A 72,089-nucleotide genomic window follows, 5' to 3' on the forward strand; every position below is an offset into this window, starting at 1 on the left:
ACGTGGCAGTTTGCTGGTGTCAAAAAAGTCAAACTGGCAGATGTTGATTTTATCCCAATTCATCCTCAAAACATCAAATACTTTTTCAAAAGGGGATTCTGTGTTACCAAACACGATTCTGCAAACTGCACCACAGCACAATTCAAAAATATGATGCCTACAAGCCAGCAAAAGCAGTTTCTTCTCTAAATATTCCTGAAGCTTGACAATAACACCATTTTGCACTCCAGTGTTGACTGCTGTAGTATCAAAGCAAAACCCAACAATTTTATTTTTAACTTCTGGATACTTCTGCAGCTCATCTTGAATAATTAAGGCTTCATTTTTGGCAGTGCTTGCGATGTTGTGCAATCCTGTTATGGACAATAGTATGTCATCTTCTGGATTTGTAAGTGAATGAAGGATAATAGCAACATGCTCCACACTTTTGTCTACATGATGTAGACCTTCAAGCATTTTCCCATCCCATTGTAATATAAACAAAGCATCAGGAGCTTCAATTGATTGCTTAATATTTTGCTGTATTTTTGAGCCAGCAACAGATCTTGCAGCATCTCTTTGACGTTTACAGGTCATGACTGAAAGAGTAACCTGACCACTTGATGTTTCATGTGTTGTCACCTTATCAGCAAACACAATTTCAGTTAAAGCTCTGTGACTGATTTGATGTTTGTCAGCTACTTTACATACTTCCGGATTGATAGATTTTCTCTTTTTGAGTATTTTTTGTGTGTGCAAGGAGGTTCAAAGTTTTCGTCATCTTGGCATATTTCAATTTCACTTTCTTCACTGTCAGTTTCTAATCGAGTAGTGGTTTTGATTAAATGTTCTTTTCTTTTTCTTTTTGCCAAAACATTTTCATTATTTACCTTTCTCTTTAATCTTTGAATTGTCTTCATATCTTTGGGTCCAATTACAACATGTTTCGTGGGGTCTTTCAGTGCTTGCAACCATTGGAAATCTTCAATTAAAACAGGATTGGTTGAAGTGCTGGCTTTCCATTCAAATTCTGCAGATACAGCCCAAAAGATTTGGTTGCAATCTTGCAAAAATTTATTTCTCGTTTCTACTTGCTGCTTGGAAGAATTTTTTTTGTTCTTTTGCAAATCCTGATATCTTTTATGCAAAGTCAAAATCATTTTGAGTAATCCTTTTTCAGATTTTAGTTCTATACCTGTTCTTTTCCACCAATCTTGAACTTCAAAAACAGTTTTCTCAGCAGCATCCCTAACTTTAGACTGCCTCCTGGTTTCATCTTGAAGTTTAGCATGCTGTCCTTTAAAATTCATGAAGACATCTTGAACTGAAGGAGGGCTTGCACCACAAAATACTATTTTATCTGAATCATTCTTCAAGGGTACATATTCATCCAGTAACCATAGTTTGCTTCTTAACTTAATACCGGTACTAAGATTAGAACTACCCATTTTATAATATTAGATATATATACAGTAATTACCACATCTGAAACCAGGACATTTTGTTAATTGTGCTAAATAGGCTATAACAAATTATTATTAAACAAATTGAATTAAAATATTGTTATTAACAATCTTTTAATTTAATGCAATGCTCAATGACTAAGCTCACCTGAAAGTCAAATATACAACAATAAGCTATTATGACATACATCTAAGTGGAAAATTACAAAATATACCAGTAAAATTCCATGCCGATACATGTGTTATTGTTGTAATATTAGCTAAAGTATACAAAAAATCATTTTTTGGCTTTTACACAAAAACTTGAGCAGTTAGACATATATAATGTATTGACAACATATAGGAACTTGGGTATTCTGCATCTTTTGGGAAAAAATTTTTCGATCTAGCTCTAGTGGTTGAGGAGTTATGACGTTTTATCTGATTTTAGCCTCGTCGTCATGGAAACGAGATTTAGGAGGCGTAAGACCATAACAAAAAAAAAAAAATTTTGTTACATTTTGATGCGGTGGTATAACCACAACTTTTGGCAAAGTTCCTAAGAAATCTGATAAAGTTACCAAAATTTGGTACAGCCTACTTCCCGGTGATAAACTTCTACCAGTCTATCCATCAAATTGAGAATAAATTTCAGTCTAGAATGGGTTCCACCACCTTTCACGTACAAAATATACGAATTGAATGTTGCCATGTCCAATATGTGTCGAAATTGCTTTGTATAATACTTTTTCAATCTCTTTCTTGCACTTGGGTATGATGCTAAATAGGCATCACTCAAATCAACACCTCCCATTTTATCATTATAGTCAAGGCAAACCTGTGGCTTGAGTTTTGTTTCACCTCGCACTGAGATTTCCTTTGTTTCAGCATCATGTGTTGTACTGAGCATATGGACATACTTTTTATCTCTCCATCTCAGCACCATCAATTTGTCTTTGTATCTTGCTTCGACGTCTCCTTTCTTGAGTACCTTAGTCATAAGGTCCTTGGGCAAGCCTTTTGAATTGGATCTTACTGTCCCCACAGCATCAGTATTGTTTTCACATAGTTTGTCAAACAGTTTTGTAGAAGAAAAAAAGTTATCCATGCTGATGCAATAGCCTTGTCCTAGCAACTTATGAGCAAGACTAAGAATAGATTTTGCACCAACACTCCCTTCACTTTGGTATTCTGAATGGTATGTTGTCTCCTTTCCCGTATACACAAAATCGTCCCAAATGTATCCTGAACTTGATTCACAAAGTTCATATGATTTGATGCCATACCTTGCTCGTTTGGACGGAATATATTGACGCCAACCTAACTTTCCTTTCCATTACATGAGAGATTCATCTATTGAGACATTTTCTTTTGGCATATATACCGATGAAAATTTGTTTTTTATGTGTTCCAATATTGGCCAGAGTTTTGACAGCTTTTTAGGAATTGCATCATTATTTACAGTGTTATCGGAAAAATGAAGAAATTTTGAAAGCAAAATAAATCTATTAGAGGTCATAACTTTTCGAAAGAATGGTGTGTCAATGGAGTCCTTCTTGCTGAAATACAATTCTTCTTTAGGCTTCGGAACGATACCTTGCAGAAGAAGAAAAGCAAGGTACACTCTAATCTTATTAGAGTTGGTATCTGCCCATGACTTTAGACGAAACCTACGTTTCAGCAAACTTCCATGCTGTTATATCAACTGGTGTGTGTATAAATTAGTCTGTTCGCTTATAAGATTCACGATATTATCATCAAAGTATAATTCAAAGAATGAAAGAGGGTCTTCAGTGTTTTCAACATCTTGTGTCATCCCAGGATGGCCGGAAAAAGCAAACCTATTCCTGGTGTGGCCTTGCGTTTTCCAAGTATCAGAACTATTCTGCACACTGGGAATCATATTAGTTTCTCCAGTAGGTCGACCTTGCAAGATACTGTTGCCATATACATGTCCACAAGAGCTTCCACTAGCTGCAACATCAGGTGAAGTTGAACTATTCAAGGACAAATTATCAATGCTTGAACTTGTTTCGCTTATGGAGTCACTGGATTCTATCCCTTGCAAACAAGGTTCATCCGCTTCAGATTCACTCGAGACTTCTTCAGAATATTCGAGGAGGTCTAATATATCATCATCCGAGAGGTGTTTTCTCTTACGAGAGGTCATGACATAATTATATTTAGTGCACCTAGATATAAAACCTGATAAAAAAAAACTCGTACGATAACATAGGCTACTGGTACAGCTAATAGATATGAAACCTGATAAAAAAACTCGTACGATAACATAGGCTACTGGTACAGCTAATAGATATGAAACCTAATAAAAAAACTCGTACGATAACATAGGCTACTGGTACAGCTAATAGATATGAAACCTGATAAAAAAAACTCGTACGATAACATAGGCTACTGGTACAGCTAATTGTTATACGTTCACTCATTTTACAATATACCAACAATCTTTTAGTTACAACTTCCTCTCCCAATCCTGCCTTCTAGCTTCCACCTGCACGTTTTTCATGTTCACTTTTTTGTTCAGCTGATTGGAAACATCCTTTTCGCTTGACCACGATGTATCTAGTCTCAAAGCAGTCATACTACAATGATAATAATTTTTGGCAAGGGACTGTCGTACAATAGACTATCTGCTATCAGAGTGAAAGTAGAGAAAAATTTGAAAAACATTGTAGATATCACTGTTAGTGAACTTCAAAACTACTCCAAATTCACACATAAAGTTAAGTATACGTGAAGACGCATTCAAATGTTTATGTACAATGATGACAAAAGTGTCTGTCATACGCAGTACCAATGTAAAGCGTCTGTGCCATACGCACTGATCCAATGAATTTCCATGACACTGATCAGTGTCATACGCGCTTAACTGGTTAAGAGTAACGATTTATACACCAAGTACAAAAAATATAGAAATCTGCTTACTCATGTGAAGGAGAAATCGAAGTCTAATCATTATAAAGCTTCAATAAACAAAGAAAGAAACAACTCTAGCAACACATGGAAAATAATAAATGAAATTACTGGCCGAACAAACAAAAAACATATATACAATATGCAACCAACTTTTCCTTAAGTAATGGTCATGAAGTTACAACTGACCCGGTGCAAATAAGTAATACATTTAACACATATTTTACTCAAGTGGGACCTTTACTTGCAGCCAAAGTTCCAAACACCACTTCTAATCCATTGTCCCTGATGAGAGGCAGAACTTCTTCTTTATTATTGTGAGAACCGTCTTTGCAGGAGTCCCATCTTCTGTTAATGTCCAACAGAAGCTCCATTGCTGTACTCCATTCTTTACGCTGTATAAACTTCATCAATCATCAAAGTGACAATTCGCTCGTTATTCCGTAGCGAAGCAGTGCGTTGCTTTATGTACTGCACATCAATTTGTCCACCATTGACAGTGTTTGAAACAGAAATCTGTTGAAGTTGTCTTATAGAAGGCAAAATAAAAACTTCTTTAATATGTTGTACAAAGAAGTGCTCGTCAGCTGCCACAAGAAAGACACAGTTATTAGGTTGCTGAAGTAATGGCGTCCTTGTTTTGCAACTAGAATCAGGTTAAGTTGTTCACATATAAACAGAATTAGTGATGCATCTGAATGGCCACCATCTGCGCAGTAGATAGGTTTGTATTGCAGATACAGCAATGCTGATGAAATTCAAACGATTGCTGGTATTCTTAGAATCTTGTTCATCCATAATAGATTTGCAAAAAGCTAGAATATTCGACAATTCAGAGATGGTTTTCAATGATTGAGACTGCAGCAAATGCTTATACAAATGTGGGTAGCACGACAATTTAAAGCAGACAATTCAAAGCCGAAAATTCAAAGCCGTTTATTCAAAGCTGATGATTCAAAGACGAAAATTCAAAGCGGTTGATTCAAAGACGACGATTCAAAGACGAAAATTCAAAACTGTCAATTAAAAGCCGATAATTCAAAGCTAAGATTAACGACAAAAAACAAAACAGAGAAAAGCCGACAATTCAAACCTAAAATAGTTCATAAGAAAACAGTTTCAATTTAATTACATACCAAAAGCCGACAATTCTAACAGAAAATAGTTCGCAAGAAAACTACATGCCAAAGTTGTGAGCAATTCCACGCAGATACTGAGCCGTTGTTCGAGCATCATACTGCTGCTGCATTTGGATGCAAATCTGCTGTTGCCGCCGTAATGATTTGCTGAGTTGTAGCGTAAGACGTTGCTGCTTGCAACTTAACCTGGGCACAAACGTCCAAAACCTGCTTACGCTGACCATTTGGAGCGTGGTTATGTTCTCCAACAAATTTCACTGCCTTTTCATTGCAGACATGCATTCTTGCTTTGCACTTGTTTTCCTTCCAATACTCTTCACACAACCAGAAGCTTAACCCCTCACCAAGCTTACTATCCCTGTCGTGATTATAGCAGTAGCCGCCATAGCATGCTTTATTCCTTCCTCTTTCCGTTTTCGTGAAAGAAACATCCATACTACTCCTTGTTCGACTTCTGACTAACTTCAGCATTGCAAAACGATGGACTTTTGAGTACAGTACGAGCTCGCACTCTTATCACATCACAATAAGATTAATTAATTTCAATTATTGACTTTTCCAATCAAGCGGATTAATTATCGTCAACTTTGAACTGCCGGCTTTCAATTGTCGGCTTTCAATTGACCGCTTGGAATTGTCGTCTTTGAATTATCGGCTTTCAATCGACCGCTTTGAATTGTTATCTTTGAATCATCGGCTTTGAATTTACCACTTTGAATTATCGGCTTTGAATAGACGCATAACCACAAATGTGGTAGCACTAAACTTAGAGCCAAAGAAACAAATGCAGTAACTTTCAAGCTCTCAGTCACTGTAACAGATCCAAGCAGCTGGGGAAAATCCTCAGCATATTTTACATAATGAAAGACAAAGTTGTCTTGTAAACCACAGTTCTGTGGTATCTTAAAAAACAGTTACAAATCCAGAAGGTAGATGCACACCTTCCAGTTCGGCTTTAAGTGAAGCAAGCGCTGATTTTGCTGCTGGATTCTATCATTTTCCACAATTCGCCTTGCTGATGCAGTACTAGCAAAAGTAGCATGGACTGTAGAGTATGGTTTCGAAAGGTATCCTGGCAATTCACTGTCACATCAGGATAGTCTTTCTTTAACAAGGCAACTACACTGTTGTTGCTGCCAAATCTTACATTAGTAGTGTCAGGTCAGATGAGTATCCGACAATGTTACACATTGGTATGCCTTTGTCATTCAGTGACTGCTTGATTGTACTATACTGTATATGCCTTCTGCTGTGCCCTTATCAACTTGTACAGGTCAATGAACTCGGGTTTAACACACATATCTTCGACATCGCTATAGACTTCAACAATGCCCAGTTGTTTTGCAGACGAAACATCCATAATTTCATCCAGTATGATGCTAAATTTGGTCTTTATTAACGTAGATATCAGTTTCTTAGCGAAAAATAAACCAGTTCCTTGCCTCACAACTTTGGTGCAGTTTGTGGCATTAAGGTCCACTTGCAATAAGGCAACTTTTTCCACTGGGTTGGTAGGTACTCTTGACTGTATCAGCGACAGTAAGGGATTAGCCAAGGTGAAAGGCAAGTTGTGTTGAGCTATAAAAGCAGCAATCTGCACTTCCGTGTTTTCCTTATGTGTTTTCTGCTAAATGTTGTGCAAATGCATCCGCTATAGCTGATACAGCTTTTTTGCTGTTGATATTTTTGATGGGCCGTTGCGTTTTGGTATGCTTCACAAGAGTAGATCGATGACACATAACCTCTCTATTGCAGAGAGAACATCTTGGTTCCACTGAGTTTTCGTTGGACCAATCAACCAGTCTTTAAATTCTTTTTGTTGCAGCCACTCCGCACGAAACCGTTTATCATATTTGATTTTTTTTAGAACTAGGTTCACCTGATGGCCAGATTTGCTAAAACAGGGTTGCCAGATTTGACGCTTGCAGCAGATTTGTATGAATGATTTTAACATTAGAAACCTGTTGAAGACTTATCCACCATTGCATCTTAACAACATGGTTTACAGCAGAAACGTAATTGGGAATGAAGCGAAAATAAGATGAAAGTTAAAAATTGTTGCTATATAATATATTGGAAAAATTTTAATTTGTATTAAGCCATTTACGTATCATTTTAACCTGATTCATTTGTATTATACCATTTCAAGTTGTGTCCGTGCGTTACGCGCAAATGAGTTTGCATGGGGTAGTGGTTGACTAGAACTAGATGACCGCTTATAATCTTTTGATGTCATCCTGATTGTGCTATGACGCAAACTAGCAAAAACCTAGCAAAGAAGGCTGACTTGTTAGCCGCTTGTCTTGAGTTGTAGTTGACAAACATAGTCTTTGACTATATTTTGTGTAGGCCTATATCATAAAAGTTAACGTTAACGTTGACTTTAACGTTGAAGATCTTGGAATAAGTGCGGCACACTGGACGAACTACACATGGAACATGGAGTGGCAAAACAACACCTCCCAACTCCGTGATTTCCTACCCGACGTCGATCCCCACCCTCCGGGAATGTCCCTCGCAAGACTTGCGTGGGTCCGGCTTAACCGCCTACGAACCGGCGTCGGTCGCTTTCGTTCAGACATGTGCAAATGGGGCCTGGCTCCCTCACCGGGATGCGAGTGTGGCGCCACAGACCAGACAGTAGATCATGTCGTCCATGACTGCCCAATCCATCAACCACCACATGGAGCGCTTGGACTGAAGGCCCTGGATGACGAAACTGTCGAGTGGCTGATGACATCATGCCCAAACATATAGTCCAGAAGAACAGCTCATACGACGAAGAAGAAGAATAAAAGTTAAAACCAAAGTTTTCTGGTGAATGGAGCACTGAGCATATTTTGGTCTGGTTTTTCATAACTACCGTTTTGAAGAAATATAAAGTAACTTAAGCTACATGTATCTTCCTTCACTGCGCCCAGTTTTCTACATATTCAAAAGTGTACAATGTACATTTTTACAAAATAAAAAACTGAACTTCTGAGTTTTCCCAAGCTGTAGCTGGGACAGACTCGCATGTTTTGTGATAGTAACCGCCACAGTCGTCACAAGCGATCATTTCCCCCCATTGTCTGTTTGTCCACAGTGGCAATAAATACGCATTACTTGCGATGTTTCCACCATTTCCATTCCAAAAGGTTTCTTATGCGTAGCAGTTGGAAATATCTTCATTTCTCCAACCTTAAAACAATAGGCGAGACGGGCTCTCATTTTTTCTTGGTCCCAATCAAAGCCAGTTGGATCCATCTGCCGAAAGTAAAAAAAATTACCACAATGCGCTACACAACACATACCACACGTAAGATGCAACGTCATAACTTCACGGTATTTAGTATTTACCCATCCTATAACAAAGAGCTGCTGCGTTTGCAATTGCAAATAATCCACAGTCGTTGCTTCCTTTTTGATCACTTGGCAATTCAACACAGTCTTCTCTTCGTAGAAATACATCATCCATGTTATCTGATGACAAAATCAAAAAGTGCGATTGTTTATATTTCTGAGCAGTAACTCACTGTATCAACCGAATTTTGCAGGGTCATTAACGGACCCTGCATCCAACAGCTGTGCCTTATTTTACACTACAAGAACGGCTAACAGGTTAGGCCTTAATTCATCACATTACTGACTCCAACTGACTAATGTTTATTCAAGTACACAAAAACACTTGCATATCGTTAACCTGCATGCACTTTTACAACGACATGTGGAAATAGACAATGACGAAAATAGATTAATCTACAACACAAAAAATGCCGGAGAGCGAGGTAGACACCCTTCTACTTGGGTGGAGAATTCCTTCTGTTTTGTACACCGTCCTTGGAGGGTAGTTTTACCTAACATAGAAAATTGTCCAAATGAACGGAAGAGTTTGAACACTTTTAATATACTTGGAAAACACGTGTTATTTTTAAAAGAATTGTATTCACAAAAAAATCTCTAATAAAACTTCTACAGTAGAATCAAACAATCAGCCAAAAGGCGTAATTTTTTCAACACCCCGCTTTCCACCGAATTTTTCCTGTGCTAGTTTTCTTACTCGTTTTGGAAAAACTTAAATTGTTATTTCGATTGTACTGTTACTGTAGAAAGATTTTTCAACAAAATAAAGCAGAAATATCGTTACCGTGTATACTTGGCAAGATGAACAAAGGAAGCAAACATTGAATTCATTTATGCAAATCGTTCATTTACTTGGTTTGGTTTTAAATCTTTATCCTCGGACTGACAAAGCCCTGATAGGTTGTTTTTGGTAGTGGCGCATGCTTGTAGAGGCTCTTGACGCAGGATCGGTTACCGAGATTGGCAGAGTGAAGTTTTCCGATTGTTGAAGTGTTGTTACCGGGGAATTATTCCATCCATTGGGTGCCGCTGAATGGAGAGCAGTCCTTAGAATGCGTTGTTCAAGCGCACACCTCGAGAGTCGAACCAGCGCCGCTTGATCTTGCAGCTTCTTCGCTCACGAAGTCACGCGCTAACCAACTGAGCTATCGGGGCAGACTACTTTTTGAAACAGGTCTGCAGGAATGCAATGAAATCCGACATCTGTATGAAAAGTACAGTAGTTACAGTTACAGTGCTATACTATGTATAACCAAGTAGAGTGTACTGCGAAAGGTTACAAAAATAATGAATCTCAAATTAAATGATAAACGACTAATAACTCTTTTAAACCTTGGATTGCGATAAACTTTAACGGTAGGCTATACCTGTTACTGGTGTAGACCCTATGGTCTCGTCATCTGCTAATTCAGCAATTTTACATAGAAGCAGTGACGCTAGAAACCTGAGATTTCTTGACTTTTACTTTTTTTCTTGCCCCAACTTTTAATTACGATTATGTTGGTATCGAATAAATGTGAAGTTCACAATAAACCTTTTGTCACAGCCAGATATAAAATGCAAGAAATTTGCTGATATTTAATAGCTTGATTGACAGTTTACTATTAGCGTGCGGTTTCATTTTGTGTTTGTCACTGATAATGATTGAGTTTATTTCCTTAGCTGGCGGAAAACGCTTTCAACCATGCAAGTCAATGAAGAGGTTACGTTGATTTAACATCTACTAATGTCAAATTTACCTAAGATGAGATTTTTGACTAAAGAATCGCCTATCCAAGTCGAAAATAATTGCTACAGGGTTATGTACAATTATTCGACATTACTTGACGTGGAATCGACGTAAATATGACACCAACCCCTTAGTTACTTTCACATATGGCGTTTTATGACAGTTCAGACGTTCACGCATGAGGAGAAACCGCGCTTCGAATGAATCATTCTTTGCTGGCAGACAATAATTAGGAAAGTAATTTGTTATTTGCGCAAATTGCTTTGTAGTGCAAAAAGTGCATGGAATACTGTTTGCACAGAAACGTAAAAACAAAATTGATGAAATTCTGTGTTCAATGCAAGCAGACTTTCAAAATAAAATGTGAACTGAGAAGTTTGACCAAGAAATGGCGAAAATAGGTCAAAAACCGAGTCTTTATCACCTTTTCTACCTAAAATACACAATCACGAATATATTTTGCGAAATAAATTGATTGAAGTGATAGATAACTTAAGGCTTTTGACCAACGGCATACTTTTTTCCGTTATTATTTGATATAAGCCGATCGACGGAGTAATTAGCAATAAGAGAGACGTAACCTGATGGTCTCGGCCAGTGACTCTTGCCGCCAAAAGGAAGCAGTAATAGATACGGTTAAAGAAGAAACATAAATGATCAATATTGGAGAAATTGAGTCTCCTTTACAACTTAAGAATCGAACAACTTAAAACTGCTGAAACAAAACGTTTTGTTTAAGGGAAAGAATTACTGCAAGTAACCAATTCCAAAATGCGCGCGGAAGAAGTCATGGGAGTGTGAGGTATCAAAAATTTAACAGGTTGTTATTTTTCTACATCAATGTGACGTTAGTTAAAACTTTAAAAAGTCTATATCTTTGCTTCTATAGAAAATCTTTTTATCTACTGTACAATTTAGTCATCAAGGTTTTCCATACTTTTTTTAAAGAGAAAGTTTTAGTTTTACCCCCCCCCCCCTTGCAACTTGAGTTGACTTACTTGAGGTTGGGATCCAAATATTAAAAAAATAATATTAATATGTATTAATAATAAAAAAATTAAAAAGATGATGCTCAAAACATTGGGGGGCAGCTGCCCCTCTGCCGGCGCCACTGATTACACTGTGCTGCGTTTGAAAATTTTTTCGCAAAGGTCAAAGATGTTTTAAGTGTTTCTGAATCAATTTTTTGCGCTGAAGTCAAAAATGCAACCAGTTTTTTTCAATCAGGTCAAGTTTTTTTTTTATCACATATTTAATTATGCTAGCTTTGGTCATTATTGTGCACAGAGAAACTAATTTCTGTGGTAGCTTAATTGGTCATGCATGTTGTCAATTTTCGCAAGATGATATTTTTATTTGAATGCAAGGTTTTTGCAATGACAGCCATTTTAAATACTACCAAAATATTAATGACACAGTTGAAATAAAGGCACTTACAACTAACCAAGAAAGCTTCCTAACACATAATTTTGTTCAACGGCGATCAACCTAAAGGTGCGTCTACACGACGACTGTTTTCTTGCTTAAGCTAGCCAAACTTCTTGTTTCTTTAAGTTAATCGCAGTTTGTGCCGCTTACTTTTAAGAAAATGCGCGAGTACGCGAGCCGTCGAGAAAAAATACGCTTCAGAGCGAAAAACTGGGCGCTTAAGTGAGTTCTCTTGCTTAGAAATGTTTTTTCCCGCCAAAATCTCAGGTCTCCTCTCAGCTCAGTATCCAGACTGGGCAGGGCGGTATTGTTAAAGGGTTTCGTTAAGTTTTGATCCCAACCCGTTCTTATTAATGTTGCGGGCTGAACTGGCGGTGACCGTACTCGAAATAGCCCATAGAAAGCACAATATTTTCCAATTTCAAATCCAAAACAGCATCTTCAGCAGAAAACCATTGCCATTGTACACTGGGTAATAAAAATAGCGGAGGAATGATCTTGCTGGTTGTTACCAGTCACCCACGCTGACACGAAATTCTGTTTCCAACATTTCAACCTCACTGAGGTGTCTGAATGCTTCAATAAGCAGTAAATTGCGGGTTTGCATCCTTCGCTTTTTGCAGCATTTTTTACACAACTTCTGGGAAGCCATGACTGAAAGACTGCAACAACTTCAAATAGTTAAAGAACAGTCAGTTGCTTGGTCTACTCTGCTGTACTTTAGCGCGAACTGCTATGCTTTGGCGCAAACTTTTTGAAACGTGACGTCATTGGGGATTAGATATACTCACGTGACCGCGATTCAAGCGAGCAAAATCTTCGTCGAGGTTGCCAGTGTAGACGAAACGAGCTTAACCACTAGCTTAAGCAAGAATTTCTAAGCAAGAACACTTTCTCGTGTAGACGCACCTTTAAGGTGCGGTAGTAGAAGTATAACAGTAGAAGTTAATATGTAGGGGAGACTGGGGTAAAGTGTGCAATGGGGTTAGATGAGCAACCCCTGTTTTTGGAAAAACAAGTTGGCGGAATTATTTTTTTTTTTATTCTGGATATATCACTCATAATGCCACTTCATTCAATGTATTTGTTATGTCCACTGCGAATTGCATTTTACAATGGCACGCAATTATTGTTTATGTCGAAAAGTCGAAATTTTTATTTTTTTGCCAAAAACTGAATAACTTTATTGTTACACTATTGTAAATCAAATCTGTTTTTTTGTATTGGTAAGTATAAAGTGTGAGGATATTCAATAAAACGTTCAGGTTGGTTAGTCTTGTAGTTTTTTAAATATTTGTAATTTTGTCACAAAAATCATGATGGGGTAAAATGTGCAATGCTAGTTGAAGTATCTTGGAGCAGTTGCTCAACTTACCCCAAAAGAAATAGTTTTAGCTTATTTAATGTTTGAACTGTTGAATTTATGTCTTTTTAGATTCGTATTGGATAAAAAAAACAGTGTTGTGTTGTAAAGCATAATGCCTCGCAATTATACAAACAAACTGACAGGAGAATGCTTAAACTTAATCGAATTGCTCAACTTACCCCAAGTCATTGCTCAATTTACCCCATACAATTTTTGCCGGGGTAAGTTGAGCAACACGCGAATAAGTATCAATATAAAAAAATATAAAAATCGCAAGGTGATAAAACTCAATCTAAAATGTAGCTGATTCACTGGTGCTTTAAGTTCACCTTATTAAAATTTTTCAAAACAAACCGTTGTTTTGTAAAAGCGACTTAAGCAAAAAGGTGCTCATCTTACCCCACCCTCCCCTACACTATAGACACGTAAACACTTAACATCACAAATGTGTTTTAAATGCGAAATACTTGCCAACATCAATGTGTGAAATAAAACCGAAGTGTTCAAAATAGCTTAACACAGAAAGCGTTGTTCGGCACATGATGATATTCCGACGATAAATACAATAACAATACAAATACAAATGATTTATGCTGACAAAAATTGTCGCTTCAAACATTTTCTTCTATATGTGGAATTGGGAAGATTTCTTTTTAAGCACCAACAGTAATCTGCAAGCATGTTTACGTCCCAGTATCCTTGGTATCTTTCCTCCATCTGGCGAAGGTCTTCGTGGAACCTCTCTCCATGTTCTTCGCTGTAGTCACCACAGTTGTCAGGAAAGTAATCCAAATGCGAACTCAGAAAGTGCATTTTCATAAACATCCGGTCTCCAAGGGTTGAAAGCTTTCAAGCAGCTCTTTAACCTGTGCTTCGTAACCAAGGCTTCTATGCTTTCTAATCAGGGCTTCTATGCTTCTATTTTTTGGTGAGATTTAAATCTCGTGTTAGGTCATTCAGCTCAAGCTGTGTAAGAGGCTTGGGTTGTCTTGTACTTTGCTCTGCATCCCATGTGTCTTGTTCACTTTCTTCGCGCTCTGCAGATGAAGAACACTCCATTTCACTTATTTTTCCAGGTGGTTCTGGAACAGGGATACCAGGGCCATGTGATACTGGTTTCATGGCTGAAGGAACATCAGGGTACTTCACATTGTTTGTTCTTCCAGTTTGTTCCTGAAATGAAAAGAACACTGTTACTCTTAAATCAAACAATAAATGAAAATGCCTCCTTACAGTACAAGTATCAGCATACCTTGTAAGTTGGTCATGCGAAAATAACAATCAGTGACATGGTCTTTTCCTTCTCTCCATACCATAGGAATACCAAAAGGAAAGCTCTTTATTTTCTTTAGGCTCCATAATCTCAAGCTTTCAACGAATGCTCTACAACATATGTGCGGAGCAAATGCCTTGTCCTGATCGCCTAGTTTTACTCCAAAATACTCATAATATGCTTTCTTAACAAACTGCATAATTTTTGCTTGGCGACTATGCAGGGTGACCTTGCCACATATAACAGAACCTGTCTGCATCATTTTTGCACTTTCTCATTGTACTGTAAAAACAAAACTTATCATTATTACACAAACGTGTCAAATATACTGACGTGGTAAAGTATTGAGTGCACATAAGTTTTTACATAGCTAATTTCCAAATAAAATACAATAACTATCATCTTAACTGCACACTAACGCAGCCTGTAAAAACCAGTTCATATGTTTAACTTGTTAAGCATCGCGTGTATTCGTCATGTTCTTCTCATTGTGATGTCACTGAAGTCTCATCAAAACTTAATTCATTTGCTAAATCATTTTTATGACATCACAAATCTCAATCGCAAGACCTTGAAAGCAGCAGTTGTCGAAAATTTCAAATGCAATTTGCCAAAAAACTAGACCTGATGGAAGAAAACGGATAACAGTTTTGGATTCAGCATCAAAAAGTACACTAAGAACCGTCAATACTGTAGTAACCTTAAAATTAACGCAGCACAGTGTTATTATAGGTTTTCGTGTTCGTAAAGTCACGGTTATTTTCCCCAGAGAAAAACCGCGACCTGACGAGGACAAATTGAGTGCTTCGAAGACAATTGCGCGTTTTTCCAACATAAAACAATCATCCCAGCTTGTTGTTTGTTTGTTTGTTTATTGGCCGCTGCGAAAAAATATGTACAATAAATCAAAACACAATGTACAGTAAAACTGTTGAAAAGTTTACAATAAAAAAAAAAACGAGTAAAAAAATGATGGTAGCATCACAGCAGCGGGAGGCTGCGAAGTGACCGTTCAAGGTCTTCAAGTCAAGCAGCCACCCTTAACTCATCAATGATAATTATAATTGAATAATTGAGACAAAGACATAATAGTACATAAATAACGGTGAAGCTGTCCAAGATGATAAGAAATCAAAAAACTGATTAGTAGGTTAATTTAGCATTTGTTTAATATGAGTCAATAATTTTCTTTTTGTACATTCTTTTAAAAGTTGTGAATGAGGATTTGCGAATTTCATCTGATATATTGTTCCAAATTTTTGCGCCAGAGTATTTTATTGAGCGTTGTAGTTTTGTGGTTGTGTATCGATAATAATAGTAATCTAGGTTGGTCGAGTTTCGAGTAGAAAAGTTGTGAATTTGGTTACATTTTTTAAAGTAGTTTTGAAAAGTGTCGGGTAATAAATTAAAACTAAACTGATACATAAACTTAGCAATTTCAAAGTTGTACAGATCTTTTAACTTTAGGATATTTAGTTGTTTATAAAAGGGTGTGACATGGTCAGCCCATTTGCCTTTCACAACAGCTTTGACTGCCTTATTTTGCAAAACACCAAGCTTTCCAATATGTGTTTTGTATGACGACCCCTAAATTGTCAGTCCGTATATGAGGTAAGGATGCACAAGAGAATAGTAAAGCTGAAGCATAGCTTTGGTAGGTAAACAATGTTTTAATTTAGAGAGTATGCCAATAGATTTGGAGAGTTTGGAAGAAATAGCATCAATATGAGGAAGAAAAGATAGATTTTTGTCAATTAAGATACCAAGGTATTTAGCAGTGTGAACATCTTTTAGTTGGGTATTGCCGTAAAATACTTCAACATTAGTTGATTTTTGGTTGGTCTTGGGTGCAATTATTAAAAAGTTAGACTTAGAAGCATTTAACGTAAGTGAATTGGCTGTGATCCAACGTTTAATTCCTTTCAGTTCAAGATTAATTAAATTTTGAAGACTTAATAAATTATCGGCTTTAATAACAAGACAAGTGTCATCAGCAAATAATCTAGGAACAGAAGAAACACAGTTAGATATATCATTTATATAAAGTAAAAAGAGAAGCGGTCCTAATATGGACCCTTGAGGGACACCAAATTTTATTTCTTCTAATGTAGAATTTTCTTGACCAATAGACACAAATTGTTTACGATTTTTCAAGTAGGAAGTAAGTAAGGCATTGGCAACTCCTCGAATTCCATAATGATCAAGTTTATGCAAAAGTTTTTCATGATGAACTGTGTCAAAGGCTTTTTTAAGATCTAGTAAAACAAGTCCAGTCAGTTCATTGTTCTGCATTTGCTCGTATGAGGAGGTAATAATGTCTAAAGCAGCATGACTTGTTGAATGGTTGGCACGAAAGCCATACTGAGTAGGCGTTAAGATCGAATGCTTATTTATAAACGACGTCAAACGTTTGAACATTAACTTTTCTAGAATCTTTGAAAAGCATGAGAGTAGAGAAATTGGTCTATAATTATTTGTTTCGAGTTTGCTTCCAGATTTATAAATTGGAATGACTTTAGCAATTTTGAGAACATCTGGAAATATGCCATTCGAAAATGCGTGGTCGAAAAGGATGGATAGAGGCAAGGCTATGATAGTCGAAGAGATTCGAAGGAAATAAGGCGAGATACCATCACTCCCTGCTGATTTATTTAACTTTAGCTGATGTATTTCTTCTATTATTTCGTACACGTCCGGTGGTTCAAGGAAAATAGAAGAGGAAACACGGTTGCTTAAAAAGTCTTTAAAATTATTTGTTTTATCAGTTTCGACTTGTTCTGCGAGGTGGCTTCCGATATTGGCAAAAAAGGAATTAAAACTCTCAGCTATTATTTTTGGATCGCTTTCCAGTTTATCATCAACGCGAACACAATCAACATTTTGGGTTGTTTTCTTTTTATTGGGCAAAAGAGAATTTATAATACTCCAGATTTTTTTTGGTTCATTACTATTAATGTTCAGTTGGTTTTGAAAGTACTGCTTTTTTGCTATACTTTTAATCTTTGTTAATTTATTTGAGTATTTTTTGTAAATGTATTTTCCTGTTTCGCCTCCTGTTAGAAAGTGAGTTTTGTACATTTTTTGTTTGTTTCGTATGGAAACAAGCAATCCTCGAGTCAGCCAGGGTTTACTTTTTAATTTAGTTTGTCTACGAGAGAGTTGTTTAAGTGGAGCATGTTTATCAATTACGCTAGTGATTATTTTCACAAAGCGAGCAAACTTCAAGTTTAAATTATCAGATGTCAATTCAGACAATACTGGTAGTAATTCAGACATATGATTACTAAGGTCATTACAATATAGCTCAGGGTTAAAGTGCCGTTTGTCTCTGACAAAGTAGGCATTTGAACGAGAGCAGTTCTTTAAACCAGAAATAATACAGAATATAGGATAATGGTTCGAGAGGTCACTAGTGATTATACCAGGCAGGATAGCGTTTGAAGTGTCATTTGTTAAAATGTTATCAATAGTTGATGAAGAGGTATCAGTCACTCTGGTTGATTCAACTATCAGAGGGTACACTCCATTGCTTTCTAGCATGTTTAAATATTCGGTCACACCAGGGAGATTGCAATTAGTGATGTTTATATTAAAGTCCCCAAGAAGATAGTACTTTTCATTCTTTTCGTTCAGAGTGGTTAGGGAATTGTTTAGATCTTGAACAAAAGAAGATAAATTAGTTCCTGGGTGTCTATAGAGTGCACCAACTATTAGTTTAGATTGATTGGTCAAGTTTTTGATACTAATCCATAAGTTTTCACAGTAATCGGAATCGACTTTACAATGATTTAAAACAGAAAAAGATGGTGGTATGCGAGCAGACAAATTCGAGTGGAATCATCTCAGGGTAGATCGGGTGTTTTAACATCAGTCAACCCGCACCGCTATACGATCTTACACTACTTGCAATAATTATGAGACAACAAGATTTGCTGAACATGAAAAACAAACACAAGTTGGACGATCCCTTTTGCATAAAAGAGCCACACAAATGAAGACCCAGCACAAATTGCATATCATGCTTATATAATGACAATAAAAACAATCAATTTTTAGCACAAAGTTAACAACGCATGATTTGACAGGTGGACGACTTTATAACAAGTGGAAGTTTATTTTTAGTGACAGAGCACAGAGTTGTCCTTTAATATCTTTCTTTTTTTTTGCAAGGTTTGATCAAATTTTAATTTGCTGTTTTATTGAACAAAACTTTATGACTTTTAGTTTGCAATTGTATCAAACAAAAGATGAAATTTGGGAAACGTATGATGACACCATTGTCAGGCCAGCTCATAGACACCTTAAATAGAAGGACTAGTAGGCTATCTGCTATGCTCGGTATTTGGAACTTGGGTCCCAAATCCAAACTTGGGTCCATCTAAAATGTGGTATAAATTATTCATAAAATTTTGCTTTTGATGTCTTTTACAGGGTTTTGGGGGGCAAGAATTCCATTTTTCACACTTGTTTTGTTCTAATATATCAATGAAAGGTCTTTTGAGGCTTATTAGTCGCAAAAATATTACATTTTTGGCAAATATGGGTGTTTTTTTTATTTAAGTCAATGGAAAAGAATTTGAATTAACATTCAGTATACGTTTAAATCGCGTAAGATTTAAAACTGCAAACTGGTTCGAGGTACATCAATGACATCAGCCTAGGCCAGTGGTTTTCAACCTTTTTGGTGGAACGGAACCCAATGAAACATTCCACAAGTTCGAGGAACCCCTGTTCCATAATTTAATTGCCTTATGCAAAAAACATCGTTTAATTAATAAAATTAAAATTCTCATGTTCAGATTTATTTATGTAGCCTACAATAAAAATACAAACTGTAAAAAATTATATTTATTCTCATAAACAATTCAATGAATGAGAAACTTGAGCCTGGTGTTTCTTGCACAAGTCTTTAATATTGGGTCGTGTGTTTAACAGACACACACATAGTTCATCTTCCACAGACAGCAATTGTGCTCGCCTCTTGTGCTTGATGGTTGTCACAGCTGAAAATCCAAACTCACTCAAGTAGGAGGTTGAAAACAGCATGAGTCGCAGCGCTTTCTGCGCAATTGTAGGATATTCCTTTTCAACCAACAAGCAGAATGCATCCATATAATAATAAAATAGACTCTCGGATTTGAATGTAAACTTGCGGAACCCTTAGACTTACTGGCAGAACCTTAGGGTTCCACGGAAGTTCGGAACCCTGGTTGAAAACCACTGGCTTAGGCTATATCAGAGCAAATGAGTAGCCTATATTTAATAAAGTTATTCGTCAGCTATGAGCTAATTTAATGCCATATTGTTTTTTAAAAACAGTGTAACTGCATATTAGCCTACGGTAGGCACTTTAACATTACCCACTCGTCGAAAAGCGTACTCGCGATTCAGCTGATTTCAGTCATGTGACTCGACACGTGATATTCTGATCGAAAAATTTTGATACAAAGAAATTTAACTGAATGCTTCGCTACAACCAGCGTTACCTAATGGTTAGGGCAGAGGAGTAGTAATTTCGATTCCCACCCTCTGCTAATACTATTTTTTCTTTTGCAACTGAACTGAGTGCAAGAAAGATCTTAATGACTGCAATCAATGGAGTTTATAAGGAAAATTGTGACTAAAACACAAAGCAATTTCACATTGAAAAGCAGGCACTCTGGGTAATGTTAAAGTGCCTACCGCATATTACTGGCCTACTTAAGTAGAAAGTTTCTCTCCTGCACAAACAAGTCGCTTTTGTCCAGAACAAATCCGTTCAAAAGAATATTGGACATCCGTCATGCAAGCTGCTTTAATTCTACCCATTGGGCTATTGATATGTGCTAAAATTTGGCTTACGTGAATTCGACAGCAGTGAAAGTTCTACTTCTCAAACATGTCTGTACTGAATAAACAAAATGAACTGTTGAAAGTTTGTGTATCATCAGTTCACCCGGTTCAAATTCTGAAGAAATGGTGAATCAATTGCATCATCGTAGAAATTTTTATTTTCAATTCCCGACAAATAAGATCGAATTTTGTGTTCTAAATATCTAACCAGAAAAACAATCTTGTGTTTGATAGAGCCATTAAAAGCAGTGAGTAGTTAATGAGCAATGAGCGAGCCATTGAAAGCATTAAAAGCAATATTGCTAAACAAAGAAAGTTGGATAAGGTTGGTTGTAAGTCTAACAATGGTGGTAGTGATGAACTGTTACTGTTGCACAAGTGTAACCTTTCCTGTAACACCAGAAAGCCATCCAACAACAGAAGATCAAATCCCTTTTTGCCAACCTTCTATACTTCAGCAAAAAAAAATTAGGAAAACAAGACAGTGGCAAAATATCTGAATAATCAGAAATCTGCCGAACACTGGACACGTTTTGACTTGACAAATTAACAAAAAGAAGCTCTGACACATCCAAAGCGAAGAGAAAAACATTAAAAGCACTTGAGAAAGGATTCCAAACCCAAACAGAGGCAAAAAAGGGTCTACTTATGATAAAGGAGGCTTTTAAGGTGTTGAAAATGTTTATTGTTGTTTTTCGTAAAATGTGATTTTTGACCAAATACCAAATTTTAATCCCAGATATCTCTTTCATTTCTTTGCCAATCGTTTTCAAATTTTTAACACTATCAGACAGAGTAAACATGCAAAGCCTCTGGTTAAAGAATTTTGGAAATTTTGTTCATGATGCTGTCGGCACCCATTCGTTTCATGTCTGAGGATCAAAAATTTTTGAAAAAATGCAACAATTTGAATAACTTTTTATTTTCTCAAAATATCTTTCATTTCCTTCCATAGAGCTTCAGTCTTGATACTTACAAACATTCTGTTAAAATTTGATTCAAATCCAGTAAGCGGTATTAAAAATATTTGTGTTTAAAATTTGTGTATTTTCACCACTTGGTGGCGGTTTGGGAAAATACGGCCACATTTTCAATATTTTTTTTTGCCTTTTTTAAATTATTTCATCTTCAAGCATCATTTTAAAAACAAGAAATGGGTTGTATGTTGAGAAATCCACATTTTAGTTTTTTCAGGGTAGGGGAAGGTCGGGTTAGTTGAGCCACTTTTTGCATTTTTGCAATTTTTTTTATATGAGTTAGTTTTATTTCTTCATTCACAGTGGTCTACCTTCTGCGTATATTAAACAATATTTGTAAGAAGTACAAGCCTTGTCGAACGACGACAACCGGGTCCACAGGTGTTCAAAAACTAGTAGTCAAATGGCTCAACTAACACCACGGCAAGGGTTAGTTGAGCCATCATTTATTATTTTTGAAAACACAAATTTAACCACATTTCTTTTCCAACCTTAGTTTATATTTAAAGTAATAATATCAATGTATGAAAACAGGTTAACAATTGTTCCAAGAGTTGCTCGTAACTCAATGTGCAGATAAAATAATGAAGGTATTGCTACGGCATCCAAATAACACCATTTCATTATAGCTTGACCACGTTTATGACCTTTTGTTGAGTTTTATGTAGTTCAAAGAGATTTATTGGACCGTAAACAAACTTATCCAACGGCTGCAATCTATGTAAGGTGTGTGGAGGTATCGTAAGCATTATAACGCCCTTTATACACTGGCTCAACTAACACCGAAGGCAGTGGCTCAACTAACACCTTAACTATACCGCCATGAAAATGTTAAAACTACAGCAAAACTTCATGGCACACCATGCCGCTTTTTATTCAGAACGTAGCTTGTTTGGTAAGCTACCAAACAAATTAAATAAAACTGTCTCAGTAACCAAGTAAAAAAAATATTATTGGACATACCTCTATTTTCAAAATCTACTTTCCAAGGTCAAAACTCAACTTTTTAACTTCAGCACCACATATAATATCAATCGTCAACTCAAACCAGACGGGAGACCACGCGATGAGAAACTTTAAGATCACGTGATGATAAAATGTGGTTACCTGTCCACATTTAAGAATTGAAAGGGGTGGATCAACTAACCCAGTGGCTCAACTAACCCGAGCTTCCCCTAGACCTACCTTAAGGTTTTGGGACCCAAGTTTAAAAACCCGAGATTGCGAGTTACGAGTCCTTCTATTTAAGGTGCTATGGGCCAGCTACACGAACTGGGTGTTGAAGGTAAGGTGAACGAAAAGAATGCCAGAGAAAACGAAGACAAATTTGGAGAGGTGTTGTAGCCTACAGCTGTGAGCTGACTTGTCAAGCAATGAGTAGCAAAAAGAATAACAAAGGAACTTACAACTGAAAGTTCCTTTTTGTAACAAAACACATCTTGTTCTTTAAATAATTTTCTTTTGCAAGTTTATAAAAAATTAATTTTTAATTTGATTGAACAGAGCTTTAGAAATTTTGATTTGCAATTTTATAAAACAAAAGATGACATTTGGGAAACATATGTTAAGACGATTGTCAGACATCTATTGGATGTTGAAGGTAAGATGAACGAAAAGGATGCCAGGGATAGGCTAATGGAGATGAAGTTGGAAAGGTGTTTTACAGCTGTGAGCTGACTTGTCAAGTATCAAGAAGCAAAAATAATAACAGAGGAACTAATAGCTGAAAGTTTCTTTTTGTAACAAAACACATACCTATTGTACTTTGCTTTAGTTCTTTTTTAGTTTTCAATTTTGTAAAACAAAAGATGAAATTTGGAAGACAAATGTTGAGACGATTGTCAGACCAGATACATCAATTATAGTTGTTGAAGATGATTGGTCTGCCCCGATAGCTCAGTTGGTTAGCGCTTGACTTTGTGAACGAAGAAGCTTCAAGATCAAGCGGCGCTGGTTCGACTCTCGGAGTGTGCGCTTGAACCAGTGGCGTACCGTGACCACTTTGACAGGGTGTTCAGTGACGGCAAAGCAACAGCGAGGGATCTGGGGGGCCTCCCCCAGAAAATTTGGTGCGTTCAGAGAGCATTTTCAGCACAAATTCTGAACATGAACAGAACTGACAAAAATAATGTTGTCGGAATGGAAAAGAATACAAAATAGATATTTATTTGACAGCGCATTGAATGAAAGACTTAATAATATCAAACATTAAGTTGCATTTCTGAAGTCACATACTTCAGTTCACTTTTTATTTCCGACCATCAAAACGAACAATATTACTTGCCATAACACAGCAGGAGTCTGAAAAAACGCGAAAGTTAAAGCGTGCTTGAGATGGAAATGATTTACTTCATGCAAGGATTAGGCACGGTCGCAACACCTTGAGAAATGTACAAGCCATGACGTACTCAACAGAGGCCATGTCATCGTGCGTGCTGGAGTCTAAACTGGAGGCGAACATGTTTTCATGACTTTGACATACCATATTGAAAAGATATGTATAAAAAGTTGAAGTGAACGTTTTTCACCTTAAATATTTATCTTATATGAAAAAGTTTGCTAGAAAATCAATTTTTAATTGTATATTCATTCGCCATTTGCGCAAGCATACTAAAACGATGCAGAGTTGCCAGGTGTGAAAACCCCAACAGATATCTGTGTGCTTTAATCGGTAGCCTACTGTCCCGTTGTTCTGTTATTGAATTTGCACAATTGTTTTAACATACCCTTCTTTGAACAGGAAAAATCTACAAGAACTATCTTTACTTTTCAAAAGCGCAGAAAAGTCTTAGTTTTTAAAATATTTTTTTTTCTTTCAATTTTAATATAATTCCTATGTGATGAAACTTTACTAAACGTTTCATTTAGCAGCTTTATCTGCGGTTTTTATAATTTATATATTGAACAAATTTTTAATTTTACTCAGCTTTGTTTTGAAAATTGCACTCCTTTTCGTGGCATTTCCTTTAAAAAGTTAATTGTTTTAAACTTCTGGCAACACTGATATGGTGTTCAATAATTGAATTAGGTTTTGCGGTAGTTTTTAAGGTGCTTGCTGTTGAAATGTTATTTAGGGTAGGATATTTGGATAAATGAAATGTTGATTTATTGAAATACTGGCCATGCAAACAAATATTGAGTACCGAGGCTGAAGGCTAGCTAGCGAATGCCGGTAGCCGCGTCGGTTTTGGTAAAATAATGATAGGCTACTTGAGGGCACACCCAGAAGTGTTATGAAATTGTGTGAAAAGTAACTTACTGTACGGTACCTTTGAGAATGATGGGAATTGTTGAGGCTAGCTTTGTTTTTTTTTCCAAATCGGTGTAGCTGTTTTTATTTTTAGTAGAGGTGTAGTATATTAAACGCATGATTGCAGGGTCAGCCTTCAGCTCTTGAGCCTAAAATTGCTTACATGGTCAGTATTTTAAGGTCGCCATGGCTCAGACAAATCTAGAAATCCTATGCAGCATTTTGAAATTCTACTTTAAAAAAATAATTGCTTAGTCTGGCTAGACTTGTGCAGGCTAATACTTTGCTACACTGTAGAACAGTACAGCAAAAATGTGGCATGAAGACACCCAGGAATTAAGAGACACTCTCATTTTCGAACCTGGTTTTAAAATTTAGTTGCAGTCTAAAATACCCGATTGTTCTATACTGTGCATGTAGTATAAATAGGAATAGTCTAATGTGGTATAAGAAGGAATAGTCTAACAAACGCTTTTAAGTTTGTGTGCATTAATAAAAATTTAGTCTCCAATTTTGAGACCAGCAAAGTTTTTTAAAAAAAAAGCAAAACGTTAACATGTTTAGATTGTTCTTATAAAAACTGTGCATTTAAATTGTGCTGCTTAAAGTTTGATAAGTTGAATTTGGTCAGTTCATGCGGTCTCAAAGCATCATTTGTGACCTTAATTTTGTCAAACTTGTGCCATTGCAAAGTGTAGCCTATAGTTAGTGCAGGCATAGTTTTCATTACATCTTCATTTTCATGTATATTTCAAAGTATGTTAAGAGGTTATTTGATATTTAATTAAGATAGGTAGAAAATGTTGTGTGACTAATTGCCATGGAAATTATGATGAGGCAAACAAAGAAACAACTTTTCGTTTACCTCGAAATCCTGAAGAGAAATATACCATATATATGCATATACCAGGTGACACAGTTTGCCAATGGGTACTCTATGGTTATATCATGTTTCATGAAGTTGTTAACCACTGTTGCAGAACCTCGTTATGTCGTGTTTTTCACTCTATATCAGATCAATACCAGTTATCTGTGAACAAAAAGTATGCAGCTACATTGGCCAATATTATGTTTAAAAATTATTGTTGTCTATTTTCACCTGTATCAGAAAAGGAAGTAAAACAAAAGATTTTAAAACTTATATATGCATTAAAAACTTGTTTTTTGTTTGTTTTTCTTTGTTGTTGAGACTTCTGTAAGGACTGTTATAGAACTTCTTTAAATGTCCATTTTCATTCCTGAGAAGTCCTTGCACTGATATTATTTAAAGTTGTCGTAACAGATAATTTTTTCGTTCATTATCTGAACTAAAGTAGCACCACATTAGTTGCGCAACCAGGGGGGCTTGGTTTAGCCCCCCCCCCACTTTACTAAAATCCTGGTTGTGCTACTGGCCACAGTCCTTTCATGTAGTAGTTTTGACCATGTAGGTACATTGTATTTTTGTGAATCAGCTCTATACAAAATAATAACTTCAAAGTTAAAACCTTACACGTCTACTGTAATTATTTTTATTATTGTAACACACACGGGAACAACTATTCATTGGAATAGACTATGTCAAGCATATGAAATGCCATGGATGAAAATGTATTTTACATTTTGAAATTTGAAAGCAAAATTTTCATTGTAATCGTTTTAGGTTTAAATATACTGTGTTTGCAATGCAATATGTCAATGAAAATGTTCGCCTCCAGTTTAGACTCCAGCACGCACGTTGGTTTGGCCTCTGTTAAGTACGCCATGGTACAAGCGAATTAAAAAAAAAACAGGTGAAAGTTAAAACAATAGCAAAGCAACTCGATAATAAACAAGAAAAGGAAGTCGATTGCTATGTTGGTCGGCTGTACGTTTATCCGCCGTACTACTTAGTAAAAACGAAAATGTTTAACACCTCGACTACAGAAGAAAAATTCATCTATAGCATAATTCGATTCTTCTTGTTTGTGCAATAAATTTTTGAATTACATCGTCGTAGAAAGCTTGCTTTTGCTTCAGTTCTAGCAAAAGTTGTTTCCAACGCTGATCACCTCAAACTCTAATCCAACAAGCTAAAACTTGCTATTGCCTGGGATTCCCCCAATGACGCGCCAAGGTGTGCAGATCAGCAAGTGCACAGCCTGGCTGACCTAAAACCATTGCTGTTTTCGCTGCCTTGTGACGTCATTTTTTCTTAATTGCTTATTTTAAATAGCACTCGCCAAGCTGTCAGTGCACGGTAGCCACTTTAACAAGTCGAAATTCTGCCACTGAAATTGATTAGAATGAAACCGCCAACCAATCATAAGCTACGGTTTAAGTGACGTAAAAAATGGCGAAAAGAAGATCATAGAAAGCAAATTAAGTGATGGATTTTTTGTCAGCTGGTTGGCTTAGGGGTTAGGGATAGAAAGTAATAAATTCATTGACGCGTGTTCGATTCTCACCATTGCTATTGCTCTTTTTCTTCTGTAATTACCAAATAAAGTTCAAAACAAGCATTAACTCTCTGGGTGAGTGCTAGAAGGGTCACAATTGGACGGTAGCCTCTTATAACACTTTCTGATTGGTTGGCGCTTGCATTGTAGTCAATTTCAGTGGCAGAATTTCGACTTGTTAAAGTGGCTACCTCAGTGCACACCCAGCTTAAAGGTAATGACCGAAAAAAATTAAAGGCAATGACCTCAAACGTTGGAGTATTAAAATTAGAAGGAGACGAGTTTTGCAATTGAAAAGAAAGCAATCAGCATGCAGCAAGATGTTAGAATATCATGAAACTAAAGAACATCGACAACCGATGGAAATTTTCTTTTTTTCTGGATTTCTTGAGGTGTGCAGTGCACACCTTGAACACCCTGAATATACGCCACTGGCTTGAACAGCGCCTTCTAAGGACTGCTCTCCATTCAGCGCACTTATTGGATGGAATAATTTCCTAGCAAAAACCTTTCAACAATTGGAAACTTCACTTTGCCAATCTCTCGGTTACCGGCCCTGCGACAAGAGAAGAACGCGAAACTACCAGGGATAACCTATCAAGGCTTTGTCAGTCCGAGGATGAAGATTCAAAACCAAACATCAAAAAAATTCTTGCAGCAAAGACTTAGAAAACAATTTCATTTGTACAAGTGTAAATTTCAGTAAGCCTAGGCCTACCTTTACAATAAAAAGGTGCGGTAATAAACATTAATAACAATAATTAGCTAATGTGTCATCGCTTTTCGTGATCATTTAGGCTAATGTCATACAAGATTTTACGTTCAAAGTCTCATGAAGCTTTCCAAAAGTGCATTTTTACTCTCTTCTTGCTCTCAGTAACATTTTGAACCTCCTGAGCGATTTTTACTTTGCTTGCTTGCAATCTGATACCAGCATATGCGACAGTGACATAGCTAGAAGAAAATTTTTTTATAAAAAATCGCTCCGATGATTAGCGCGTGATTTCGTGAACGAAGAATCTTTCAGATCACGCGGAGCTGGTTCGACTCTCGAGGTGTGCGCTTGAGCAACGTATACTAAGGACTGCTTTCCATTCAGCGGCACCTAATGGATAGAATAATTCCCTGGCAACAACACTTCAACAATCGGAAACTTCACTCTGTCAATCTCGCTAACCGGCCCTTCGTCAAGAGCCTCTATAATTAATTATCAGTCCGAGGATAAAGATTCGAAACCAGCCAACAACCGTTGAGAGCAAATATATTTTATTGTTTGACATATAAACTGTGTTTAAAAATATAGCCTAGCTTCTGAATACAGCCATAAATTTATGAAACGCAATTCAACATGTAGGCTAATACAATGTCGTTGAAAGGTTTTTAATAATATTGAACGCATATGTTTTGGGAGGGCAAGATAAAATTTTGTGTAGGCAATTGCAATGAAACACACGTTTAGTTGAAATTTTATTGTTATGAATCTTTTTCAAAAAATCTCGCAAAGCAATTTTTTTACTTTGAATTAAACAGTAACGCGTAGCAGATGTAGTACTGAATAAAATATAGCGCTTATACGCTACCGCTACGTAGAAAATAAGTAGTAGAGCGCTTACAATATCGCTACCAACCAAAGTAGTGCACTAATGCCCACCTTTGTTTGTAACTTAAATTTCATCAAGTTATCTCTCGTAACAATTTATGAGTCTACAAAACATTCAGTAAAAGTTGACACTCTACAATATAGTTAACAAGATCAATTTGCAGGAAAATATTTGTTTGAAAATCAACAAACCAGGTGAACATTTAGACAGTAAGCTTAGTTTATTCAACCAAGCTTTTCACGCAAAATTTTAATCAATATTAACGTCGGAAACTCTGTCAACATGGCAATGACATAAGCAAACAAGTAACCTAAAACTTGAGTCGTCAGGAATAACATAATTAATGTTGGAATACTAAAGTGCATCAAGGTTTCTTGATTCACTATCAGCCACAGATTAATCATTGGATGCACTAGGTATGCGCAGTAAGTCAACCTGCTCAATGGGATAAAGACTTTCCAACTGAGAAAGGTGTTAATTGGACCTCCATAACTGTTTGCACAAGCTACTGTCAACCACGCCAACCCAACGCAAAAGAGTGGTCTTCCAATAGTGTAGCATAAAGCGGCGAGGACATTGTTACTAAAGCGTCCGTTAGGAAATGATGGATACATCCCAAACAACACAAAACATATGATACCAGTGGAAACTGTCCGAACTATTGCGACAGCCAACTTTGACATCATGAGCTTCTTGTAAGTGTGAAGGATGTAACCAGTTAAAACTCCCACGATGTAACATCCTATTCTGTAGCCTACCATGGTTTTGAGTATAGCTCCTTCAGGTATGGACTGGCATGTGATTGATCGGCTAGAACAGCGTTTCTCAAAGTGGGCGAATTCGCCCCCCTGGGGGCGATTTTGAGCACCAGGGGGGCGAAAAAATCAAAGGGGGCGATCGGGGGGCGAAAACACTCGAAGGGGGCGAATTTATCAAACCACCAATAACAGTCCAACCTGCTAATAGCAGTCCAACGCGCAAACCATTTACTGCAAATAGATGAATCCAACTTGACCGACAATGTATCGCTGCTGCTGCTTGGATATGTGCGTTTTGTTCATAATATGAGAACAAGAAGAAACTTGCGCTCAGTCTTCCTACAGATATTCGGGCATCAAGCATATTTAATGCACAACAAGATAAAAGAGCAGGTCAAAATGTCTTAACTCAGTTTCCCAATTTGAGCGAGAAGATTTTGCGAATGTTATTACAGAAGAGCAACGGCAAAAATACTGCTCACATTTAGATAGGGTATGCTTCATAAAGACATGAAACTTCGCTTTGCAGATCTCGTGGACCTCCATGTTCCAAACTGGTTGGTACAACCATTTTCTACCGTACCTACAGACATACTGTAGAAGTGGAACTTCAAGAGCAGTTCATTGATATGCAAACAGATGATGGGTCAAGAGTGAAATTCAAAAAGGATCGATACGATTTGTTTTGGTGCCAGGTTACTGGCAAATATGAGCTTCTCTGGAAAGAAGCTAGAATGTGGATTTTGTCGTTTCCTACTTTATATGTGGTTGAAAAGGGGTTTTCGGCTGTGACGTTGATGCTTTCAAAGCAAAGAAATCGCTTGCTAGTTCATAAACCGGATGATCTTCGACTCTATCTTACAAAGATGTCGCCAAACATTTCAAAACTTTGTAAAAGTCGCCACGCTCAACCATCCCATTGAATATTATCATGTTACTGTCAATTTCGTTGATTAAATTCCCAAAACTAAATTTGTCTATCACTCTATTATTATCAATGTTTATTTTACTTGAGAGAATTAGGGGGGCGAAATTTTATTTCAATAATGAAAAGGGGGCGATGGACTAAAAAAGTTTGAGAAACACTGGGCTAGAACGTCATTTGCAAGTTTGTGCTTTGCAAAAGCAGGATATTCAAGAGAATCAGAAGTCAACAAACTAATTGTGTCAGACACTAGGTCTTTATGAGTGTAGATGGAAAAACTGAATGATATGACAAGATTCGCTGTTAGCATCAGTACAGCGACCACCACGCCAAATCGGTGGTTTCTATAAAACAGATACAAAAAAAGTGGAGAGAGTATGTAAAATTGGAAGTCGTTAGCCAGATACCAACCCAAAGCCAAACAGCTCTCATTAAACTTACTTGGAATTAGATTGCTAATGTAAAGCAGGTTGGTGTACCAGTATCGGAAACATTGTGAATGAATGTTTTCTGCATAATAATACCAAAATAAACCATTACCCAACTTTAGGTAAACACTCACATACATGAAAATAACGAAAGCATATGCAGGAGTAAGTCTAATGTACCGAATGAGATACATAGAAAAGATGTTGATTTTACCCTTTCGTTTTTCTACTGTTGGAAGATTGACGAAGATTACAAGAAGCCTGCTCAAAAAGAAAAACGCATCGACGGCTAAGAATTGGGTTCCGAGGAATTGGGCATGCCAGTGGTCGATGTAATAATTAACTCCTTCTAATTGATTATCTACTTGATGTAGAATGTTTAAAAAACTATGTCCTAGCATAATCCAGGTCATACTCAGGAAGCGCATTCCATAGATGCAGGTGATGTCTGTTGACTTCTGCTCCGTGTCCAGCAGACGCTTGGTGTTTTCAATGAGTGAAAATGACATGAACAATCGATATGGTATTCCATGTTTTGCTTGCTGAGTTGTTGGCAACAACGACGAACCCTCAACAGGAGCTGTAGCGACTTCTTCTTTTCTTCTTTTGATGTAGCTACTCACACAACGTAGATGCAAGAACAAGAAGGATTAACACAATCAAGAGGCAAAGTCCGCTGATATCTCTAGCTTCCCATTCGTCATTCTCTTTCGGACAACCAATCTTCGTCGAGTGCTTTCCAGATGAACTAGAAATTAATTTTCGAAGGGAATCATCGCTACAAGTGTGAGGAAAGCAAAGTCCCATCGTAATTCCTTCAGTTAAATTTAAGTTACGTATTTCGTCATGTTTTGGTTTACCGATATAGACATGGCAATATTTTCCACTGAAATTGTCAGCACGTATGTTCACACATTCATCATGTCTTCTGAACCATCTTACATTGCCTTGGAATAAGCCACTTTCCAGTTTTCCTGAGGCATCAAGCGTTTTCAAAGCGTATAGCTTCGAGCGTTTGGCGTCATCAACAAGCTGTTGCAATGATTGAACACATCCATCCATATGGATGTCAGATGACAGTGGAAATGTTGTTTTAATTTTGAATAAATCTGATTCCAAAAAGTTCCAATAATCGATCCCATCGTGTAGTCCTTTCATAGGATTGTAGTCAAAGGTGGTTGTGTTTGCATTTGTTTCAAAGCAGAAAGCTAACAGAACAATTACCAGATAATAAAATATCATGATTCATCAAAAATAACTGTATTCAAATGACCTATCAATGGGTAGAAACAAAATGCAAAAAAATGGCTTTATGTTTGTTCAATATGAGTAAAAATAACTGTGAATAACCTTAAGTAGTATCAATTTCAATTGATGGTTTTTAATTTAACCCTATGCTCTGTGAGGGAATCTGTGGGGACTTGGTACTTTTCAAAGCAGTATCACTACACAACCACGCGATCCACACCTTTGAAATTTTCTGACTTTTCTTAAAAATTATTCAAGTATTTATTTCGCTTTAAATGACATTGCTATTGTCTATAGTTTTAGAGATATGACATGATTTTCATTATATACTTTGATATTTTAGCTTGCTACTATAGCTAGTCCTCTTGTTTTCAAATTATGCGGATTAATAGGATTACTGAGCGCCACCGTGATGTGTGGAACTGGCAGATATCTCATAAGTTGGTTTTGTTGTAAAGCATTCAACCGTAATGATTCCGCTTTTTGTTTGCAAACTCGAGTTTTCAGTTGCTTTGATTAATCTTTTAATTACATCTGAGTTTCTTTGAAATTATCAGAGTGCATAAAATAAGCTATGCCAAAATATGTCATGTTACATCGTTTTCTATGGCCAATACATTTTGTTTCTAACTTATAACAAGAAGCAGTAGGACAATTCTTGACATAACTCAGTTTATCTCATAAAACAAACAGAGTGATGTGGTAAGTTTTTTGTTGATTTCTTGTCGGAAACAACAAGGGGTGAGTTTTTGACCCGCCAATAAACTTCTGCATGTACCGGTAGGCAGGCGCGGATCTAGGAGTTTTTTTCGGGGGGGGCCAGAAAATTTGAAAATCAATTAAACGGAAAGAAAAAGATAAAACAGATATGAACAATGATACTACGACAGTAGCGTAGCCAGGAATTTTGAAAGGGGGAGTTTTGACAGCCGGCGGGAGAAGCCCGTCGGTGTCTTCTTCAAAGACGACACCCAGCGGCAGGGGGTCTGGGGGCAGCCCCCGGAAAATTTTGAAAAATTACTTTGAATTTGGTGCATTCTGAGAGCATTTTCAACAAAAATGTGGGTATAAATATTCCTGTAAAATGGTGCTTTCCGGTGGCATATCAAAAGGATAAGATCACGTTTTCGATAGCTAGCTCAATTGGTTAGCGCGTCACTTCTGGAACGAAGAAGCTTCAAGATCAAGCGGCGCTGGTTCGACTCTCGGGGTGTGCGCTTGAGCAACGCACGTTAAGGACTGCTCTCCATTCAGCGGCATCTAATGGATGGAATAGTTCCACAGCAACAAGACTTCAACAATCGGAAACTTCACTCTGTCAATCTCGGTGACCGGGCCTGCGTCAGTGATTCAAAGCCTCTACAAGTATGCAAAACTGCCAGGATTAAGCTCTGCATTGAAGCTTTCCCAGTCCGAGGATAAAAATTCAATCAATCAATCAATCAATTCTTGGGCATTTTTCGGAAATAAAGCTAAGTCTCTATGTTTTCTTGTTGCTAATTCCTGGCTGAGATATTTGAATGTTTGGTATTGGCAAAACTCGCTCTTTTAATGCAGTTTCGTTTAAAATTAGGAAAACTTTGTTTTGAGGCATAGAGACTGAAAGCATCATTCTCAATATCGTGATGTCACACGCGTGCCAAAGGGGGTTGTAACTTCCAACCCCCCCCTTCCCTTGGCTACGCCACTATACTACGACATATACGATATGCCATAAAATAAAATAGACATTAAAAGAAACAGCCATTTCATCAATTGTGAATGTTTGAAAAATACATTTTGCTTGAATAAAAATTGCTAAGCATGCAAAGTAAACTTGAAATCTGGTTTAAAACCCTGTATGCAGTGTCCATGACCAAATGGATGTTTGTATGTTTGCAAGCATAGACGGCAATTGATTGAAATTATAGTGAAGACTAAAAACTATAAAACAGCCATTCAAGGTTTCAGATTGTTTCAACTGACGTCATTTGGTTCAGCGTTGGTTTCAGCTGAGTCAGCTTCAACAAATTTTGCTATTAAAATGTATTTGCAGTTGTATAACGGAATAAAGGAGTCTGATCGATGGATGATTTTAATCATAATAATAACAAAAAATTACCCCCCCCCCCGGATAAGTTTAAGTCCGCCGTGGGACTAATATCAGCTGTTTAGACGCATATTAAACGATTTGATGCGGATACATAGAATTTCAACAATAATTCTTCACAACATTTCAGGGGGGGCCCGGGCCCCCTGGGCCCCCCCCCATAAATCCGCGCCTGCCGGTAGGCCTACACTTAAATTCACATAAATATTTATGGATGTTGTTAAAATGTTTTATAAAAACGAGAGATTGAAGGATACTGAAAAGAACTTAACATCGGCTATCTAAACTGCTCTGCTTTTGTTGCTTGAGAAATTACAAAATTATTTTTTTTCTACGAGGATTCAAAAGTATTGATATATCTCTGCAGAAAGACTATTAGGACCAATTCAATAAATTCCAATTTTTTATTCAAATGTTGGTCTTCAAAACTTATTTTTACAAAAGCTTGGTGTACTGTAGACCTATATATTTTTCTCAATAAATTTGGACGTTTGTGATTTGAAGCAAAGTTGTTTGTTAGGTTGAAAGAATCTGAAATCAATGCCTCGTTTTTGTAACGTATTTTAAAGTGATCTATCAGTCAGCCGCTTTTGTGTCTTTTTGTTTTCGAATAGATTTCCGTGAAAAAAGATTGGCTTTTGTAATAACGCCATCAACCATAAAGTTGTATTCTCTGACTGCATCTCAAACGCTATTCTATAACCAGTCCATACTCAGCAAATTTTCTAAAGCAGTGTTGCACAAAATACATATCTGATAAAATAAGGAAAATATGTTGAATTGAATTATTTTTTTAAAGGGATCTGTTTCCTTGTCTCATAAAACTAACTAAAAAAAAGGAACAACGATTTTTATCGTTTGGCATAAAAATATGTATATTGAGGTTTGCCTTGGTTTGCATACGGTTTGCATGTGGTAAGTTTTTTGTTGATTTCTTGTCGGAAGCAACAAGGGGTGAGTTCTTGATCCGCCAATAAACTTCTGCATGTACCGGTACACTTAAATTCACATAAATATTCATGGATGTTGTTAAAATGTTTTATAAAAACGAGAGATTGAAGGATACTGAAAAGAACTTGACATCGGCTATCTAAACTGCTCTGCTTTTGTTGCTTGAGAAAATACAAATCTGTATTCAACCGCTAGCCAGACAACAAATCAGACACTTTTTACCAGGGGCGGATCTACCGGGTGGGCCTGATTGGTACAGGCCCACCCAGATTGACAATGGGCCCACCAAAATCAGATTCATGAAAAAAAAACATAATAATGTTTAACACTGTGGCACTGAATTGTCTGTGGCATCACTATTTCACAGCATGATACCACTTCAACAGCCCATAAAAGGCCCACCAAGATATTTCCTAGGCCCACCCATAAATTACGTTCTGAATCCGCCACTGCACATCGATTCAACGTCTTTAGACGTTGAAGCAATGTTAAAAACGAATGAACAGCTCCCCTGGGATGTGCTGCAAATTACAAAGTGCTTCTTGATCATGTATAACCAAATTGGACAGTGCGAGTGTGAAAACTGAACTAAACACAATTGACACAAACGAAATGTTTACTAACGCTCATTGCTTGATTTAGTTATAATATCAAGTGATGACAGTACGTTTAAAAACGTGTAGACTATAAACTTGTGGCTGTGGCTCAAAAAGAGCTTGTCGGCTGCATAGCCGAGTGGTGAGAACACTGGAACGGCAATCGAGACGACGCCGGTTCGACGCCGGTTCGACGCCGCTCGGGAGCATGCGGCTGTGTACAGAGTGTTGTATAGGTTCCTGTACCTTTCACTAATACTATCGTATTAAATAACCCAAAAATAATATCAAACTGCAACATGAAATCTGAGGACAGCAAGGCAAAGATGGATCAGATACTGACAGGCATGGAAGAGATTTTGAAAAGACAAGAAATGTATGAACAAAAATACAATAATGACCTAACCACTGCTGCACCCCCTGCTGTTGCTGTGTCTTCATCTTTTGCATGTCTGCCTAGCCTGCTTTACACAACTTGATAGTTCAGATTTAACATAGCACTTGTATTTGCGTGGCGGAACAAAAGAATCCAAACAGCGAGACACGAGTCATTTATATACTAGCACGTTACGGGTTTCCAATACAGATTATGTAAATACACAGACACTACATCTCTTTCCTTTTCAGAATCAAACACTATTTCGAAATGTAGTCAACAGATCAAGAATTAAACATAACAGTTCTGGCTAAACACAACACAGTAAATTACATAACAAAGTCTTTAAACCGTTGCGGTGGTTTGATGTTGCGGTGCGGCCTGGTTAGAATAACAGCGTCAGTAAGGTTATCAGGCGAAACATTTTGTTCAGGTATTACATCAGTTGAGTCAGAGAAAGCCTCAGTCGAGACATTATGTCTCGAAGACACATCAGTGGTTGGGTCATTGTTTGAATCATGAAATTTCTTAACATGGGTTACGTTTCTTTTATACTTTGCGTCATCATTTTCAACAATCACACAATTACCATGTTTCTCTGTGACAATAAACGGATCTTTACGAAAGGTAGTAGAAAGTTTATCACGGCCATGTTGTTTCAATAGTACAGTGTCACCAGGTTTAATATCAGCTTGAACTGCACCACGTCTAAGATCAGCATATAACTTTCCCTTTTCCTTCATTTCTGAATCTCTGTCACGAACAGATTTAGAATCATGGTCATAAGAACGATCAATGCATGGTAACTTAGTACGCAATTTTCGTTTGAACAACAATTCGGCTGGACTAACTCCAGTCGTTGAGTGTGGTGTAGAGCGATACATAAGTAAATACGAATACAATTCATTTTTCCAGTTTTTACCTTCAGCTTGTGCAATTTTAATGCGTTTAAGCAATGAGCGATTTTGAATTTCAACTTCTCCGTTGGCTTGAGGCCACAATGGAGTCACTCTACGATGCAATATTCCACATTCGCTCAAAAATGAATGAAATTCGTTGCTAATAAATTGCGGACCATTATCAGAAGTTATTGAACAAGGTAAACCATGCGTTGCAAACATTTTCTTTAAACTTCCAATCACTTTTTCACTAGTAACTGTTTTCATAACATCAATTTCAAAGTAACGACTAAAATAATCGATCACAACAAAAACATAATCACCAGAAGGCAGAGGTCCCATTAAATCAATAGCAAGATCTTGCCAGGGTCCTTCCGGCAATTCGGTACGTTTCATGGGTTCAGGGGATACAGGTTTTGAAACAAGTTGACACCCAAAACAATTTTTACAAAAACGATCGGCATCTTTGTCTATGCCAGGCCACCATACTTTAGTACGAAGACGTCTCTTCATGACAACGATACCAGGATGGCCCTCGTGAGCTAACGTAAGAACATGTTGTCTCAATGTTTTTGGAATCACAATACGTGTACCTCGTAATAGAAGACGGCCAATGACAGCTAATTCACTTCGAACTGTTAGATAAGATTTACATTCAAGTTCACACCAGTCGTTCGAAAGAATGCAATCCATGACATTGCGCAACTCAAAATCAGCGTTTGTTGCACGCTCGATGTCACGTGTGCTCATGGCAATAGGCGTCGCTTCTTTTGCTACAAATTTCACATACTCATGCGTGTCATCAACGTGTTTGCACAGCGCTTTTGAAGAAAATAAGCGAGATAAGCAATCGGCAATGTTTTGCCTCCCTGGGATATACTTCACTTCATACTGATAAGGCATTAATCTTAAAATCCAGCGTTCCATTCTAGCATTCGGCTTGGAGCGGGGAGTGAAAATGAATTTTAACGGTTTATGATCTGTTAATAAATCAAAACTGCTCCCATACAAATAAACGTGAAATCTTTCGCATGCCCACACAATAGCTAAAGCTTCTTTTTCAGTTTGCGAATATTTACGTTCAATTTCGTTTAAAGTACGGCTAGCATAACTAATAACATAATTTTTTCTATTTTGGTTTTGCACCAGCACTCCAGCTAAACCATAAGGACTAGCATCAGCAATTACTTGAGTTTTAGCATGTTTGTCATAATAACCCAAAGTTACACAATTGCACAATAAAGATTTTAGCTTTTCAAAAGATTGCTGTTGAGTTTTACCCCAATGAAAATCAACACTTTTACGAGTTAACATACGAAGCGGTTCCGACACCGTGGCTAAATCAGGTATAAATCTAGCATTATAATTCACCAGTCCTAAAAAACTTCTTACTTCAGCGACGTTTTCTGGTGCTCTTGCTTCCTTAACAGCTTCAACTTTTGCCTCTTCCGGGTCAATTCCTTTAGACGACAGCACATGTCCCATAAATACAAGTTTGTCTTTGTTGAATTCGCACTTTTCTTTGTTCAGCGTGAACCCACTATCTCGAATTCTTTCAAGTACCTTCTCGAGTCTTCGGTCATGCTCTTCTTGAGTCGATCCGTACACGATAATGTCATCAAGGATATTCTTGACTCCTGTACAACCTTGTAGCGTTTGTTGCATTACTCGTTGGTACATCTCCGGAGCACAACTAACTCCAAACATCAGTCTCTTGTATCGATATAATCCTTCATGCGTCACAAATGTAGTAATATTTCTAGAACTAGGTTGTAATTCAATTTGGTGATACGCCCATTTGACATCTAGTTTAGTGAATACCTTGCTTTGGTTCATGTCATGCAGCACTTCTTCAATGGTAGGCATCGGGTGACGTTCTCTTCTGACAGCTTTGTTAGCTTGGCGCATATCGACACACAAACGAATGTCTCCATTTTGCTTGGGCACGATCATTGCAGGTGAAACCCAAGTTGACGGTTCTTCAACTTTTTCGATGATGTCAAGGTCTTCCAACTGTTTTAATTTTTCTGCTAACTTGTCCCGAAGGTTAAATGGTATTCGTCTTACAGGTTGACACACAGGCTTAACATTTTTATCAACAGGTATTGTTAATTGAAAGTCTTTTAATTTTCCCACACCATCGAAACATGACTGATATTTATTCAAAAACGAAGGACTTTTAGTTACAGCATTTAGTTCACAATCAAATTTAATTATTTGTAACTCTGTGGCTGTTTTCAATCCTAGCAGCGGTTGCCCTTTTCCTTCGATCACTACAAATTCGACATTTTTCAGTGCTTTTTTTGTTGTTTCAACGTCTGCAGTGAAAATTCCTGCTATTTTCAAAGGTGCATCACTTCCATAAGCGTAGATTGTTTTGTCAGAAAGATGGCTTTTTGCACTTAATGCGCTGTTTTTTCAAATCTTCCCACAGTGCACGATCAATTACATTACATGTAGCTCCCGAGTCGATAATCATTGAAATATTGATTCCACCAACATTTACCGAAACTTTTCCAGTATTGTAACTACATACATTAAAGATATAGTCCAACTCACCATCAGCATTTCGTTTTACTTGTCTGATGTTATTTTTCCGGTTCGTTCTGTTGCTTCCATTCGTCGGGTTCTTTTCCACGTGGCTGGTTCCAACAGATTTTGTTCTGCAGCAGCTTGCAAAATGACCTATTTTATTGCATTTTCTACATTCTTTTCCTTGCGCTGGACAATTCCTGTCACTGCTTTTGTGACCTTCCCTTCCGCATCGGTAACATCGGAATCGAGATTGATAGCTTTTCTTAACTGATTTAAACGTCGAGATTTTGTTGACTTCCTGACTGTATGATCTTGATTGAATTTCTGACACTTCGAATGCCAAGGCCAATTCTCTTAACGTTTTTAGATTCAAGTCACTTCCTTTTTCTAAGAGTCGCCGTCGTAACGCATCCGATCTACATTTTTCCACGACTTGATCACGAATTTGATCATCCATGTCTTCAAAACTGCACGTTTCTGCTTTTTGTTTTAATCGAGTTATAAATTGTTCTACACTTTCTTCCTCTTTTTGAAATAGAGATCTAAATACATGGCGTTCAAACGGGACATTGTTTAACGGCGTAAAATAATTAGTTAGTGCTTGAACAGCAGCTTCATAGCTGTTCAATTCCCCTTCAAAGGTAAAGAAAATGTCCTGCACTGCCATTCCAGCACAATGCAGCAGCAGAGCTCGCTTTCTAGAAGCATTCGTGACATTCTTTCCTTCAGCATACAACTCAAAAGCTCGTTTCCATCTGGTCCATCGCGTGCTTGCTCCAAGACTTTCACAGTCAAAAGGTTGTAAATCAAACGTAGGTATCTCCATTCTTTTCTGAGTATTATCCTACTATCCTCGTCGCCAGAATTGTTGTGTCTGCCTAGCCTGCTTTACACAACTTGATAGTTCAGATTTAACATAGCACTTGTATTTGCGTGGCGGAACAAAAGAATCCAAACAGCGAGACACGAGTCATTTATATACTAGCACGTTACGGGTTTCCAATACAGATTATGTAAATACACAGACACTACAGATGGGCTGCAGCAGGCTCAACAAGTGGAGCTGTCGGAGCTATCCAAACAGGTCTATGCTCTCCAAGAGCAAGTTTGGCACCTCCAACAGTCTGCATACAGGACGGATCGCAAGCTGGATGACTTGGAGCAGTATGGGCGAAGCAATTGCCTCATACTGCATGGATGCAATGATACACCAAACAAGGGAAGTAACATTGATTATTCTGAATATGTAGTAAAAAAGTTAAATAAAATTATTAAACCTACAAACTGTCTAACAGTGAGAGACATAGATGCATGCCACCCCTTGCCATCAAAAAATAAAAATAAACCAATAATTATTAAATTTGTTAGAAGAATGACACGTGATGAAACTTTTTATTGCAAAAGTAAATTGAAAACTGATGATGGTCCTAAACTGTCAATCACAGAGTCCTTGACCAAGCGACGTCTTGCACTACTTCGTCAAGCAAGAGATGCCTTTGGCTTCAAGGATGTCTGGACATCCAAAGGAACTGTGTGGTGCTTCTGGGATAATAAAAGGCAAGTGATAGATGATTTTTCAAACATTCCTAAAATCTTTAACCATAAGTCATCTTAAACTATTTTGTTAATAACATTATGCTGATTTTCAACTATTTTGAAGCTAAACAAACCATATGACATATTATTATAAATGACTGTAAAACCAAACTCAGGAACCTTTTACTTGGTGCATTCCCTAGAACCTTTGAAAAGCTTAGCTTTTGAACCAACCCTACTTTATACCTTTTTATTTTTTCAAGTTTTTATACATGAATACAAAACTAAAATGTAACTATTGCATAAAAACAATCAGAAAAAATCAAAAGTTTATTAACTGCTTAACTTGTCCCATTGAAGCTCATGTCAAATGTTGTAAAAAAAGCGCAAATTACCAGGATACAAAAAAATGGACATGTACATTGTGCAGTGACTGGAATCCCCCTTTTGCACATCTATCCAATACAGAATTAGCTACACTGGTTGGAAGCCACAGTGTATCAAATCTTACCTTCAAGCCTGACTATCTGAATGATATGTTTGCTAATATATCTCACACAAACAACAATGACATAGATGACCTTTTTATGCCTAACATATCTGAAACATATTTAGACTCAACAACTGTCAACAAACTAAAAATGGACTGCTTACTGGGGCCAGTCTTCGCTTCATTATGTATCAATGCTCGGTCCATAGTCAATGTAAATAATTTCACCAAACTTAAGGTCCTGCTGATGTCTATACCCATTAGTCCTGATCTAATTTCTGTTGTCGAAACATGGATTCAGCCAAATTCAAAAGGTCCTTACTTAAACCTACCAGGCTATACATTCATATCAAATGCTCGGATAAACAGTCGCGGTGGAGGGGTAGGAATATACTTAAAAAGTGACATTATGTATACAAAGCGTGATGACATAACCATTATGAAAGAAAAAGTATTCGAATCTCTATTTGTTGATATTTTTATTGGTGGCAAACAAGTGACCTGTGGTAGCATTTATCGAGCACCTGCATTGGATGCTAAGTCAAATTTGGAATTTCTTGATCTTCTTAGTGAGTGCATTAACAACATAGGTACATCATAACAATGCTACATAAAGGGAGATTTTAATTATAATTTATTGGATTATGAAAACATCAATGTGGGCAATTTTACTGACTTGATGTTTTCAAATTCTTATTACCCACTAATTAATAAACCTACCAGAATTACTGACACCAGTGCAACAGTCTTAGATCAAATATGGTCCAATGTGCAAACAGATAATGAAAGTCGATGTGGAATTCTAATTAATGTAATCTGCAGACCACTTCCCAGTTATGCATTGTACAAACATTGGAAAACCCTCAGTTACATGTCATCAATATACCAGATCATTTAATCTCTCAAACATACAAAATTTCTCAAATCCTCTGGAAAATGTGGACATCTCTTGTTGCTTAAATCAAACTGATGCTGATGAAGCTTATGAGTCATTCATAGGAGAATATACTAGTCAATTTAATAAGCATTTTCTTTTACAAAAAAAACCTTTAAAAATGAATAATTCTTGGTTTGATAAAGAACTACTACATCTATTACGAAGAAAAGAGCGTTTGTTTAAAAAGTAAATATCCAATAAAACTATTCACTCCAAACAGAACTACACCTCTGCAAGAAACTTATACTTTCATACAGTTCAACAAAAAAAGAAGGAATTTTATAAATCTAAATTTGGGAAGCAAAAATTTAATATGAAAGCTACTTGGCAAACAATCAACAATCTATTAGGTAAATCCCAGTCTAAGACTAACCATGGCATCAAAATAAATGATAGTACAGTCACTGACAGATTAACTATTGCAAATCACTTCAATGATCACTTTTCCTGTGCTGCCCATTCCCTTACAAAAAAAATTCCCAAATCAAATACAATATTTTCAACATATCTTGATTCTCCATGCTCTGAGACAATTTATATTTATCAAACTACTTTAAATGAAATAAACAATATTATTCATACTATGCCAAATAAAACTAGCAGTGGCATCGATGAAATACCATCCATAGATGTAAAGTCAACCCCAAGCAATATACTGCATGCTTTAACTCATATATTTAACTTATCTTTAACAAGTGGAAAATTCATAAATTCATTTAAGTTGGGGAAGGTGATACCTATCTTTAAAAAGGATAGCTGCAAAGATTCAAACAACTACAGACCAGTCAGCCTACTACCTGTTTTTTCAAAGATATTAGAAAGAATCATGTACAACAGATTATACTCGTTTTTAATTAGACACAATTTTTTCTATAACAATCAATTTGGTTTCAGAAAAAATCATTCCACAAGCCATGCTGTGTAGTGTCTGTGTATTTACATAATCTGTATTGGAAACCCGTAACGTGCTAGTATATAAATGACTCGTGTCTCGCTGTTTGGATTCTTTGTTCCGCCACGCAAATACAAGTGCTATGTTAAATCTGAACTATCAAGTTGTGTAAAGCAGGCTAGGCAGACACAACAATTCTGGCGACGAGGATAGTAGGATAATACTCAGAAAAGAATGGAGATACCTACGTTTGATTTACAACCTTTTGACTGTGAAAGTCCTGGAGCAAGCACGCAATGGACCAGATGGAAACGAGCTTTTGAGTTGTATGCTGAAGGAAAAAATGTCACGAATGCTTCTAGAAAGCGAGCTCTGCTGCTGCATTGTGCTGGAATGGCAGTGCAGGACATTTTCTTTACCTTTGAAGGGGAATTGAACAGCTATGAAGCTGCTGTTCAAGCACTAACTAATTATTTTACGCCGTTAAACAATGTCCCGTTTGAACGCCATGTATTTAGATCTCTATTTCAAAAAGAGGAAGAAAGTGTAGAACAATTTATCACTCGATTAAAACAAAAAGCAGAAACGTGCAGTTTTGAAGACATGGATGATCAAATTCGTGATCAAGTCGTGGAAAAATGTAGATCGGACGCGTTACGACGCCGACTCTTAGAAAAAGGAAGTGACTTGAATCTAAAAACGTTAAGAGAATTGGCCTTGGCATTCGAAGTGTCAGAAATTCAATCAAGATCATATAGTCAGGAAGTCAACAAAATCTCGACGTTTAAATCAGCTAAGAAAAGCTATCAATCTCGATTCCGATGTTACCGATGCGGAAGGGAAGGTCACAAAAGCAGCGACAGGAATTGTCCAGCGCAAGGAAAAGAATGCAGAAAATGCAATAAAATGGGTCATTTTGCAAGCTGCTGCAGAACAAAATCTGTTGGAACCAGCCACGTGGAAAAGAACCCGACGAATGGAAGCAACAGGACGAACCGAAAAAATAACATCAGACAAGTAAAACGAAATGCTGATGGTGAGTTGGACTATATCTTTAATGTATGTAGTTACAATACTGGAAAAGTTTCGGTAAATGTTGGTGGAATCAATATTTCAATGATTATCGACTCGGGAGCTACATGTAATGTAATTGATCGTGCACTGTGGGAAGATTTAAAAAAACAGCGCATTAAGTGCAAAAGCCATCTTTCTGACAAAACAATCTACGCTTATGGAAGTGATGCACCTTTGAAAATAGCAGGAATTTTCACTGCAGACGTTGAAACAACAAAAAAAGCACTGAAAAATGTCGAATTTGTAGTGATCGAAGGAAAAGGGCAACCGCTGCTAGGATTGAAAACAGCCACAGAGTTACAAATAATTAAATTTGATTGTGAACTAAATGCTGTAACTAAAAGTCCTTCGTTTTTGAATAAATATCAGTCATGTTTCGATGGTGTGGGAAAATTAAAAGACTTTCAATTAACAATACCTGTTGATAAAAATGTAAAGCCTGTGTGTCAACCTGTAAGACGAATACCATTTAACCTTCGGGACAAGTTAGCAGAAAAATTAAAACAGTTGGAAGACCTTGACATCATCGAAAAAGTTGAAGAACCGTCAACTTGGGTTTCACCTGCAATGATCGTGCCCAAGCAAAATGGAGACATTCGTTTGTGTGTCGATATGCGCCAAGCTAACAAAGCTGTCAGAAGAGAACGTCACCCGATGCCTACCATTGAAGAAGTGCTGCATGACATGAACCAAAGCAAGGTATTCACTAAACTAGATGTCAAATGGGCGTATCACCAAATTGAATTACAACCTAGTTCTAGAAATATTACTACATTTGTGACGCATGAAGGATTATATCGATACAAGAGATTGATGTTTGGAGTTAGTTGTGCTCCGGAGATGTACCAACGAGTAATGCAACAAACGCTACAAGGTTGTACAGGAGTCAAGAATATCCTTGATGACATTATCGTGTACGGGTCGACTCAAGAGGAGCATGACCGAAGACTCGAGAAGGTACTTGAAAGAATTCGAGATAGTGGGTTCACGCTGAACAAAGAAAAGTGCGAATTCAACAAAGACAAACTTGTATTTATGGGACATGTGCTGTCGTCTAAAGGAATTGACCCGGAAGAGGCAAAAGTTGAAGCTGTTAAGGAAGCAAGAGCACCAGAAAACGCCGCTGAAGTAAGAAGTTTTTTAGGACTGGTGAATTATAATGCTAGATTTATACCTGATTTAGCCACGGTGTCGGAACCGCTTCGTATGTTAACTCGTAAAAGTGTTGATTTTCATTGGGGTAAAGCTCAACAGCAATCTTTTGAAAAGCTAAAATCTTTATTGTGCAATTGTGTAACTTTGGGTTATTATGACAAACATGCTAAAACTCAAGTAATTGCTGATGCTAGTCCTTATGGTTTAGCTGGAGTGCTGGTGCAAAACCAAAATGGAAAAAATTATGTTATTAGTTATGCTAGCCGTCCTTTAAACGAAATTGAACGTAAATATTCGCAAACTGAAAAAGAAGCTTTAGCTATTGTGTGGGCATGCGAAAGATTTCACGTTTATTTGTATGGGAGCAGTTTTGATTTATTAACAGATCATAAACCGTTAAAATTCATTTTCACTCCCCGCTCCAAGCCGAATGCTAGAATGGAACGCTGGATTTTAAGATTAATGCCTTATCAGTATGAAGTGAAGTATATCCCAGGGAGGCAAAACATTGCCGATTGCTTATCTCGCTTATTTTCTTCAAAAGCGCTGTGCAAACACGTTGATGACACGCATGAGTATGTGAAATTTGTAGCAAAAGAAGCGACGCCTATTGCCATGAGCACACGTGACATCGAGCGTGCAACAAACGCTGATTTTGAGTTGCGCAATGTCATGGATTGCATTCTTTCGAACGACTGGTGTGAACTTGAATGTAAATCTTATCTAACAGTTCGAAGTGAATTAGCTGTCATTGGCCGTCTTCTATTACGAGGTACACGTATTGTGATTCCAAAAACATTGAGACAACATGTTCTTACGTTAGCTCACGAGGGCCATCCTGGTATCGTTGTCATGAAGAGACGTCTTCGAACTAAAGTATGGTGGCCTGGCATAGACAAAGATGTCGATCGTTTTTGTAAAAATTGTTTTGGGTGTCAACTTGTTTCAAAACCTGTATCCCCTGAACCCATGAAACGTACCGAATTGCCGGAAGGACCCTGGCAAGATCTTGCTATTGATTTAATGGGACCTCTGCCTTCTGGTGATTATGTTTTTGTTGTGATCGATTATTTTAGTCGTTACTTTGAAATTGATGTTATGAAAACAGTTACTAGTGAAAAAGTGATTGGAAGTTTAAAGAAAATGTTTGCAACGCATGGTTTACCTTGTTCAATAACTTCTGATAATGGTCCGCAATTTATTAGCAACGAATTTCATTCATTTTTGAGCGAATGTGGAATATTGCATCGTAGAGTGACTCCATTGTGGCCTCAAGCCAACGGAGAAGTTGAAATTCAAAATCGCTCATTGCTTAAACGCATTAAAATTGCACAAGCTGAAGGAAAAAACTGGAAAAATGAATTGTATTCGTATTTACTTATGTATCGCTCTACACCACACTCAACGACTGGAGTTAGTCCAGCCGAATTGTTGTTCAAACGAAAATTGCGTACTAAGTTACCATGCATTGATCGTTCTTATGACCATGATTCTAAATCTGTTCGTGACAGAGATTCAGAAATGAAGGAAAAGGGAAAGTTATATGCTGATCTTAGACGTGGTGCAGTTCAAGCTGATATTAAACCTGGTGACACTGTACTATTGAAACAACATGGCCGTGATAAACTTTCTACTACCTTTCGTAAAGATCCGTTTATTGTCACAGAGAAACATGGTAATTGTGTGATTGTTGAAAATGATGACGCAAAGTATAAAAGAAACGTAACCCATGTTAAGAAATTTCATGATTCAAACAATGACCCAACCACTGATGTGTCTTCGAGACATAATGTCTCGACTGAGGCTTTCTCTGACTCAACTGATGTAATACCTGAACAAAATGTTTCGCCTGATAACCTTACTGACGCTGTTATTCTAACCAGGCCGCACCGCAACATCAAACCACCGCAACGGTTTAAAGACTTTGTTATGTAATTTACTGTGTTGTGTTTAGCCAGAACTGTTATGTTTAATTCTTGATCTGTTGACTACATTTCGAAATAGTGTTTGATTCTGAAAAGGAAAGAGATGTAGTGTCTGTGTATTTACATAATCTGTATTGGAAACCCGTAACGTGCTAGTATATAAATGACTCGTGTCTCGCTGTTTGGATTCTTTGTTCCGCCACGCAAATACAAGTGCTATGTTAAATCTGAACTATCAAGTTGTGTAAAGCAGGCTAGGCAGACACAACAATACCTCGTAATAGAAGACGGCCAATACTATGCCAAATAAAACTAGCAGTGGCATCGATGAAATACCATCCATAGATGTAAAGTCAACCCCAAGCAATATACTGCATGCTTTAACTCATATATTTAACTTATCTTTAACAAGTGGAAAATTCATAAATTCATTTAAGTTGGGGAAGGTGATACCTATCTTTAAAAAGGATAGCTGCAAAGATTCAAACAACTACAGACCAGTCAGCCTACTACCTGTTTTTTCAAAGATATTAGAAAGAATCATGTACAACAGATTATACTCGTTTTTAATTAGACACAATTTTTTCTATAACAATCAATTTGGTTTCAGAAAAAATCATTCCACAAGCCATGCTGCTTCAATGCTAATAGAAAGTATCACCAGTATACTCAATGACAACCATCTTGCATTAGGAATCTTTCTTGATTTATCTAAAGCATTTGACACCATTGACCATAAAATATTGCTAGCTAAATTATATCATTTCGGAATAAGAGGCGCGGCCTATGATTGGTTCATGAGTTACCTGAGTAACAGAACACAAAGAGTTGTTTTCAATGGCACACTATCTTCTAATGTTAACAACATATCTTTGGGTGTTCCACAAGGGTCTATCTTAGGCCCTCTTTTATTTCTGATTTATGTAAATGACTTTCGTAAATGCCTTCAACACGGAACTGCAATTATGTTTGCAGATGACACCACCATTATATATAAAAATAAAACCATTTCTACTGTATATGATCTGGCAAACCAAGAGCTTGTATGCATAGATCAATGGCTATCAACAAATCGATTGTCTCTAAATGTCACCAAAAACAAACATATATTATTTTCAAGTCAAGGTAGCAAGTCACTATCAATATCATGCAACCCACCCTTGAATATTCGAAAAAACTACATAGAACAAGTTGCCTCAATAAAGTTTCTGGGTCTGGGAATAATTGTAAGCGAGCATTTGTCACGGAAATCTCATATGGAAGTCTTGTTTCAAAAAATAAGATCAACACTCTGCGTGACAAAAAAAATTAAACCTTTCCTAAACAAACAAGCATTTCTCTCCATTTACCATTCTCTAGTTGAGAGTCAGATATTATATTGTATCTCAACATGGTGTCATGGAAACAAAACTACATTGCAAAAGTTACAACGTACATGCAATAACTTTCTTCGTACTGTATTTGATATTGACCGCAGAGAAAGCATAAAAGGTGTAATGGAACTCAATAATTTAAAATCAATTTACCACATGAAAAATACAGAGATTGCAACTTTCATGTTTAAATATTCAAAAAAGCTACTTCCCACAACATTCAATAATATAGTTATGTGTAAACAATCAAGCAGCCTAACAACAAGAAGTAACTCTCCATATATTCCTATATAGGCCTATTGCAGAATTGACACCTGCAAACAATCAATACGGTACATGGGGCCAACAGTTTGGAACAAGCTTCCAACTACCATAAGAAATGAATGTAAAACTGTAAAAGGCTTTAAATCAAAAATGAACAAGCTAAATCTTCCTTGAAATAATCCTATCTAAGTATTACATACACCAAACATACTAATATTTCTTTGCCCAGCAATGATAGGCCAATGTGTGTAGATTTATTAGCAAAATAGTAAGGTTGTAGGTACTCCTACTGGCTTTCTTGTTCTTGTGTTTATTGTCCACAGAAGTTCTACAGAGTCTGCAGAAGTTTTTCCATCCTCTTCGACCAATCGCCATCTCGGTGAAGCGGTGGCCAATGGCCATGTGCTCCAACCAGTTGTTTTCTTTTATATTAATGTCTTGGACTGGATCGTCATGCTATTATCTGTTTGTCTGCAATTTTTTCTACGTAATATGCCGAATTGGACTTTTTTTACTTTTATTTTGGTTTAACGTGTAAAGCATACGGTAGGCCTAACCCAAACTTCTCATATTACTGTGACATGCCACTACTACATCCCAGCTAGCGATGCCTGTCATTTTTGCATTAATTCAACGTTTGCTAACGTTGGATCGGTGTGGAGGTGACGAGTTTAGCTGACTGGGGTCTAAAATTATCGCTTTATCAACGCAACTTTGTAACAAAGCACGCTTGATATCTTCAAGACATAGCCTAAGTACTTTCCTGGGTATAATTGGATTTCCGCAAAATGATGATGTTGTTTTTGCTAGTTTGTTTTATTTGTTTTTGTTATTGTTTTCATGTCGTCAAGTTATGGCCTATCTATTTTGTGATTCGTGCAAGGCATGGTGCGTTGCGCTTGAAATGGTTTTGCCCGTGGTAGGATTTCTTTGTGGGGTTTTCTTTGCCTGCCTTGCTCTTATTTGCTATGAGCTAAACGCATCAAGACGTGTTCCCCTCACGACCATCAGCACTCTTGATAACGCACCATGGCCGATCTTCATAGCAACTGTCCATACAAATCTTAAATATATCAGCTAAAGCTATGTGGGCTAATAAAGCTATAGCCAATAAATTTATGTTTTTTATTTTATTTTTTTATTTTCCTTTTACATCTTAAATTTTTCTGAAGGTGTTGCAACCGTGCCAAATTTTTTTCAACTAAATAACTTACTTTGGTCACAAGCACGTTTTAACGTTCGCGTTTTGTCGCTTCTACCTTTTTCTCGACCTTTGCTATGTTGACTTGTTTTTGATATGATGGTCAGAAATAAAAACAACTGAACTGAACTGAACATAACAGATTCAAGTCGAACACAAAAGAATCGGCCCGTCACACTCAATTATAAGTAAGCGAATTCTTAAGTCAAATAAAAAATATGACTAACGATCAAATTATTCGATTTTTCAAGTTGTGCTGTTGAACAAATTGCAAAAGATTTTCGATGCTGTATTGTCAGATACATTATCTGCATCATGTGAAAATATGATTGATCTATCTTGCGTAGTTTTTGAGTTACACGAGCTTAAATAGCTTGTGTCGAACCAACCCCCCGTCCGCAGGTCAACTGGCCAAAAAAAGTCACAGGAAATTGGGTTAAGGTCTCCTCAGTGTGGTAAATCGTACACAAGGCAGGAACGCCTTATTACTATATAACTAATGATTTGTCCATTTGTGGTACGCAAGGAACCATATTTAGGTACTTTTAACCATCTTTCCAGAGTGCTTAAACTGCCGGAGCAATGAACTATTTTAACGTTATTTTCTAACGTATTTGAAGTAGTGGATTCAGGATACAGAAAAGAGTTTAGCCTATATTTTACACATAAAACTTTATGTTTTACCATTATTAATCACATTTATCATATTTTATCCACATGTAGATGGACATATTAAACAAATTTGCTTCTAAAAGGATTTAACAGTTAAGGACTTCCATTCAACAAAAACTTCAAATTAATTAAACTGTTTTGTCGATATCCTACAGAAACCAAAACTATTACAATTGCGAATGCTTCTCAACAAAACCAAGTCACTTTATTGTTGTAGTTTCAACCTTACTCATGTTGCATCACTGAAACGACTGACGAGTGCAAGTTAGGATGCAGGTACTGACACTTTACATACTGTAACCCTGACCTTGGTTCACACCATTGGTGAATAGGCTAATGTGTAACCTACCTGTCTGGTATTGCAGTGCCCATACTCGACCGGCCGACTAACAACGAGTTTTGTACTGTGACTGGATGCCTGACCCTAACTATGACAAACTACTTACCAATCCTTGCAGACATTCAGCCTACTGAGCTTTGCTAAAAAGGTCCTGACCTTTTGCCCACGCAAAACTTTCCATATCACCACAAGAATCCTTCCGGATACTGCAATAAAGAAACCCTCTGTACCGATTGCGCAGAAAGCAACACAGTTTTTTAGCGTTTATAGAACTAATGCAGTAATCCAGATAGAAGATATAGTACCACATTCCCATTCAAACGGAAGGAAGCGGTAAATAAAAAGAAAAACTCCCTTTTTAATAGTGAAAAAAAAAACTATGTCTGCTTCTTCATATGTTTTCTCCAATAGAATATTCGCAATGGTCACAACAGTTACACTCAGTAAAAGACAAAGTGCTTAGTCAGAATAATGGCCACCCATGTACCGGAGTATATACATTATACAGGCCACGTATAGATCGCCATGATCAGAACAATGTCATCGTACAACATCCCGCGAACTGTCATGAACAGCGTGAAATGTGATAAAAGCACGCTGTAACAAAAAATAGCCTATTGGTATTTCATTTGTTGTATTTTTAAAACGATATTAGGCTTAGGGTGGCTGCTTGACTAAAAGACCTTCCAGGTCACTTCGCAGCCACCTTTGGCAGTATCCCCACATTCTACGTGATCGTTTGTATTATTTGACCTTGCTTAGTGAATGTGTGTATTTATACTCGCAACACAATAAACGCCAATCAATCAATAATTGGGTAGACCAAGTGGCGACTGGTGGCTTCCTGAATTGGGGGTGGCTGCAAGCTGGCATATCCAGAAATTTTGGTGGGCGATATCCGACGAGGTTCGCCGAAGGCGACACCCACGCCAGGGGGTGTGGGGGTTTCCACACCCACAAAATGTTTTACAATTACATTGAATTTAGCGCATTTTGAGAGCATTTTAAAAAGAAATTTGAAAGTTGAATAACATTCAAAAATGCTGCTGTTCTATGCAAACTATGTTCTATGCACTTCGTCGTTTTCTCAATAGTTTGCTGTTCAAAGTTTATTGTCTGCAAATATTCATTGTCGATTGCCGGTCACTTCCCTTCTTGGCGTGATGCAGGTTTTTTTTCCTTTTAAAAATGCTGCACAATCCTCTGTATTTCAAATTGGTAAGTGCTGTGCACTTAGACTTGTAACCCTGGTGCGTGTTGAACAGGCGGTGGACTTCTGCAGATGACTTAGTTTCATACCAGAGTTGGACAATTTCAACTTTTGCTCAAGTGTGCACATTTTGCATACAATACTATAATACTTGTATACAATCTGAAAAACAAGACGAGCAAACACATCCAACCTCGTTGACTATGTTTACTTTTCAGATAGAAGTTATGCATCATTGAAATTTTATTGTTATGAATCGTTTACAAATATTTTCGATCTAAAATCTCTCAAAGCAATTTCCTTTTTTCACTTTGCATTGAAAAGTAGCGTGTAGTAGACGTAGGACCGAAGCAAATATTGGGCTTTTACGATACCACTACGTAGAAAAAGTAGTAGCCTAGAGCGCTTATTAAATCGCTACCAACCAAAGTAGTGCGTTTATGCCCACCTCTTTTTGTAACTTAAATTTCATGAAGTTATCTCTCGTAACAATTTATGAGTCTACAAAACATTTAGTAAAAGTTGAATGTCTGCAATATAGTTAACAAGATCAATTTGCAGGAAAATATTTGTTTGAAAGTCAACAAACCAGGTGAACATTTAAACAATAGTTTAATCAACCAAGCTTTTCACGCAAAATTTTAATCAATATTAACATCGGAAACTCTGTCAACATGGCAATGACATAAGCAAACAAGTAAGCTAAAACTAGAGTCGCCAGGAATAACATCATTAATGTTGGAATACTAAAGTGCATCAAGGTTTCTTGGTTCATCGTCAGCCACGCAATAATCATTAGGTGCACTAGGTACGCGCAGTAAGTCAACCTGCTCAATGGGATAAAGACTTTTCAACTGAGAAAGGTGTTAATTGGACCTCCATAACTATTTGCACAAGCTACAGTTAACCACGCCAACCCAACGCACCAAAGCGGTCTTGCAAAAGCGTAGTAAAGAGCAGCGAGTACATTGTTACTAACGTGTCCGTAAGAAAGTGATGGATACAGCCCAAACAACACAGCACAGTTGGTGCCAGTGGCAACTGTCCAACCTATTACGACAACCAGCTTTGACATCTTGATCTGTTTGTAAGTATGAAGAATGTAACCAGTTACAACTCCCACGATGTAGGCTCCAATTCTGTACCACGGTTTTGCATATATGTCGTCCAGGTATATGTTGGTGCGTGGCTGATAACGGATGTTGTTTCTGTATTTTGCAAAAGCAGGATATTTAAGAGATCCCTTACTTAGTCGATGCAACACATCAAGCACTAGGTCTTTGTTCGTGTAAGCGGACACGATGCCTGTCATGACAATGCTTGTTGTGACGGTCAGTACAGCGACTGCCACGCCAAATCGCTGATTTATATAAAACAAATACAAAAAAAGTGGAGAGAGTATATAAAATTGGAAGTCGTTAGCCAGATACCAACCCCAACCCAAACAGCTCTCATGAAAATCACTTGGAAATAGATTGTTAATGTAAAGCAGGTTGGTGTACCAGTATTTGGAACATTGTGAATGAATATTCTCTGCATAATAAAACCAAAATAAACCATTACCCAACTTTGGGTAAACACTCACAAACATAAAGATAACAAAAGCATATGCAGGAGTAAGTCTGATGTAGCGAATGAGATACATGGAAAAGATGTTGATTTTACCCTTTCGTTTTTCTACTGTTGGAAGATTGACGAAGATTACAAGAAGCCCGCTCAAAAAGAAAAACGTATCGACGGCTAAGAAAAGGAACCAACCCAGTAATTGGGAATGCCAGTGGTAAATGTAATAATTAACTACTTCTAATTGATTATCTGGTTTTTGAAGGAGAAAGATAAAAAAACTATGCCCAAGTATAATCCAGGCCATACTCAGGAAGCGCATTCCATAGATGCAGGTGATGTCTGTTGGCTTCTGCTCCGTGTCCAGCAGCCGCTTGGTGTTTTCAATGAGTGAAAATGACATGAACAATCGATATGGAATTCCATGTTTTGCTTGCTGAGTTGTTGGCAACAACGACGAACCCTCAACAGGAGCTGTAGCGACTTCTTCTTTTCTTCTTTTGATGCACTCACACAACGTAGATGCAAGAACAAGAAGGATTAACACAATCAAGAGGCAAAGTCCGCTGATATCTCTAGCTTCCCATTCGTCATTCTCTTTCGGACAACCAATCTTCGTCGAGTGCTTTCCAGATGAACTAGAAATTAATTTTCGAAGGGAATCATCACTACAAGTGTGAGGAAAGCAAAGTCCCATCGTAATTCCTTCAGTTAAATTTAAGTTAAGTATTTCGTCATGTTTTGGTTTACCGATATAGACATGGCAATATTTTCCACTGAAATTGTCAGCGCGTATATTCACACATTCATCATACCTTCCGAACCATCTTACATTGCCTTGGAATAAGCCACTTTCCAGTTTTCCTGAGGCATCAAGCGTTTTCAAAGCGTATAGCTTCGAGCGTTTGGCGTCATCAACAAGCTGTTGCAATGATTGAACACATCCATCCATATGGATGTCAGATGACAGTGGAAATGTTGTTTTAATTTTGAATAAATTTGATTCCAAAAAGTTCCAATAATCGATCCCATCGTGTAGTCCTTTCATAGGATTGTAGTCAAAGGTGGTTGTGTTTGCATTTGTTTCAAAGCAGAAAGCTAACAGAACAATTACCAGATAATAAAATATCATGATTCATCAAAAATAACTGTATTCAAATGACCTATCAATGGGTAGAAACAAAATCTAAAAAATGGCTTTATGTTTGTTCAATATGAGTAAAAATAACTGTGAATAACCTTAAGTAATATCAATTTCAATTGATGGTTTTTAATTTAACCCTATGCTCTGTGAGGGAATCTGTGGGGACTTGATACTTTTCAAAGCAGTATCACTACACAACCACGCGATCCACACCTTTGAAATTTTCTGACTTTTCTTAAAAATTATTCAAGTATTTATTCCGCTTTAAATGACATTGCTATTGTCTATAGTTTTAGAGATATGACATGATTTTCATTATATACTTTGATATTTTAGCTTGCTACTATAGCTAGTCCTCTTGTTTTCAAATTATGCGGATTAATAGGATTACTGAGCGCCACCGTGATGTGTGGAACTGGCAGATATCTCAAAAGTTGGCTTTGTTTTAAAGAATTCAACCGTAATGATTCCGCTTTTTGTTTGCAAACTCGAGTTTTGAGTTGCTTTGATTAATCTTTTAATTACATCTGAGTTTTTTTTATATTATCAGAGTGCATAAAATAAGCCATGCCAAAATATGTCATGTTACATTGTTTTCTATGGCCAATACATTTTGTTTCTAACTTATAACAAGAAGCAGTAGGACAATTCTTGACATAACTCAGTTTATCTCATAAAACAAACAGAGTGATGTGGTAAGTTTTTTGTTGATTTCTTGTCGGAAGCAACAAGAGGTGAGTTCTTGACCCGCCAATAAACTTCTGCATGTGCCGGTACACTTATATTCACATAAATATTTATGGATGTTGTTAAAATGTTTTATAAAAACGAGAGATTGAAGGATACTGAAAAGAACTTGACATCGGCTATCTAAACTGCTCTGCTTTTGTTGCTTGAGAAAATACAAATCTGTATTCAACCGCTAGCCAGACAACAAATCAGACACTTTTTACATCGATTCAACGTCTCTAGACGTTGAAACAATGTTAAAAACGAATGAACAGCCCCCTGGGATGTGCTGCAAAAAACAAAGTGCTTCTTGATCATGTAGGCTATAACCAAATTGGACAGTGCGAGTGTGAAAACTGAACTGAACACAATTGACACAAACGAAATGTGTACTAACGCTCATTGCTTGATTTTGTTATAATATCAAGTGATGACAGTACGTTTAAAAACGTGTAGACTATAACATGTGGCTCAAAAAGAGCTTGTCGGCTGCATAGCCGAGTGGTGAGAACACCTGAACGGCAATCGAGACGACGCCGGTTCGACGCCGCTCGGGAGCTTCCTTGCCTTCCCGTCCACTTAATCTAAATCTTCAACCACCGTGTGAAAGCCTGGATACGACATACAAAAAAAAACAAAAAAGAGCTTGAAACAGTTTCGTTTTACGGTAATTTTGTCTCATTCCTTGCAAATGTTGAGACAAAGCAAAAGATTTTTACAATGCCTCCGGCAAAACAACAAGCAAACGCAAGTCGGACGCCGATTACGATTTCATTGAAGCGTGGACGATGTCTACGCATAACAGATTCAAGTCGAACAGAAAAGAATCGGCCCGTCACACTCAATTATAAGTAAGCGATTTCTTAAGTCAAATAAAAAATATGACTAATGATCAAATTATTCGATTTTTCAAGTTGTGCTGTTGAACAAATTGCAAAAGATTTTCGATGTTGTATTGTCAGATACATTATCTGCATCATGTGAAAATATGATTGATCGATCTTGCGTAGTTTTTGAGTTACACGAGCTTAAAGAGCTTGTGTCGAACCAACCCCTCCGTCCGCAGGTCAACTGGCCAACAAAAGTCACAGAAAATTGGTTTAAGGTCTCTTTATTTATTTTTTTTTTAAGGTTTCCTCAGTGCAGTAAATCGTACACAAGGCAGGAACGCCTTATTACTATATAAGTAATGCAGCGTGGGATTTTTCCATTTGTGGTACGCAAGGAACCACATTTGGGTACTTTTAACCATCTTGCCAGAGTGCTTAAACTGCCGGAGCGATGAACTATTTTAACGTTATTTTCTAACGTATTTGAAGTAGTGGATTCAGGATACAGAAAAGAGTTTAGCCTATATTCTACACATAAAACTTTATGTTTTACCATTATTAATCACATTTATCATATTTTATCCACATGTAGATGGACATATTAAACGCATTTACTTCTAAAAAGATTTAACAGTTAAGGACTTCCATTCAACAAAAACTTCAAATTAATTAAACTGTTTTGTCGATATCCTACAGAAACCAAAACTATTACAATTGCGAATGCTTCTCAACAAAACCAAGTCACTTTATTGTTGTAGTTTCAACCTTACTCATGTTGCATCACTGAAAAGTCTGACGAGTGCAAGTTAGGATGCAGGTACTGACGCTTTACGTACTGTAACCCTGACCTTGGTTCACACCATTGGTGAATAGGCTATTGTGTAACCTACCTGTCTGGTATTGCAGTGCCCATACTCGACCGGCTGATTAACAACGAGTTTTGTATTGTAATTGATGTCTGACCCTAACTATGACAAACTACTTACCAATCCTTGCAGACATTCAGCCTACTGAGCTTTGCTAAAAAGATCCTGACCTTTTTTCCACGCAAAACTTTCCATATCACCACAAGCATCCTTCAGGATACTGCCATAAAAAAAAACCTCTGCACCGATTGCGCAGGAAGCAACACAGCTTTTTAGCGTCTGTACAACTAATACAGCAATTCAGATAGAAGATATGGTACCACATTCTCATTCAAACGGAAGGAAGCGGTTAATGAAAAGAAAAACTCCCTTTTTAAAAGTGAAAATAAAGTACTTCTGCTTCTTCATATGTTTTCTCCAATAGAATATTCGCAATGGTCAAAACCGTTACACTCAGTAAAAGACAAAGTTGTTAGTCTGAACAATGGCCACCCATGGACCGGAGTATAGGCCTATACAGGCCACCTATAGATCGCTGTAGTCAGAACAATGTTAATCGTGCAACATCTCGCGAACTGTCATGAACTTTAAAGGAGCGTGAAATGTGATAAAAGCACGTTGTAACAAAAAAAAAATAGCCTATTGGTCTTGCTGGTACAAGGTGGGGTGCTAGCCCCTCAGTGCTTAGAACATGTGGTTTAGCCTTAGTCTACGCCCCTGCTGAATACTGTGCTGCTACTTGGTGCAGAAGCGCCCATAGCCTACTAACCTTGTCGATGTGCCAATCAACAACTGCCTGCGAACTGTCACAGGTTGCCTTCGTCCAACTCCAACTGACTGCTTGCCTGTCCTTGCAAACATTGAGCCAGCTGCACTACGGCGCCAACGTGCTGTTCTTTCCCTGAGCCGTAAGGCCCTAAACTCCGGCCATCTGCTACACGCAACCACGCTGAAATGTCCACCAAAGCAGCGGCTAAAATCAAGAAAGCCATTTGTACGCGCTGCACACGACCTTCTGACAGCCTCTGGTGGAAGCCCTAGCAAACAGTGGTGCCACGCGGCGTGGAGTGAACAATGGTCAAGCAGCACATCCCCACTTCGCCAAGTATTCAGATCCCCACCCGAGAACCAGCTGGGCCATGGCCTCTCTAGACTTGCCTCATCAAAGCGTAACCGTTTGCTCACTGGTGTTGGACGCTATGGTGCAAACATGCTGCGCTGGGGCTTGGCAGAGAGTGCTGCTTGTGAGTGTGGTGAAAAGCAGACGGCGGCCCAAATTATGAAGGATTGCCGGCTATACAGACCACCTCATGGTATGGAGGGCCTAGTTTTTATAGATGACGACCCCAGGCAGTGGCTAACCAACGGATGCCCTGATATATAGCGACAACACGAGAGAGAGAAGCCTATTGGTATTTAATTTGTTGTATTTTTAAAACGATATTAGGCTTAAGGTGGCTGCTTGACTAGAAGACCTTCCAGGTCACTTCGCAGCCATATAATTGATAAGTGCTTCGCAGCCATATATTGATAAGTGCTGTGCACTTAGACTTGTAATCCTGGTGTGTGTTGAACAGGCGGAGGACTTCTGCAGGTGACTTAGTTTCATACAAGAATTGGACAATTTTCAACTTTTGCTCAAGCGTGCACATTTTGCATACAATACTATAATACTTGTATACAATCTGAAAAACAAGACATGCAAACAAATTCAACCTCGTTGACTATGTTTACTTTTTATTTTGTTTATTTATTTGTATCGGACAAGAATGTCCATATACGATCCACAAAAATATACACAAACAAAAGACAAACAGAAGTACATTCACAGTAGGGTGTACCATTTTTCAAAAAGTTTTTAGAAATTAGTGCGGCTATGTATCACGGGTTTCCACTTTTGTTAAAAAGTATTTTGGTGGAGTTTCAGAATTTTCCCGCCAAAACTGTGGTTCTGCCGCCATTTTGAAAAAATGGCGGCCGGATGAGATATCATGAAGATCTACAGCCTTAAACTGGCGCAATGTGATCATGTAATATGTCGATTACAGGGTTTTTGGGGTCAAAGAACACGAATCTGAAATCAAAAACGCTCTACGAGAACAATTTTGCAAAGTGAAGTTTTACCCCTTGAAATTAATGGTGAAATTTTACAGACATGGACACAACCTGATCAAGAATACCTCACGCCAGAATGAATAATCCTGAACTATTGTCAAACTTTTGAAATGACAACACGATTCATTTACAAACCATTTGAGTTAATCACTCTCAGACATGATCCATCCCTGTTTCTTCTGCATGCTATTCCTTTATTATCATCAACACAATACCAGAGTTAAGCAAACACCCAATTCACTAAATTTTTGACGAATTTCTTTGACAATTGAGTTTGGCTAACGTAGCATTTTGTAATCTGAAAACTGTTCTCTGTGCCTTTGCACAACAAGCAAGAGAGCTTGCCGGTGGCTCTCGTCCGAACACCTGCCAATAGAATCAGTGAATAGCTTAATCCCGCGTTCCGCAATATCGTTGACCACCCTTACGTTCAAAGTGAATTTGTTTGGTTTCTTATAAATTTTCGAAGTTTTTCCATTCTGATACTGGCATTTGTAGCCACTCTTAATCAGTAAGTTCCAAATTGCTTTCCCAATTGTGCCTCCAGCAATGTGCAAGCACCTTGCCACCTCCCTGAATTGGCTGCAGTCGTATCAAACAACATACCACCAATGGCACTTGTCACTCTCTATAGTCTTCTACCAACTTTATTACGGCCTGTTGCTGAGATAATCCGGTGCCGTCTGGTATCTCACTCCCAGCAGCTGCTTCATTTCTGCATTATCTTCATCATCAAAACTAACGCCAGACACATATATATACACAGTTAACCGTTCTGATGAAACATATCCTCTCATTTTTAGAATCTTACCGTCTCAGTGAAATATTTCCAAATCAGGGGCCTGGAACTCATCTCTGATATTTTGGGAGTGAGAGGACCTAGTCTTATTAGCCAGTATGAGCTATTGTGGCTGAGATATTAATATCAGACTTGTATGCCGGACGCTCGAGCCACAGCAGCCACGAACATTGTTCTTTGCCGATAGCTCAATCCAAGTCGATCAGATGTTAAAGCTGTAGGCAACATAATATTCATTTTCTTTCTCTTCCTTTCAGGAGTTTTCCAGTTGTCGCTTTATATTTCTTCATCTGTAGCGTACTCCAACTTCACTGTTTTAAGGTCAGCAACATCCTCTTTCTATTTCCTTTCACCAGCTGCACGTGTAGTTTTTCTCTAGCTAAATCCCATCTCTTCTGCAGAGCATCTGTGCACAATGCGCAACCTAATTGATCTCGCTGGAGCTGATTTTTCAGATGTTCCAGATCTGTCTCCCAGTCAATGATACCAGAATGCATGAGAATTGACTGCGAGGTAGTCTTAGATATATTCAGAGCATCCTTGAGCTTTTCTTCTATATCACGCTAACGTTTTTTAAATAAATCACTTTTATTCCTCTCACGCCTAGAATCAAGTTCTAGTTGATAACAAGTTTCATACAAACTCCTCAGATGCCGGTCTATATCCGCATTTTAACAATAACCTTACACGATTCCTTCTCTGTTCCAGATTGTTTCTCGTTCTTCTTACTAAATACCAAACCCACGCCAAAAATGATGTTTCCATACCTGGCGAATTTCCTCCCTTGCTATCACGATGGATTGGTTGATCGTTCTGTGACTTTCGTCTCTGAGGAACAACAGCCTAGCTAGAACGTCAGAGCTTTTAGGAAGCTTAGAAACACCTAGTCTGTGCTAGTGTTCCCAATGAGGAAGTACTTTCTTTTTAGTGTTTGTGCCAATGACGGGTATGCTTCACCGGCCGTCTCATTCAGTGGCATAACTGATCTGAATCTTGTAACTTGGGTAGGATCACTAGCTACTCTTCGAGTCACTGTTACTAATGAAGATCTTCGTCGTGTAGAATTAAGGCATTTACCCAGTTGGGAGAGTTTACTTCTGTTTTTCGAACCTTTTGGTTAAGGTTAAAATGACAATAAGATGCTCTTTTCATGTAAATCTGCAGTCCAAAACAGTGTGGTCACATCAATATGTCAAAATTCACTTTGCAAAATTGTTGACGTAGAGCGTTTTTGACTTCAGATTCGTGTTCTGTGACCCCAAAAACCCTGTAATCGACATATTACATGATCACATTGCGCCAGTTTAAGGCTGTAGATCTTCATGATATCTCATCCGGCCGCCATTTTTTCAAAATGGCGGCAGAACCACAGTTTTGGCGGGAAAATTCTGAAACTCCACCAAAATACTTTTTAACAAAAGTGGAAACCCGTGATACATAGCCGCACTAATTTCTAAAAACTTTTTGAAAAATGGTACACCCTAATTCACAGCAATGACGCTGAAGTAAGCAATAAATTAATTAATCAATCGTCCATTTCAGATCATGCGACCCATATCACACAAATAAACATGCGAAACAAAAATCAATTCAAAATGAAATATCATGCTTAATCTGTTTAAACACCCAGCTATAAAAAGAAATTTAAACTTCATTAATCGATAAATGTTAATATCACTACTGTGCCATAGCAGCCATCAAGGCTGTGTAACCGCATACATAATGGTATTATAATGAAGGAGGTAGTTTGAGCTACGATAGCAGTTCGACCTCATCAGGGAAGCAACAATAGAGTTTGACAATGATTCACATCTTCCAACAGAAGAAAGGCACATTTCCGTTGCAATGCATCAAATGCTACGATGTTACACAAGACTTGATGTTCACTTACGCTATAATGTTTGGGCAAATTGTAAACAATTCTAAATGCATTATTGAATGCAACACGCAAGCAATTGATGTCACGGTGGTGATAATTTCCCCACACATGACCTGCTGCATATCAACTGATCCAACGATGCTTGATGGTTGATCAAGGAGAGATGAATAACATCTCCATCGACCGCATGGCCTAATGCATAAGGCGTCTGACTTCGAATCAGAAGATTGGGGGTTCGAGTCCCTCTGTGGTCCCTTTTTAATCCATTTACTGTAAAAAAGGTGGCACGACTTTTCAACACTCAATCATCTGGACAGATTTAAAAACCAAAACTCACCAACCTGTCTAAATTGCAAAAAAGCAGGCAAAATGTTGATCATTTGATTTTAGTGTAGACTTTTCGTGGACTGCAATCGCCTCCAATCGGTCCGTGAAAATAATACAAATTTACGTTCATCAAAGTTGATGTAATCGTTGAATTTTCGTCGGCCGCATGGCCTAATGGATAAGGCGTCTGACTTCGAATCAGAAGATTGGGGGTTCGAGTCCCTCTGTGGTCAATTTTTTTAATTGATTTACTTTGAAAAAAGGTGACACGACTTTTTAACATTTCAAATCCTATGGACATAATAAATGATTTAAAATCAATTCCGCAACCTTAGCCTACATTTGTCAAGTACTCATTGTATTTAGTAGGGAGCACGAAAACGAAGCCATCTTGCAACGGTGTTGTGTATCCCCTGGATGGGGTGAGATGTGATTGAAATAAAAAACTCCTGGAAATATTAGACCATCTTCTGGATGCTTAGGATAAAGCAGCTCAAGGGCCGCATACTATGCTCTTCGTGCGAACACGAATATTCGTCATTCGTAAGCCGTTCGTGTTTAAATATTTTCTTCGGAAAGCTTTGTGCGACTATTTTGAAACTCGAAGATTTTAATTTTAGCAAAATGTTTTACAAACAGTCAAAATTTCTTTAGATTAGTTGCACAAATAAAAACAAAATGGTAGGCTACTGTGTGCTTTCAGGGGTTTTAACAGTAGGCTACTGTGTGCTTTCAGGGGCGTATCCAAATGGGGAGGGGCTTGGGTGAGCAATCATTCTCCAAACATAAGACTCAATTCCACCGATGAAAGTTGATTGCGATCACTGAATTTTCGTCAGCCGCATGGCCTAATGGATAAGGCGTCTGACTTCGAATCAGAAGATTGGGTGTTCGAGTCTCTCTGTGGTCACTTTTTTAATCCATTACTATTCCAACCGGACAGACGTGTGCTAGAGAAGTTCTCCCGGTCCCAACATCGACCCTCGCTCATCACGACTCCTACGCTCACAAAGCCTGTTAAGAGATGGAACTTCAGAATAGCTAACTGGTAGTACTATTGCCTCCTCAGCAACGAAGCCACACAATATGACCCAAGACATTGAGGACAGTTTTTCGGCTAAAAAGAAGGCTGGCTTCGTGTTTGTTGATCTCACGGCTGCCTATGATACCGTATGGCATAGCGGCCTTACCTGCAAGGTACTCCGTCTGCTCCCTGACAGGCACATGGTCCATATGATGATGGAACTTGTGCAAAACCGCAGTTTTACCCTCTCAACCGGTAGCGGTCGTCGAAGCAGACTACGCCGACTTAAAAACGGCGTCCCACAGGGCTTAGTCTCGGCTCCTCTCCTGTTCAACATATACACCTATGACTTGCCCCCACCACCTCCAGGCATTATGCTTACGCAGACGACCTGGCACTCCTGCACTCAGCGGGAAATTGGCAGTCAGTGGAGAGGAACCTTAGCCAAGACATGCAAACAATATCAGCATACTTCCAGATATGGAGGCTACAGCTCAGCAAGGCAAAGACAGTGTCCGCGGCCTTAGACCTTAACAACCGAGAGGCACAGCGTGAAATCAACATTGATGGGGAGCACCTGCCCTACTGTGCCAAACCTACTTATCTCGGCATAACTCTGGACAGGCCACTCACGTTCCGCCGACACTTGGAGTTACTGCACAAAAACTTTCTGCACGCGTCGCACTTTTGAGGCGATTGGCGGGATCCGGCTGGGGAGCTGATGCCAAAACTCTTCGTACATTTGAACTAAAATAATTGCTTGCTTGCAGAATAATTAATGCCTTGCAGAAGCTGGATTCTTTCATCTCATCAAATCAGACTAGATGAAATATTTTTTATACGCGATAAAATAGCATGGTTGGCGAAAGAAAGATGAATCTTGGTTTGTACATGCAAAGTGGAACCTTCTGTAAATAGAATTCACCTTAACAAATTCAACGGAATTTTTAACAACAACCATCAACCAAACCTCATTTTGACTTAAAAATAATAATAATTGGTTGAAACTACTCTGAAAATCAAATGTTGAATCAGCTAGAAAATTTTTACCCATTATACAGTAATAGCCTACAAAACAAACAAACCATGATAACCTGCGCTAAAACTTCTTCTTCTTCGTTTGAACCTTCTTCGCCACTCCAAGGGTCGAGGGGCTCTGCCTTTTACCACCCCTGGGCAGTGGCGGCGACGCGGTCTAGATGTTTGGGCTAAAACTAATAATATGTAAGAAAATAAAAGCTTAAGAGCGCCACCGTATGGTGGAAACAATGCTACTTCGTTACCGATGCCACAACTTTTGCGTAATCCATGTCAGTTGCTCTCAATGTGGTGAAAGAGATTGTCCGCCCCGTTACCTCAATGGTTACGCGCTCGGCTCAAGATCACGCGGCGCTGGTTCGACTCTCGGGGTGTGCGCTTGAACAGCGCATTTCAGGACTGCTCTCCATTCAGCGGCACCTAGTGAATGGAATAATTCCCTGGCAACAAAACTTCAACAATCTGAAAACTTCAATCTGCCAATCTCGGTAACCGGCCCTGCGTCAAAAGCCTCTACAAGTATGCGAAACTACCAGGAATAATCTATCAAGCTTTGTCAGTCCGAGAATAAAGATTCAAAACCAATCAATAAGAAGCCGGGTATTTTCCTGGAGATGTATGCTTGCGCTGTGTAATTTTAGACTTTTCTCTGTCGTATTAGAATGAGTTTTTGCTTTCATTGGTTGGATTTCAGGTGATGCTTACCGATAGGTTTTTAAATGAACTTCTGAGTGTTGTATTATTTTCAATTTTCTTTTTAACTGCTTGCAGTAATTATGAGACAACAAGATTTGCTGAACATGAAAAAGAAATTCAAATTAGACGATCCCTTTTGCATAAAAGAGCCACACAAATGAACACCCAGCACAAATCGAATATAATGCTAATATAATGAGAATGAAAACAATCAATTTTTAACGCAAATTAAATGATATGAGATGTTCTACTGGTGCAAATTTAATTAAGCTTAATTTGCACCAGAAGAACATCTCATATCATTAAATTTAATGCCTGGTGAACAGCCTCATTCAATTTTTAGCGCAAAGTTATGATTTGACAGGTGGACGACTTTATAACAAGTGGAATTTATTTTTAGTGACATCACACAGAGCACAGAGTTGTCCTTTAATTATCTTTCTTTTTTTGCAAGTTTTCATCAAATTTTAATTTGCTGTTTTATTGAACAAAACTTTATGAGTTTTAGTTTGCAATTGTACAAAACAAAAGATGAAATTTGGGAAACGTATGATGACACCATTGTCAGACCAGCTACACCACCTGGATGTTGAATGTAGGCTAAGGTGAACGAGAAGGATACCAAGGAAAACGAAAACAAACTTGGAGAGATGTTGTACAGCTGGGAGCTGACTAGTCAAGCATCGAATAGTAAAAAGAATCCCAAAGGAAGTAACAACTGAAAGTTCCTTTTTGTAACCGAACATATGTTGTCCTTTAAATAATTTTCTTTTGCAAGTCTATACAAAATAATTTTTAATTTGATTGAACAAAGCTTTAGAAATTTTGATTTGCGATTTTATAAAACAAAAGATGAAGTTTGGAAAACATACGTTGAGACGATTGTCAGACATCTATTGGGTGTTGAAGGTGGTCAGAAGATGATTGGTCCGCCACGATAGCTAAGTTGGTTTGCGCGTGACTTTGTGAACGAAGAATCTTTAAGGTCACGCAGCGCTGGTTCGACTCTCGAGGTGTGCGCTTGAGCAACGTATTCTAAGGACTGCTCTCCATTCAGCGGAAGATAATGGATAGAGTACTTCCCTGGCAACAACACTTCAACAATCGGAAACTTCACTCTGTCAATCTCGCTAACCGGCCCTTCGTCAAGGGCCTCTACAATTATGCAAAACTACTAGAAATAACCTAAGGCTTTGTCAGTCCGTGGATAAAGATTCAAAACCAACCAACAGCCGTTGAGAGCAAATATATTTTATTGTTTGAAATATAGAGTGTGTTTAAAAATAGAGCTTCTGAATGCAGCCATAAATTTATCAAACGCAATTCAACATGTAATACAATGTCGTTAAAACGTTTTAATAATATTGAATACACTTTTCTATTTGAATAAGGACCTTCTGATAATCTTCATTTAGGTGAACCAGGCTGTCAGGGGTTTAGATAGTAATAACTATATTTGATTTAATATTGAACACATATGTTTTGGGAGAGCAAGATAAAACTTTGTGTGAACGATTGCTATGAAACAGACGTTTAGTTGAAATTTTATTGTCATGCATCGTTTAAAAATCTATTCGATTAAAAATCTCTCAAAGCAATTTCTTTTTTTCACTTTGCATTGAAAAGTAGCGCGTAGTAGACGTAGGACCGTAGCAAATATTGGGCTGTTACGATACCACTACGTAGAAAAAGTAGTAGCCTAGAGCGCTTATAATATCGCTACCAACCAAAGTGGTGCGTTTATGCCCACCTCTTTTTGTAACTTAAATTTCATCAAGTTATCTCTCGTAACAATTTATGAGTCTACAAAACATTTAGTAAAAGTTGACAGTCTGCAATATAGTTAATAAGATCAATTTGCAGGAAAACATTTGTTTGAAAGTCAACAAACTAGGTGAACATACAATAGTTTAATCAACCAAGCTTTTCACGCAAAATTTTAATCAATATTAACATCGGAAACTCTGTCAACATGGCAATGACATAAGCAAACAAGTAAGCTAAAACTAGAGTCGCCAGGAATAACATCATTAATGTTGGTATACTAAAGTGCATCAAGGTTTCTTGGTTCATCGTCAGCCACGCAATAATCATTAGATGCACTAGGTATGCACAGTAAGTCAACCTGCTCAATGGGATAAAGACGTTCCAACTGAGAAAGGTGTTAATTGGACCTCCATAACTATTTGCACAAGCTACAGTCAACCACGCCAACCCAACGCACCAAAGCGGTCTTGCGAAAGCGTAGTAAAGAGCAGCGAGTACATTGTTACTAAAGTGTCCGTAAGAAAGTGATGGATACAGCCCAAACAACACAGCACAGTTGGTGCCAGTGGCAACTGTCCAACCTATTACGACAACCAGCTTTGACATCTTGATCTGTTTGTAAGTATGAAGAATATAACCAGTTAAAACTCCCACGATGTAGGCTCCAATTCTGTACCACGGTTCTGCATATATGTCGTCCAGGTATATGTTGGTGCGTGGCTGATAACGGATGTTGTTTCTGTATTTTGCAAAAGCAGGATATTCAAGAGATCCCTTACTTAGTCGATGCAACATATCAACCACTGGGTCTTTGTTTGTGCAAGCGGACACGATGCCTGTCATGACAATGCTTGTTGTGACGGTCAGTACAGCGACTGCCACGCCAAATCGGTGATTTATATAAAACAAATACAAAAAAAGTGGAGAGAGTATATAAAATTGGAAGTCGTTAGCCAGATACCAACCCCAAGACATACAGCTCTCATGAAAATCACTTGGAAATAGATTGTTAATGTAAAGCAGGTTGGTGTACCAGTATTTGGAACATTGTGAATGAATGTTTTTCACAAGGGTAAACCAAAATAAACCATTACCCAACTTTGGGTAAACACTCACATACATGAAAATAACGAAAGCATATGCAGGAGTAAGTCTAATGTACCGAATGAGATACATAGAAAAGATGTTGATTTTACCCTTTCGTTTTTCTACTGTTGGAAGATTGACAAAGATTACAAGAAGCCCGCTCAAAAAGAAAAACGTATCGACGGCTAAGGATTGGGTTCCGAGCAATTGGGCATGCCAGTGGTAAATGTAATACTTAACTTCTTCTAATTGATTATCTACTTGTTGTAGAATGTTTAAAAAACTATGAATAAGCATAATCCAGGTCATACTCAGGAAGCGCATTCCATAAATGCAGGTGATGTCTGTTGGCTTCTGCTCCGTGTCCAGCAGCCGCTTGGTGTTTTCAATGAGTGAAAATGACATGAACAATCGATGTGGAATTCCATGTTTTGCTTGCTGAGTTGTTGGCAACAACGACGAACCCTCAACAGGAGCGGTAGCGACTTCTTCTTTTCTTCTTTCGATGTACTCACACAACGTAGATGCAAGAACAAGAAGGATTAACACAATCAAGAGGCAAAGTCCGCTGATATCTCTAGCTTCCCATTCGTCATACTCTTTCGGACAACCGATCTTCGTCGAGTGCTTTCCAGATGAACTAGAAATTAATTTTCGAAGGGAATCATCACTACAAGTGTGAGGAAAACAAAGTCCCATCGTAATTCCTTCAGTTAAATTTAAGTTAAGTACTTCGTCATGTTTTGGTTTACCGATATAGACATGGCAATATTTTCCACTGAAATTGTCAGCACGTATGTTCACACATTCATCATATCTTCCGAACCATCTTTCATTGCCTTGGAATAAGCCACTTTCCAGTTTTCCTGAGGCATCAAGCGTTTTCAAAGCGTATAGCTTCGAGCGTTTGGCGTCATCAACAAGCTGTTGCAATGATTGAACACATCCATCCATATGGATGTCAGATGACAGTGGAAATGTTGTTTTGATTTTGAATAAATTTGATTCCAAAAAGTTCCAATAATCAATCCCATCGTGTAGTCCTTTCATAGGAATGTAGTCAAAGGTGGTTGTGTTTGCATTTGTTTCAAAGCAGAAAGCTAACAGAACAATTACCAGATAATAAAATATCATGATTCATAAAAAATAACTGTATTCAAATGACCTATCAATGGGTAGAAACAAAATGCAAAAAAATGGCTTTATGTTTGTTCAATATGAGTAAAAATAACTGTGAATAACCTTAAGTAGTATCAATTTCAATTGATGGTTTTTAATTTAACCCTATGCTCTGTGAGGGAATCTGTGGGGACTTGGTACTTTTCAAAGCAGTATCACTACACTACCACGCGATCCACACCTTTAAAATTTTCTGACTTTTCTTAAAAATTATTCAAGTATTTATTTCGCTTTAAATGACATTGCTATTGTCTATAGTTTTAGAGATATGACATGATTTTCATTATATACTTTGATATTTTAGCTTGCTACTATAGCTAGTCCTCTTGTTTTCAAATTATGCGAATTAATAGGATTACTGAGCGCCACCGTGATGTGTGGAACTGGCAGATATCTCATAAGTTGGTTTTGTTGTAAAGCATTCAACCGTAATGATTCCGCTTTTTGTATGCAAACTCGAGTTTTGAGTTGCTTTGATTAATCTTTTAATTACAACTGAGTTTTTTTTAAATTATCAGAGTGCATAAAATAAGCCATGCCAAAATATGTCATGTTACATTGTTTTCTATGGCCAATACATTTTGTTTCTAACTTATAACAAGAAGCAGTAGGACAATTCTTGACATAACTCACTTTATCTCATAAAACAAACAGAGTGATGTGTTAAGTTTTTTGTTGATTTCTTGTCGGAAGCAACAAGAGGTGAGTTCTTGACCCGCCAATAAACTTCTGCATGTGCCGGTACACTTAAATTCACATAAATATTCATGGATGTTGTTAAAATGTTTTATAAAAACGAGAGATTGAAGGATACTGAAAATAACTTGACATCGGCTATCTAAACTGCTCTGCTTTTGTTGCTTGAGAAAATACAAATCTGTATTCAACCGCTAGCCAGACAACAAATCAGACACTTTTTACATCGATTCAACGTCTCTAGACGTTGAAACAATGTTAAAAACGAATGAACAGCCCCCTGGGATGTGCTGCAAATTACAAAGTGCTTCTTGATCATGAATAACCAAATTGGACAGTGCGAGTGTGAAAACTGAACTAAACACAATTGACACAAACGAAATGTGTACTAACGCTCATTGCTTGATTTTGTTATAATATCAAGTGATGACAGTACGTTTAAAAACGTGTAGACTATAACATGTGGCTCAAAAAGAGCTTGTCGGCTGCATAGCCGAGTGGTGAGAACACCTGAACGGCAATCGAGACGACGCCGGTTCGACGCCGCTCGGGAGCATGCATGCTGCTGTGTCTGTGGCAGGACACTTAAAGGCATGCCTGAAGGTGGACACGAAGATTGGCTTCCTTGCCTTTCCGTCCATTTAATCTAAATCTTCAACCACCGTGTGAAAGCCTGGATACGACATACAAAAAAAAACAAAAAAGAGCTTGAAACAGTTTCGTTTTACGGTAATTTTGTCTCATTTCTTGCAAATGTTGAGACAAAGCAAAAGATTTTTACAATGCCTCCGGCAAAACAACAAGCAAACGCAAGTCGGACGCCGATTACGATTTCATTGAAGCGTAGACGATGTCTACGCATAACAGATTCAAGTCGAACACAAAAGAATCGGCCCGCCACACTCAATTATAAGTAAGCGATTTCTTAATAGACGAGTCAATATACGGAAAAAAGGCACCTAACCCCAAAAAAATTGATACAAAAGGTTTTTCAACGGATTTTGTTACCAATGGGCATACTAAATAACATACTAAAAGTCTACCAAAATCGGACCTCCAGAAAGGCGTCATTTTCAAGGAAATGTACGGCATATATTTCTAAATAATTTTGCCTATTGGGTAGATGGTGGCATTCAAATTGTGATTGTTCTTGTTCTTGTGACATCATAATTACATGAATGCGTGCATAGTCGCATCACAATGCAAGCAAAGTTATCGTTGTTCAAGTCAAAAAGATTTATTCAGGCAAAGTCACTCAGGACTGCTAGAGCTTGTTTTTTTAATGCACTTCTGTGGTTTTATTTTTGAGTCTAGGGTTTTTGGACCATAATTTATAGGCTTTCATTTTGCTATTTTTAGGAGATTGTGCTAAAACGCTAATAGTGTTAAGAAAGTTAGTTATGAAAAAAAGCAACATTTTTTCGCGCCATCGACGCGATATTTGCTGCATAGTTTTATTTTGACCATCCTGGAGCAACATGTTAGTTGCAAGAGTTTTGCCAGGCGTGCTATTTTCCCGCCGACTTTGGCTAGTTTGGCGTTTTTTGTACACAATCAAGCGGTATTTTTGATGTTTTTAAAAGCTGGGGCTTTTTGTTTGGATCTTGTTTCATGTTATCCGTCGCAGCACCCAGTTCTGGGCAGGCCTCAGCTCAGATCTCGTCATCGAGACGACATTGATGAGGTCGTTGAAAACCACGGGTATGACGCACGGAAGTGGAATGGATGAAAAGCAGAGAGCCCTTTGGACCATGTCCATTGTCCTGGT

General features: G+C 37.7%; 2 protein-coding genes, 2 non-coding genes and 2 pseudogenes across 4 annotated transcripts; 2 read left to right on the forward strand and 4 right to left on the reverse strand.

Annotated features, from left to right (window-relative positions):
- Positions 1-14,277: 14,277 nt before the first annotated feature.
- LOC145774502 (uncharacterized) lies at positions 14,278-14,919 on the reverse strand (annotated as a pseudogene).
- A 13,450-nt stretch (positions 14,920-28,369) lies between these two features.
- On the reverse strand, positions 28,370-32,083 carry LOC145774503 (nose resistant to fluoxetine protein 6-like). The gene is made up of 3 exons (XM_082585760.1): positions 31,476-32,083; positions 30,520-31,435; positions 28,370-29,590 (listed from the first exon to the last, which is right to left on the reverse strand). Exons 1-3 carry the CDS (start codon positions 32,060-32,062, stop codon positions 28,934-28,936), a joined length of 2,160 nt encoding a protein of 719 aa, XP_082441886.1. The 5' UTR covers positions 32,063-32,083; the 3' UTR covers positions 28,370-28,933.
- Positions 32,084-52,990: 20,907 nt separating this feature from the next.
- Positions 52,991-55,278, reverse strand: LOC145774506 (nose resistant to fluoxetine protein 6-like; annotated as a pseudogene).
- A 7,411-nt stretch (positions 55,279-62,689) lies between these two features.
- Trnar-ucg (transfer RNA arginine (anticodon UCG)) lies at positions 62,690-62,762 on the forward strand. The gene has a single exon. It is a non-coding gene; the product is annotated as a tRNA-Arg (tRNA).
- A 233-nt stretch (positions 62,763-62,995) lies between these two features.
- On the forward strand, positions 62,996-63,068 carry Trnar-ucg (transfer RNA arginine (anticodon UCG)). The gene has a single exon. It is a non-coding gene; the product is annotated as a tRNA-Arg (tRNA).
- Positions 63,069-67,507: 4,439 nt separating this feature from the next.
- On the reverse strand, positions 67,508-69,580 carry LOC145774507 (nose resistant to fluoxetine protein 6-like). The gene has a single exon (XM_082585764.1). The coding sequence runs from the start codon at positions 69,578-69,580 to the stop codon at positions 67,508-67,510; it is 2,073 nt and encodes a 690-aa protein (XP_082441890.1).
- Between the last annotated feature and the right edge of the window lie 2,509 nt (positions 69,581-72,089).

This window comes from Aplidium turbinatum, chromosome 7, assembly GCF_918807975.1.
Source record: "Aplidium turbinatum chromosome 7, kaAplTurb1.1, whole genome shotgun sequence".
NCBI lineage: Eukaryota > Metazoa > Chordata > Ascidiacea > Aplousobranchia > Polyclinidae > Aplidium > Aplidium turbinatum.

Coding starts and splice junctions, on each gene's coding strand:
- LOC145774503 (XM_082585760.1), bottom strand. CDS start 32,062: ATGATATTTTATTATCTGGTAATTGTTCTGTTAGCTTTCTGCTTTGAA. Junction 31,436..31,475: donor GGACTTTGCCTCTTGATTGT/GTTAATCCTTCT, acceptor TTGTGTGAGTAG/CTACATCAAAAGAAGAAAAG. Junction 29,591..30,519: donor TTTTTAGTCCATCGCCCCCT/TTTCATTATTGA, acceptor CCCCTTTGATTT/TTTCGCCCCCCTGGTGCTCA.
- LOC145774507 (XM_082585764.1), bottom strand. CDS start 69,580: ATGATATTTTATTATCTGGTAATTGTTCTGTTAGCTTTCTGCTTTGAA.